Source organism: Peromyscus californicus, unplaced genomic scaffold (assembly GCF_007827085.1).
Source record: "Peromyscus californicus insignis strain IS unplaced genomic scaffold, ASM782708v3 Scaffold_8__1_contigs__length_139910024, whole genome shotgun sequence".
NCBI classification, from domain to species: Eukaryota; Metazoa; Chordata; class Mammalia; order Rodentia; family Cricetidae; genus Peromyscus; species Peromyscus californicus.
The window spans coordinates 32,424,933-32,497,021 of record NW_026294606.1 but is presented as its reverse complement, the minus strand read 5'-3'; the positions used below and the strand labels follow the sequence as shown (position 1 = coordinate 32,497,021).

Sequence of the window (72,089 nt, the reverse complement as noted above, 5' to 3'; positions counted from 1 at the left end):
GTATGTCAGTTTTTATGCCAGTACCAAGCTGTTTTTATTACTATAGCTCTATACAGGGTAGACCTTTCTTGACTCTCTTGGCCTTCCGGTCTCTCAATTTCAGCCTCAGCTATAGGCTGCCAAGCAGGGAGAGAGCCCTCACCTTCCCAGAACCCTCCATGGGCCATCTTAGAACAGCTGGAATAGCAGTCAAGGCCAGGAATGGAGGCTTGTGGAATCCTTAGAGCTATGGTTTCTATGACAACAGGTAGATAACCCACCTCATGGGGAGGGAGGCAGCAGGGAAAAGAGGGAGACTGATGCTCATTTCTCAAACTGACAGAACATTAAAGCTCCAGAAGGACGAGGTGACATGTGCCTCTAATCTCAGGACTTGGGAGGCAGAGGTAGGTGGCTCTCTGTAAATTTGATGCCAGCCAGATCTACAGAAGGAATTCCAGGTCATCGAGGGGTACACAGAGGAACCCTGTCTCAGAAACAGCAATGAAAATTCCAAAGGGAAAACCAAGGCCCTGGTGCTCACCATCTGGACTGCTTTTGGGGAGGAGATAGGTGAGAGTAAGGCAACAGAATTTGGGATGAGACAGTCCTGGTTAGAGTTGAGACCCATACTTGATGGTTGCTTGACGTCACATGGGGTACTTGATCCGCCCGAACTTCTGTTTTTCATAGGTGGAGAGTACAAGACAAACCAAGGTTGGAGGTCTTATAAGAGACACAAGAATCACATTAAGATATACATACAAATTTCATATGTAATGTATGTATGTGTCACACACACACACATATTGCACAAAAATAGAGTGCATGCTCAACAAATGGAAATCACCATTAATATTAATAATACTATGCCCTTAATGATGAAATCAATCCTCATCAAATCAGCTTATAATTATACAAATTACACAATTTACCATGAGGTAGACACTTGGAGAAAACAGTCCTTCAGGACCTTTTAACTAAATCACCTGGAATTTGATCTACAGGATTATATTATTTATGCTGCAAATCAAAGCCCTGTAGGTCTCTGCCAACATGCATATCACATCAAGCATGCCAAGAAATCTAAACCTCTAATGTTACTGATTGTGCAATTAACTCATTTGGTCTTTAAGGAAAATACCCCACATATTTAGGAACTATGGGAGGGACACCAGAAACTTTAGGCTGTATATAAGATGTCTTGAGCCTCCCGTAGGAATTTTTGTCTGTTGAGAGAATGCAATAAAGAAATACTGCTGAGATTAAAGTGTACATATAGATAGATAGATAGATAGATAGATAGATAGATAGATAGATATTATAAAATCCTTTATTTTTCTTATATCTTTCTTCTTCAGCAAGCTCAATAAACCCAAGATAAGCAGATTCTAGTTGTCTTTTTTTTTTCAGCCCAGGGATTGTGCCTTTAGGTTCATCCTATTAAAGCCGAAATAGGCCCAATTAGTCCTAAGAACAGGCACCTAGGTCCCATTTTGTTCATTTGTATTTCTTCACCACCAGAAAATGTCCATCTCCTCTCACAACCTTCCTTCCATTTGCCCTATGAGCCTCCTCCAAAGGCATGCTAAATGTTCTCTTGACTGGAAAAAGTTTTTGAGCCCGGAAGTAAAAGGAACGCCCCAAGCTGTTTCCTGGACCTTCCTTGGCAGCAGCCTGGATCCTTTCTATTTTCTGTTTTCAAGGGGCACGAAGCCTCCCCTGGGCAGCAGGCCACTGGAGCTAACAGGTTGATCTCCAGGACTGCCAAGAGCCAGTGAGATCACCTCCAGCCAGCCTCACACCTCTCACCAGGATAAATGTCTGAGAAGCAAAACCTGACATGCATATAGTAAAGGCATAAGGAAGGGTGTCCACAGCAGCAATGAAGGGTATTTCAAGTCCTTGTGTGGGAGGACTCAGCAAAGAATGGTGACAGACTCTCAGTGCTATCAAAGGAACACAAGTCCTTTGACTCCATTAATACTCTCAACTGATTTGAAAACAAATAAGCAAGCAGAGGAAAAATTGTGGCCTTTCTAACTAGTAAAGGCTAGTGACAAATCATAGTTTTGATGATTAATTTTAAATAACTTAAAATCCAGAAATGAACAAGATTATAGCTTTCATTTAAAAAAAAAGTTTGTGGCAAATAAGCAATAAGTATGTGAAACAAGGTTCATTTTGTAATTAAAATGCAAATTTAAATGATAATGACCTGCCATCTGTTGCCTATTGGCAAATACTTAAAAGTTAGATAGAACAGAGAGTTGGTGAGGCTTTGAGGAAACAGGCAGTTCACACAATGTTAATGGGGTTGTAAATTGGAGCAACCTTTTCGCAGGGCAATTTGGCAATATCTATTAAAATGTAAAGTGCACATAGCCTTTGACCCAGCAATTCCATTGCTAGGAATTTACCCTCAGGATATGATCTCTCAACTGGGCACCAGCACACTTCCACCAGGGTGTGTGCAGTAGTGTTTGTGATCTCCCCAAATGGAAAAGAGTTTAATGCCAGCTTAAGAAACTGGTTAAATTCCTTAGGCTATAACCACACAGTAGGCTGCCGAGCAGCTATGAAGCACCTGGGAGAATCTCTGGGATGCTGTGGAAATGTGTCTAAGAAACATTGCCATATGGGAAAAACAAGTTGCAGAATGACACATTAACACTGAATGGAACAATCAATCACACTGAAGATCTTTAACGAGAGACCCACACATACGGCCATGTATAGGTGGAAAGTGTAAGAAAAATTCTGAGAAAGGCTGAAGTTGAAGGTCTCTTTGAGTAATGGTAAGGCCAGAGAGACCTGGGGTATAGGCGGCTTCTTATTCTAGTTTTTTTGTTTTTAAATATTGTCTTTACCAAGAGTGTCTGGTGATTTATCATTTAAATCACTGAATTAAAGAAAATCCAAGGGTAGCAAGAATGAGATAGAGGGAGTGAAGACCTAAGGAACAGAAGGAGGGAGGAAAGGAAGGAGAAATAAAGGGAGAGAGGTGGCCTTTTAACAAGCCAGCATCGTGCCGAACCTCACAGAGATGAGCGGTGGCGGCTTCTTTCATAAATGCAAACAAGGAAAGGCTCCAGAGTTGGCTGTGCCCAGGCTCTCTCTTCCTTGTCTCTGCAAAGCACCCTGGGATAAAGTCTCCTCCAGCTGAGGCCCAGGCTGACTCCAGGAAGACAGTGTGTTTCCTCCCCTAATGCACGAATGTGTGTTTTGCCTGATGTTTTTGTCTCTGTGCCCAGATCCCACAGTGATAGGCGCCACCCGAGCACACAGACAGACAGAAGGCTGGCCTGCTTCTGAAGAGAGGGGTCAGGCACTTGGAAGGTCAAGAGGCTAACCTTCCAAAGGCCACAGAATGAGACCTGAGCTTGAAGCCCTGGGCCAGAGTAAAGTTAGGCTTTCGTGTGTATGTGTGTGTGTGTCTGTCTGTCTGTCTAGAGGGGATGGCTAAACAAATTAGTTTCTTTCCTTTCCTTAATATTCTAGTAGCTGACCAGAAGCTAAAGGAAACATTTATTTGAGGTAGGTTATATAAAATGAGGCATTGTCCAGCATTTCTTTAAAGAAGCAATTTTTTTTTTAATTGAGAAATTTGGGGCCGGAGATGTGGGTCTCAACGGCACATTTGCCGAGCAAGCATGAGGCCCTGGGATTCATCCCTAGTACCACAAAAAGAAATAATCATAAAAATTGAGATGGCTTAAGAGGACTGGCGATGTTTCATTTCTTTTCGACAGCAAAGGGAGGGAGTTTAGAGCCCCTCCAGGGCCAACATTTGTGAAAGAACAGAAGTCCCCACGGAAACCCCACTAGAGCACTGTCCCTTGCCCTCTTCTAACCGGCTTGTCCTGGGTCCTAGGCTGGCACTGAGTCCTGGGGCCATTCCTGAAGCTTACAAAATATTCTGCTGCAGCTCGGCAGTTTAAATATTAACGAGCATGTAAAGCTACCGGGGGTAAAGCCTGGAGCCTGTAATAAGAAGCAAGCCTCGGCTGGATTCTGTAATTACTTCTTGCGCAACTCCGAGACCCAGTCACGGCTTCTGAGGATTACACACTTCCAGCCTCTCTGGCAGGAGGGCGGCAACTCCACCAGGGTTGCATAAGCATTTCATAGCATGATAATTAGTCATTAAGAAGCAGAACAAAGGGCCATTGGACCAAGGTGCCACTCTAACAGGGTCTATATTTGCTTGTAGCGAAGTAGACTTTTTTTTTTTTTTTTTTTTGCACACTCTGCCCTACAGTAGGCACTAGAAAGGAAATGAGGTTTGGGGGAAAGGTGGTGCCATGAAAAGGAGGTGAGCTCAAGATGGAAGCAGAATACAGACCCCTGGAATTGGGACATTGCAGCTGTCTTTCCTCTGATTACGGCTGTTCAAATCCAACCAGGCCAGCATGCTCCCCTGACCCCTATTCCTGAGCTGCTGAGTGGGAGGATCCCGCTTCAGGGCCCCTGTGTTCCTAGCCTCTGGTCTGTACCAGCCTTCCTTGGTCAGCAAGAGAACTGTCCGGTGTATCCACATAGCTTGGATTCATCCATTGAAGGAAATAGCCAAAAAGCAAGCGCTAAACTCCCATTGCCCTGACTGCTTTTTACTGAAATCATTACATCTACAGATGAACCTTCATCAATGAAGCTTCTTTGGGCAGTAGATGCCAGTTAATACAGAGACTCACAACTGGTCAGTATGCAGAGAGCAAGAGACTGTGGACGTCTATATCATAGCCCTCCCTCCAAGCCTCAGTCTGTAGGAGCCAGAGGTGGTGGATGACTGTAGTGAAATCATGCTCTCCAGAGACAAGAGTGCAGTTATATATGAATTGTGTCTATGACCACATGCACAAGGTCTTCACACAATCGAGCCAAACAAAAGTCCAGCATGAAGTGGGGAGATGATCAGGAAACCCCACCACTAGCTGAGGAACTATTGGTAACTGATGGAAAAGGAAGAGTTAGCTTTCTTCAGGAATGTGGCCATGAAAGGATACCCATTCTCCAGTATATGTATACACATACTGATAGCACTTAGTGGACTCCTGGGTTTAAGAAAAAAAATGATATGAAGTTGAGAGAGAATAGTGGTGGGAAGGATGGGCCAGAAAGTGGAGTAGAGGGCAATGGGGGTGGACCTGCTCAAAACACATTGTATGCACATACAAAATTCTCTAACAATAAACAAACAAAATGTACTTCAAGAACACCAAGTTTAGGGTCTTAGCTTTAGATGCCCACTCACTCTACAGAGAAAGAAACTGAGGCCAAAGACGCCAGGTGGAGCACTTGCTCACGAAAAACCAGCGGCCCATGTGGAGACACTTATCTCTCCTTGATTCTCAGAGTTGCAACCTTTCTCTCCAGCTGCAACCTTCCTCAGCTTTGGCTGTGAGGATTCAGTGCCTACCTGCAGCCTCGGCACAAGCTGTTCGTATACTTGGAAAAGTCAGCTGTGCGAGGCTGGGAGATAACCACGGCAACAGTGCAGCCTGCAGGCCAGTGTGAGGATCACAGGGCACACCTGGAGAGCTACCTGGCAGGTAGAGATCAGCCCTATGCAGCCTGGTCCTGAGGATGTGATGCCCCAGAGGGAGAGTTCAGTAGCATTAGGCTGATTCAATGGAGTCAAGAGAACTGTTTATCAATCAGTTAGACTTGTCCACATTCACCAGGGGAGACAATGTCAGTTCCCAAAGGATGGAGTCTTTTTACTTCCTGAACAAAGTCTGTGAGGATGGAAAGTGGCCTGGGTCACCTCTCTTCCTGTACACCCAGAAGCCATCACTTCTCAGTGTGCCACTCGGTGACACTCCAAGAAACAGAAAGCATCTGTAGTGGGGGGTATCTGTCCCACAACCCCCAAATCTCACCCACACATTCCAGCATCTTTTACAGCAAATACACTTCCAAGTGCTTTACTAGATGACGTCAGGGAGACACCACCCCTGCAGAATCCAAGTTTTAATACATCTCAAAATATTCCTAAGAACCTACACAGAAGTGGAGACAGGATAATGAAATGGCAGGGGAATATGGTAGATGAATTGACCACATTCCAAAGGTGCCAGTAATGGATCAGTGTCAACCTATAGGGAGGGCTCTAGTCATAGATCAAAAAGAATCATTTTCCACTGTGGTTTCCAGTGAATTGTACAGAAGCATCTTCAGAAGCATCTATGTCATCATTTCTCATCACGTTTTTGGTTTGGTTGGTTTTTTATTTTTTTTACATCTACTTTAAAATTGCAGAGCCTCTCTTCACTTCCTACCCCCACCCCAGCTTATTTTTCTCCTTGGCACTTGGAACCGCTGATGTCACACACATGACTTCCTATCTCTGCCTGGTGTCTGGGTCCTCACTTAATGAAGGCTCCAGGAAGACAAGGGTGTCTTTCTGTGTTCGTTGCTACATTCTCAGCGCTGAGGCCCTTCCCGGCACATCCAAAGGCCCCCAGTGAATCTCAGTCACTGAATGAGCACTCGGCTGGAGACAGGGCATTCATCAACATGAAGACAACATAAACCCAGGAGGCTGGGGGACACACTGGACAACAAAGTCAACAACCGAAGCTCTCCTGATAGGTAATAACAATAGTCTAAAGCTAACATGATGGAATTTAACAGGCTCTGTAAATCAATCCCACACTTGGAGTTCAGAAAAACAATTGCATAAGAACAAGATAAGGGAGATAATATGGCTGAATAACAGCATGTGCGGGAATGACAGGGTCTTGGGTGACTGCCAGCTCAATCTGAGTCCAAAGGGAATCAGTCTTTCATGAAAGTACAATTCCTGGTGTCATCACTAATGAAAATAATCACACTTTCCATGTGTAAGTGTGCTCCAATCCGTGCCCTCTCTGGAAGGCATGCCTTTGTGTGTAACAAGGTTGTCCTCTGTGACCTGCTTTGGAGGAGCAAAGATGAGAAATCCTATAAATGTCCATTAACAAGGAACAGATTGAGTTCATGATAAAAGCTCTGCCATGGATGCATTCTCATGGGAGAACAGGAAGACTATTCCTGGCTCATTTATTTAGAGTGGCTAGGGAGGGAGATCCCTAACGACAAGAAGAGAAGCGTCGCTGGGTGTGGTGGCAGCGTACTCACACTCGGGAGGCAGAGGTAGGCCGATCTCTGTGAGTTCGAGGCCAGCCTGGTCTACAGAGGGAGTTCCAGGACAGCCAAGGCTGTCTCAAAAAAATAAAATGAATGAATTAATTAATTAAATAAAATAAAAATTAAAAAGAAAGAAAAGAAGTGTTGCCAACCTTTCTTTACACTTTGAGTTTTGCTATCGAAGTGACCTTTGTCCATTGGTGTGGACATTCTTGGAAGCTTGTGAGAAACAGAGAAGGATCCTCCACCAGGACTCACAAACCCACTCCAACAGAACTGACTTGGTGCTGAGATTCTCAAATGATTCCTACATACATTAAAATCTGAAAAGTGCTGTTTTATTTTCCTATTCATAAATATTTCTATTATGATAACTACACCTAGAATAAGATTTATCAGTTTAACATAAAGTCAAGATTTATCACTTTAACACAAAGTCCCACCCCTAACCAAAAAGGGAAAGAAAATCTGTTTTCTTCAATAGAGTGTCACTGGGTATGTCAACCACATTCTAGGGCAGGCCCCATACCCAGGAGTAGTTGCCCAACACAAAACAGATTCCACAAGTGTGTGTGTGTGTGTGTGTGTGTGTGTGTGTGTGTGTGTGTGTGTGTACTTTAGGTTTTGAGTAATTTTTGTCTTCTTGTGGTTTTTTGTTGTTTGTTTTGACCATTGATTTTTAATGATTTTTTGAGAGTGATAGAGAATATTAAGTTGGATGTGTAGAAAGATTGGAGGAGTTGAGGAAGGAGAAAAAAATATGATCAAAATATACTGTGTGAAAAATTTAATATTAAAAAAGGAGATTGACTCCTTTAGCCTTTTAAGGGCACAGTTCAGTGGTGCTTGCTATGTTCACAATGCTGTATAGTACTGCCACTATTGATTCTAAAGCTTAATTTAACTAGAGGGATAACAACATTTTATTAATTCTTTAAAACAGCTAATTTACTATTATATCCCTCTCATTGGGTCTTCAGTCTTTACACACAGCCCTGATTTGCTTAGTCACACATTCATCTGGTGTAAATCTATTGAGTATTTTATGCTCCTGAAGGCCTAGTCTTAGGCATAGAGGTCTATGCTGATAACTAGAAAGATATGAAGTTTGTAGCCTATGAGTTGGCTGGCATCATTCACTCATCAACTTTTTCCAGATTTGCTTAGATATATATATAAATAAAAATGTGTAGTCATTATGAAAAGCAATATGGATATTCCAAAAAATAAATTACAAGATGATCAAAATACCCCACTTCTGGGTATATATACAAGAAGTAAATCAGTAATGTCAAAGAGAGATCTCCATGCATATATTTCCTGAACCACTATTAATAATAGTCAGATAAGGAAAGAACCTCAAAGCCTGATGAGTAGATAAAGAAAATGTGGTATATACATTCAATTGAAGAATATATATTCTATAAAAAGAAGGAAATCCTGTTGTTAGCAATAATATGAGTGAGCCTGGAAGATACCATGTTAAGTGAAATAGATTAGACACATACAGACATATAGTGAGAAGCAAAGCTAGTGAGCTGGTCCAGAGACACAGTGGGGTGGACAGGCCAAGCAGAGAGAAGCAGTGAGAGTATCTGAGAGTAGGAGGGTGGTAGATCTGAGAACAGGTGACTGGAAGTAGGACTGTACTGGCAGCCACTGGAGAGGAAGAAGCCACTGAGTCAAAAAGACACCTGCTGAGTTGGAACTATACCTTAACTACACTCCCTTGGCATAGAAGGAGAATTCATTCTGAAGACATGGAAAACATTTTCAACAAAATTATAAATGAAAATTTCTCAAAGGTAAGGAAAGAGATTAATCTCCAATAGAATGGAAGCTCTATGGAAGAAAAAAATCCTGTTGGGGTGAAGTTGCAGAATGATGTGAATGTATTTAACACTACAAGTAAAATGTTCAGTATGGTAAGTTTTATGCTTATGTGTATTTTAACCACAATTAAATATTTTAAATCAAATTTGTTTATGTCCCAATTACTCTCAGAAGAACACCCAACTGATGATGTGATACTTTGAAGTAGAATGTTTAGGAGCTATAATGGCTGACAGTCTGACAGTCATTGTTCTGGGCTTTTTCTTTTGGTCCACCAACCAGCTCCCAAATCATGACACAGAGACTTATTACTAGTTTTGAGTGCTTGACCTAGCTTAGGCACATCACTGGCTAGCTCTTTTGATTTAACCCATTTCTCTTTTATCTACATTTTGCCTCGAGGCTTTTTACCTTACTTCTGTATATCTTAGTTTCACTGCTTCTCAGTGTCTGGCTGTTTAGGGGCTGCCTGACTTCTTGCCCTGGGCGAGTCCCTCTTTCTCTCCTTCTCTCATTCTTCTCTTCTTCCTCTTGAGCCTAGAGTTCTCCTCCTATTTATTCTCTCTGCATGCTAGCCCCACCTATCCTTTCTCTGCCTAGCTATTGGCTGTTTAGCTCTTTTAGACCAATCAAGTGCCTTAGGCAGGCAAGTTAAAACAGATGCAACCTATCGCTACATAATTAAGCACAATCCTTACATTGTTAAACAAATGCAGCACAAGCCAATGTAACACATCTTTACACAGTTAAAGCAATATTCCGCAGCATAAACAAATGCAATATATCTTTGCCTAGTTAAAATAATATTCCATAACAGATCTTTGTCAACTGAACTGAACCTGGGATCACCTAAGAGACACACCTCTGCCTGGGTGTGTCTGCGAGGCCATTTCCAGAGAGGTTTAACTGAGGAAGAGAATCTCACCTTGAATGGGGCACATAGTATCATGTACTGGCCAAATAAAAAGGGGAAAATGAGAATGTAAACTGAGTACTGGTGCCCCGCCCCCACACTTTCTCCTTGACTATAGAAACACGATGACCAGCCTCCTCACTCTCTGGCTGCCATAGTTTCTCCGCTATGATGAGCTGCATCCTCCCAACCTGTGAACCAAAAGCAAACCCTTCTTTCCTTTGGGTGGCTTTTGTCAGGCATTTTGTCACATGAGGAGAGTAACTAACAAATGACTCTGAGGAGGAGGATGGCTGCTGTGATAAGCCTGCCCCTGTGCTTCATGGGTCTCTGGAACTTGTTTTTAGGAGGAATGCAGAAGAGTTTGCAATTTTAGGCTACAGAAGTTCTAAACTTCTATAAACAGAGATCAATAGACTGTATTGGTGAATGTTTGAAATAGCAGAATGCCAAGAGAAATGAGAATAGCTCAGTCCTAGATCACAAGGTTTTGGAAGAGAGCAATTCACAAGGAACAACTAATTAGAGCAGGTCACACAGCACTGGCAACAAAGGTCACAGATTCCACCACAGAGGGTGTTTTGGCTGGCCATGCCTCTGGTGATCCACCACACTCTCTCAGTACTCAGTCACAGACCTGATGCACCCACAACCTCTAGGCGACTATGGGCTGAGCCATTTCCCAATATATAGGGGACACTTGGCATCTGCTAGTTCTGTGCACATGGGTTCAACCAAGCGTGGACCAAAACTATTAGGAAAAACTGTAGTCTGTACTCATGTCTGTAGACCTTATCCTTGTTCTCTAAGCAGTATGCACAACAACCATTTCCCCTGTATTTGCATTATATTATGCTCTAAGTATCCAGAGATCTGCAGTGCACAAGAGAATGTGCATAGGTAAATATTAGCCATTTACACAAGGAATTTGAGCATCATGTGCTGTAATGCTCTTGTGGGTCCTTAAACCAATACCCCTAGATAATGAGGGTGAGTGTGTGCACACTTACATTGTATATACATGGGTGATGCTTCCAGAGCAGTGCTGAACTTGGATATGTCTCCTGCTAAATGGATATACTCACTCTACCCACAGCCCATATCTCCTCCTCATCCTCTCACATATCACAGGGGTTGGCAATGGGAGATGTGTCCTAGACAACACAAGAGCAGCAGCAGCATTACCCAGCAAGTTGCCATTTAAGTTACACATTTGCTCTAACCAAAAGAGACCAGTGAGCCTGAAGAGAAAGGAGACCACAAAAGATGGCCAGAAAAGTACAGAGGAGAGCAACCCACTCACAACCTCCAGACACAAACACCATGCCATTGTTTGCCACAGGACTGTGGTTAGAGCCCCTGACTTTCACAGGATACCAGTATCACCCCCGAGGACATCCATGAAATGGTAACACTTTGGAGATAAAAAGGATCATAAGGCCGGGCGGTGGTGGCGCACGCCTTTAATCCCAGCACTCGGGAGGCAGAGCCAGGCGGATCTCTGTGAGTTCGAGGCCAGCCTGGACTACCAAGTGAGTTCCAGGAAAGGCGCAAAGCTACACAGAGAAACCCTGTCTCGAAAAACCAAAAAAAAAAAAAAAAAAAAAAAAGGATCATAAGAACAACTGCATATTCTGGTGTCTGTAAGACATCCATCACTCCTGAGTCTAAATTTAGTCCCACCAAATAGCATGCAATATTTAATTTTTAATGAACAAGCATTCAAATGTCCATGAAAACTAATTCAAACATGTTGTGAATGTGGAAAAGCCTAGATAGGGCTATGGAAAGCCATAAAAAAGACAAAAAAATTAAATTTGAAATCCCTTTGATTGTAGAAGGATGGATAGTTTTGTCTAATAAAAACATCTTAAGGTGATGTCATCTTCAGAAATGGCAAATGTGGGGTTGGGGATTTAGCTCAGTGGTAGAGTGCTTGCCTAGCAAGCACAAGGCCCTGGGTTTAGTTCTCAGCTCTAGAAGAAAAAAAAACAAAATTACAAAACAGACACCCCCTCCCAAAAAACCCAAGATGACAGAAATAGCAAATGTAATGTACGCTTCACTGTCTCAGAAATGATGCAAAAGAAGGGTAAAACTGAGAGGCTACCATGTCTTTTCTCTACTTATTCTGCAAATGAATGAGAAATTAAGAAATGTCTTTGTAGCAGACCAACCCTGAATCAAATAGTAAGAGAAGGGTCCTTTGAGTAAACATGAAAGGATGCTGGATGATAAAAAAAATCTACATAAACAAGAGTACAGATAAAAGTCACTGCAAAGAGAAATGTGAAAGAGAGTGTTTTCATTTATAAATGCTTTCTGACTTTCTAATTTAAAAGATGCTCCATAAAACAGTGACTACAAACCTAAGCGAGGAACTATGAACTACACCCACCCATGCACATATAGTTTGCACGATGACAACAGGAAGAAGAAGAGGAAGTAAGATGAGCAGCAACAGCTTTCATATGCTATTGATATTATTTCCCATTAACCGGAGGTAGGCTATCGTTTGAGATATCGTTACCCCCAGGGCAACCACTAAGAAAACAACTCCACCAAAAAGTGCAACTTTGGGCTAGGGTGATGGCTCAGAGGTTGAGAGCACTGGTTGCTTTTCCAGAGGACCCCAGTTCAATCTCTAACACCCACGTGTCAGCTCACAACCATCTGTAACTCCAGTACTAGGGCATCCAACACCCTCTTCTGGGCCTCTGTAGGCATGCAAATGTTGCACAGACACACATGCAGTCAAAACAGTTACGCATTTTTAAATGCAGCTTTAAAATGACAGGAATTTAAGGGGAACAGTAGAACAAAAATCTATGTAACACAGTGGTACTTTCATAATAGAGGAATAGAGACACAGGACATACAGAAAACAGCAAAACGGTGAATATGAATCCTAGCTGACCTCTAATTAAATGCAAATAAATAAAATGTCCAATAAAAAGGAGAGACTGGTGAACAGACTTTCAAAACATAATCCAAATAAATACATGTTGTCTTAAGTAGACATACTTTATGCTCAAAAACACAGATCATAAGTAAACATAGAAGAGGATGCAAGGAACAAGAAAAAGAGCTGTAGTGATCCTGGGACCATGGCTTAGTGGTAGGCTGCTTGGCTATCAAGTGCAAGGTCCTGGGTTCAAACCTTAGACTGAATTTAAAAAGAGCTACAATGGCCATACCAATATCAGATAAAACATATTTTAAGTTTTAAAAAAATGTTGCCGAGCATGGTAGGGCACGCCTTTAATCCCAGCACTGGGGAGACAGAAGCAGGTGGATCTCTGTGAGCTCCAGGCCAGCCTGGTCTACAGAGTGAGTTCCAGGACAGCCAGGGCTACACAGAGAAACCCTGTCTCAAGGCGGGGGTGGGGGGGTGGGGGGGAGTTACTAAAGACAAAAAGAACATTTTTACAATGATAAAAGGGTCAAGTCACAAAACATAGATAATGACACAACACATAGGCATCTACATATGTATTGAATAACTAAGACTTCAAAATACATGAAGCAAAAACTAATAAAATTAAAGGGTGAAATGAACAAGTAAGCAGTAACAGGGAAACCAACAGCCTACACTCAACAACAGACAGGACCCCAAGGCAGAAGGAAACAAAACTACACAGTACTGTAAGGAACAAGACCTAACCAAAGACTCTATAGAATTTTATCAGCAGCAGGTAACGTAAGTAAACATAGAAGAGGATGCAAGGAACAACAAAAAGAGCTGTAATGATCCTGGGACCACAGCTTAGTGGTAGGCTGCTTGGCTATCATGCAGCAGGTGACACATTTCTTCTCCAATGCACAAGGAACAACCTCCTCTATGTGCTAATCAAAACATGCAAAAAGATTGGTATATACAAAGAGTTTTTCTGAGCAAAATGTAGATTGATATAAAAAAATCATTGGGCATAGTGGGGCCTGCCATGATTCCATTAATAGAGAGGTTGAGGCAAAAGACTATGAGTTTGAGGCCAAAATTGAGAGAGGGAAGTTTGATCACTTACAAATATATAGAAAACAAATGACATATGTCTAAATAACCAATGACTCAATGAAGAAACCAAGAATCCAAAAGAGAAATCAAAAAATAGAGATAGAGAAACAAAGTACACGAACACTTGATGGGACACAGTGAAATCATTGCTTAAAAGTAAATTTATACCTATATATACATCTATCCCAAAGACTGAAAGACTTTTCAAATAGTATTGATTACTTTTCCCCTTGCTGTGACAGGAACACCTTGATGGAAGGGCTTGTTTAGGGCTATGTCTGTGTCCCCTCTGAGATACAGGAAGGCATGGCAATGAGAGTGGCAGGCAGTGGACACATCGCGTCTGCAGTCAGGGAACAGGGAAAGATAAACGTTGATGCTCACCCCCACTTTCCCTTTCTTCCCTTTTTAGTCACTCTGAAGTCCCATCCAATGTGATGATGCCACCAGCTTGCAGGGGACTCCTTCCTCCTCAGTTAAACCTGTCTGGAAAGTCTGCCAAAGACACCTCAGAGGTGTGTCTCCTAGGTGATTCCAAATCCAATCAAGCTGACAAGAAACATTAACCAACCAGTGTTTTAAGAAACTACGAAAAGACTGGGCGGTTGGTGGTGGTGCTCACCTTTAATCCCAGCACTCAGGAGGCAAGGCAGGCAGATCTCTGAGTTTGATGCCAGCCTGGTCTACCGAGAGAGTTCTAGAACAGCCAAGGCTATGCAGAGAAACCCTGTCTTGAAAAGAAAAAGAAGAGGCAGAGCCAGGCGAATCTCTGTGAGTTCGAGGCCAGCCTGGGCTACCAAGTGAGTTCCAGGACAGGCGCAAAGCTACACAGAGAAACCCTGTCTTGAAAAACCAAAAAAAAAAAAAAAAAAAAAAAAAAAAAAAAAAAAAAAAAAAAAAAAAAAAAAAAAAGAAAAAGAAAAGGAAAAAGAAAGAGGGAAACTAGGAAAAGAAGGGCAATCAGAAAAGCAAGATGAAGTTATAATAATTAAAGTGGGATTTATTGAAATAAAAAATAGAAAAACAATAGAATAAAAAGTTGTTTCTTTGAACAGTCAACAAAATTAACAAGGCTTCAGCCAGACTGATGAAGAAACCAAGAGATGACTCTAGTTATTAAAATTAGGAACTTAAGAGGAAACGTTACTGCTGGACTCTTTCCTCACACCACATGAGAGCATTAAGTCTCCATGATCATTGACCCAAATGTAAGAGTTAACACCATAAAATTATAAAAGAGTAATGATCTTCATGACATTGAAGATGTCGAAACCCCTCAAAGTGGGCAAAGAAAAGCACACAAAACTGGACTTAATCAGAGAAGAAAACTTAACAGTTCTAGAGGACACATCAAGAAAGTGAAAAGATAAACCATAGACTGGGAGAAAATATGTAAACCCATGTCTCTGATAAATGTGTGAAATGGTAGATGGGTATGCAGTATGTAATGAGAGGAATGAATCGTGTCTTTCATACAGGATTTGTAACCAGAATATACAGTTAAGCTTTGCTACTCACTAATAATAAATCTATATTTTAAATGTGCAAAATATTCAGGCAGAAATTTCTCGAGATATATGCAAATAGTGAGAGCATTTAAGAATGTCCACTCTCCCCAGCCATTAGGAGAACATACATCAAAGTGCACCTCGCCGGGCGGTGGTGGCGCACGCCTTTAATCCCAGCACTCGGGAGGCAGAGCCAGGCGGATCTCTGTGAGTTCGAGGCCAGCCTGGTCTACAGAGTGAGATCCAGGAAAGGCGCAAAGCTACACAGAGAAACCCTGTCTCGAAAAACCAAAAAAAAAAAAAAAAAAAAAAAAAAGTGCACCTCATACTCACCCTAACAGAACAAAAAGTACAGACCACAAGGTTCATGAGGGAGTGAAGGAGTTAGAGCCTGCACACACCACTGGTGAGGGTGGAAAAGGATGAAGCCACCGTGCAAAGTCGTTTGCACAATTCCTTACAGTTATTAACACAGAATTACCATGTCACTGGGCAGTTCTTCGTGCTTGAGCAGTTCCACGTGCCTGAACAGTCCCGCTCCTTGGCATGTATCCATGAGAACTGAAGGCACATGTCCACACAAAAACCTGCACATGAATGTCCCTATGAGCATTGCTTACAACAACTAATATATAACAGTGGAGACAACCCAAACAGCCATGCACTGATAAATAAATAAAAAATGTAATCACTTCATAAAATGGAATTAAAAAGAAATAAAACACTATACATGCTACAATACAGAGGAGCCGTATGCATTATGCTAAGTGAAAGAAGTCAAACACGAAACACCACATATTGTTTGCTTCTGTCTCTATGAAGGGCTGGCTTAGTGTAAAGCCAACCCACGGACACAGGTTAGTAGAGGCTGGAGGCAGGAGAGAAGAAGACATGACTGCTAATGTGCAGGCTTTGCTGCCCACTGCTGCTCTTGTTAGGGTGACTGCGCCCTGGAAGTTTAGAGCCGAGATGGTTGCACAGCTTGGAGAATACAATAAAACCCGCTGAAGTGCATTTTATGAGTGTGCATCTCTATAAAAATCATAGCCCAGCAGTGAACATCTTTGTACATGCATTGTTACATACTGGGGTTCTCCGTCTCAGGAGCAGACTCCCAAATGTGAGTTGCTGGATCAAAGGAACATCACTGTTCCCCTCTAATTTTACATGTTACCAGGTTATGTTCCAAAAGTGGTCCATGAATTCACACTCAACAACACTGTTAATGTTTTATGTTCTGAGTTCTAGGTGTCTTAATCTTTTTTAATTTTTGCCAAGCTGAAGGGTAACAAAAATATTATAATTCTAACTTTTCTATTATACTTCTTTTTCATTTATGTGATATTGGAATTCTCTGACTATTAATTGCCAGACTTCATTCTCTGCCTGAATTTCTACTATGTTGTTCATCTTTTCTTAACAGTTTATGAAAACTCTTTACACACTAGATATGTTCATCTTTTATCTGGTGCATTAAAGATCTAGCTCCCTTTTGTAAATGACGCCTAACCCTCCAAATATTTGTTTAGATGGACACAGTTGGAATGGTTTGAGAAGCGAGGGATAACAAGAACTACTGTATATTGTCTCTTTCTTTAAACCTCTGCTTCCTCCCCCACCCAGCTCCTTATTCAGCTGATAAACAGAAGCCCTCCAAAAAGGAAGTCCTCCCACCACCAAACACCCTGGCCAGCCTGCATCCACAGCCCCACGAGCTGCCTGCTAAATTCCCAAAGTGTTCTTTTAGGATCAGTAGCCCTGGATGTAGCTGCATTTAATTGGATTCAAACCTCTTGATTTGTGTCGTCAGCCCAGTCACCGGAAGTCAGAGGTGTCAAAAACGCTGGTTGTAGCAACTTGACAGATTCGAATAGAGATTGGACACAGCAATTATTCAGAGTTAAACCCATTTCCTGAAGTGAACAGGGCTAGGCTGAATCTGTTCTGGTCACACTCAAGAGCACAACTTTCTCACACTTAAAAAAAAAATCTCAAACTTTAAAAACTGAGGACCTGCGGGAAGAGGGATGAAAGGGGGGATCTGTGGTTGGTATGTAAAATGAATTTTTAAAAAAATTTAAAGAAAAAGCAAACAAACAAACAAAAAAATTGAGGACCCCAGAGAGGTTTTATGTAGCTAGTTTATATGTACCCATTTTTACTTATTTGAAATTAAACCAAATTTTAAGTTATTTATTTATTTTAAAATATCAACATTAAGTGTGTTTCATATTACTATGAATAAAATAGTATATAGAAAATAACTATTTTCTAAAGCAAAATGTTAGTGAGACAGGTGGCATTGTCTTACATTTTCACAAATTCCTTCACTTCTGGCTTGAGAGAAGGCAGCTGGGGTCTCATAACAGTCATGTGTTGATTTACTGCAAGATGGTATTTTCTTTGAGATTCATGAAGATCATCCAGCCTCACACAGCCTGCTAGTACAGGACAGCACTCATCTGTGTTTTCAAATAATTATGAGTACTCATCTTCGGTATATATAAAAACTTGAAAAATAACAGTTTCTTGACGCTCGGTTACAATATGGAATCTGAAGCCACACCAAGGAACTTGTTAATACTGTCACATGAGAATCTCTTGAGTCAGGACTGGAGAGATGACTCAGTGGTTAAGAGCACTGGCTGCTCTTCCGGAAGACCTAAGTTCAATTCCCAACACCCACTTGGCAGCTCACAACTGTCTGTAACTCCAATTCCAAGAGATCTGATGCCCTCACACAAAACACCAATGCACATAAAATAAAAATAAATCATTGAAGAAGAAGAAAGAGGAAGAAGCAGCAGCAGCAGCGACAGTAGCCGCTCAGCTTCTCCTCATTTGATAGGATGCAAACATCAGTTGTTTGGAAACACTGGTTCACTGAAGCATACAGATTTTTCTTTATTTGGTACATTTCATGGTACAATTTTTTTTAAATGACACTTGTTAATATCATCATTTACTTCAGCTAAGAATCACTTAATTTTTAAGGCATCTACCAAGCTGACAATGGTCAGCACACATTTTCCAAAATTCTAGTTTGTATTAGAAAGTCTAAATTCAGCTGTTGGAGCTCACAGCTAACCTTTAAGGAAAAGTCCGCCAAATCCTGAGTCAGAATAATCATAATTCTTTGGTCGTTGTGCTGGGTAAAATAGTGTGCCCTGTGAAAACAGCAGTTGCTGCAGCCACCAATTTAAGTAATGGCACTCCTGCTTCCGATGGAGATGGCAGGTAGCTGGACACAGAGAAGAAGGACATGGTGGGACTTCCCACTCTGTCAGTAGGCATGGAAAAGTGCATAGCACCAAGGGCTGGATTTCAAATACAACTTCCATTTCATTACCGAGACATTCTTAAAGAAAGCTGGCTTGATTCTTGGTTTATTTTCCATTTTTGCTATGAGCATGTAGTTACAAAGAATCCAGTGCAGATTTGTTGGTAGGACATGTGGGAAGGTACCAGGCACTTGACCCTCCCTTTCATCTGCACCCTCAGCACAAATGTCAACACAATCCACCCAGAATAAACCATGAGACTGAGAGAAGTTATTTACTTATTTGAATATTTCCGTACTATATGTTTGTTCCTCAGAAGTTCCATAAAGGAAACGTCCTTCAGTGAGTCATTAATTTGGGACCAGCTAAATATAAACAAAACTGTAAGTTCAGACTCCATTTATAAGCTAAAAGTACAAATTTTTCAGACAAAGCGCTAACTCAGACTTCACGTTCTTAGCTGCAGCATTAATCCCACAGGTCCTGGAAAAGGCCAGTGCCCCATATTGACTGATTTGTCCACCCAGAGACTTTGAGCCAGGCTGGCTGTGCCAATTTCGTTCTTTTCTAGGCTGCTGCATCCACTTCCCCAGCCCATGTGTACTGTGCTCCTGGGGCTCTTCCAGTCCGGTCTATAAATCCATAACAAATAATTGGGGGTTGGGAGTAAAGGAATTCCTCATGTCTGTCTTTCAAGTACTGAATCTCTGTTTTTCTTTACACGCTGAACATTTGGTTCAAAAATAAAGTCAAAATTCAACTATCATCATATTCAAATTGGTTTTATTTTCTCTTAACACAAGACACAAACAGGTAAAAATGTAAGATCCGTAGAGCTGAGGGGGAAGGAAGCACCTTTGAATGTATTTTTCATTTCTTTTTTTTAAAGATTTATTTATTTATTTATTATGTATACAATATTCTGCCTGCATGTGTCCCTGCAGGCCAGAAGATGGCACCAGATCTCATTACAATTGGTTTTTGTAAGCCACCATGTGGTTGCTGGGAATTGAACTCAGGACCACTGGAAGAGCAGTCAATGCTCTTAACCACTGAGCCATCTCCCCAGCCCCATGTATTTTTCATTTCTTGTCTGCAGTTTGACCCAGCCTCTTTGGACTGAGTTTGTGCCTTCATAAGTGACAAAATTCTCTGATACATCAACTTTGTTGTTTTCAATGTCTTTTTTAAAAGATTTATTTATCTTTATTTTGCCTTTAAGAGTGTTTCTCTGCATATATGCACATTACATACATGCCCAGGTGCCATGGAGGCCACAGGAGTTAGATCTCCTGCAACTGGAATTACAAATTCTTCTGAGCCTCCATGTGGGTTCTGGGAACCAAACATAGGTCCTTCGCAGGAGCAGCGGTGTTCCTAATTGCTGAACCATCTCTCTGTCCCTTGTTATCGGCATCTTAGTGTACAATTTAAGAAAGAAAATCTTGCACACCCCTTTTCAAAGTCAATCACACATCAATAAATATATCAGAAATAAGTTGTGAACCTCATTTTATTTTGGAACAAAATGCTAGATCTTAAAACACTATTTCAGACGAAACTGTCAAACTTAGGAAAGCTTTTCAGTTAAAAACAGAATATTAAAAACGTTTTTGTTTGCAATTTTTTTTTTTTACAAAATGTACAAAACTACATTTTGTATTCTTGTATCAGTGCAAGAAAGCTACTGGGATTTGAAAACAACCGTTTATGAGAACTTCGGTGGGCGCAGGTGAGATGCCAGGAAAAACAGGGAAATGTTGAGAACAAACTGAGTTCTCACAGAGGGCACACACTTGTATCCCAACCGCTACCTAACTTTGAAACTTCCGGAGACTGTAGGGCTGTGCATGTTCCTTTAGCCATCGGAAGAATGGCATCGTCAGGAGCCACGTAGCCTCTGGAAATCTCTACCGTGCTGTCCTGTAAAGGGCGAATGCTGTCTTGGTATTACTACGAAAATAGCATCAACCTCAGACTCTCTGAAGGGGCCAGAAAGGCCCCAGACATCTTCAGGCTGCGTCGTGAGAACGGCTCTCTTGGGTAGTTTTCTTTCACTCTCGCGGCACTGGATTAAACTGGTCTTGAAGGCAGGATCCAGAAAAAAAGAAGAAAGAAAGTCTTGGGAGGGGATGTGGGCTTTCCTGCAGCCCTTGAGGCTTTTAAGCAGCCTCAGGAGCTTTGAGTCTTTGAACAGGAAAAGTCTGTAAATGCGCATGTGCTGTTGGGTCTTCTCCAGCAGCCTCGGGCTGAAAAGACAGTCAGCAGCCGCCCACTCTCCGTTCTTGCTTCTCTGCAGCTTTTCCCTCCACTCCTAGGGATGTGTGCAAACTGCACCATCAACCTCTCACATGTGCACACCACTCTGGAGATGGGTCATAAACACTTGAACTATCTTGGCTCAATAATGGGGACATTTTGGCTCCAGACTATGCTGAACTTTGCCCATTCCAGAAATAACCCGTAAGACATTCCCAAGGCACTGAGTGATGCAAACCACATTTATCCACTTACCATGGACAGAACAGTGAGTACAAAGCAGCTCACCCTAGAGAGAGGGGATGTGAACAGTGCTCATGACATAGAACCCCCTTTCCTCGTGCTTGAGGAATTGCTTCGAGGCTCACGGCAGAGTCTTTCTATTGCAGGAGCTCTCTCGTTTAGTGTGAGTATCAAGGGTTCCTCTTTGCTCTCCCCTAGAACATGGAATTGTGGGTAAAGGTCTGGCTGATGACTGCACCCTTCAGGATTCTGCTACTAATAATAACAGCAGAAAGCCGTAATCATGGGTCCGTCTCATTTGCTGTAGGTCGGAGCTGTCAAACATTTGCATTTATTGTGCATGTACAGTGCGTGTGTCTGATCTGGTAGCCCTGAGGGCTATTCCCTTTCACTTTCAGTCTCGCAGGAGTTTTCTATCTGGATCAACTAGCTCTCCCGGCTATAACAACATAGCACAGACTGTGCAGTTTAAACGTTTACTTTATTTAGTCCAAGATGAAGGTATGGGCAGGGCTCACCCCTTGGCTCACAGATGGAGTCGTCACCCTGTGTCTCACCTGGTCTTCCTCTGTCTGGGTCCCATCTCCTCTTCTTCCAAGGACATCAGTCACATTGTAGGTAGGAACCATTCCATTCTTTCCTAATTGCCTATTACAAGGAACAGTGTCCAGACTTAGGCATTCTGAAGTGCTGGGTGTTACGGCTTCAACAAACAGATTTGGGGGACTCAGTTCAGCCCCCAGCACTAGCTAACGGGTCACTGTTTTGAGTTCCATTAGATTCTTCCAGTGTGTGCCAGGCAGCAGACGGATCCACCCTGTTTACTTCATTCTTGATCCCATGGTGGCTCACGCATGGCAGTGGTCCTAGATATACTTTTTGAAAGTATGAAAATTTTATAAATATGAACATGTAGAAATAACCAAGGATTAAACCCAAAAAGTTATTCCTAAGTCTTCAATGGCTTCCTGAGTGGTAACTCGAAACACCTGTAAGAATAATCCGCTTAATGTTTTTACCCTTATTTTAAAGGGAAGAGAGCTGAATAAACTTTCAAAGTATCTTTTTCAGGGGGCGTCTTAGAACCACTTACCGTGTCTCTAAGAAAAGTTTATCTTGGACTATGTTGTACACTGACTAACTCCTTCCATGCCGATAGGTTATTCTGCGTGTGAACACACACTCTCACAAACCGCAGCATGTGCAGATTAAAGAAGAATGCTGCTTTGGTCAAAATTCCCTCACATATGCTATCACCATCCAATTTCATATGCAAATGAGCTCCTTTAGAGCACACATGCTTAAAGCAGGAAATTGAACAGATCTGGGTTGTCGAGTTTTGGTTTTTTCCTTTCTCTCCTCTTTAAATAGAAAAACGGATGCTTCCTAAGACATACAGGAAAGTGGGGACATTTATATCCTCCATTCTGTGAACTCATAAACATCTGTGTTTGCATCTGGCACTATATGGCCTGAGTATGGTCACCAAAAGTCTTCCCCATACCCTATCTAAAACTGTTCACCAGAAGGAAGAGTATCTCAGAATGTAGCCTGGTGATGGTCACAGAAAAATGTAGGCCAGAGGGTTGGATTTGGTTCTCTCTGAGTCCCACAGAATGGACTGGAAAATTCCGAAGTCCAGGATTTGTCTCTGCGAGTTTTAATTCTTAAACAGCAGAGTTCTGCAATGCCTTCACTGGGGGCAACAGAGAGAAACAGAAATAGCAACATTGTGTTGGCCTCAGTGGGCCACCCTTTCCACACAGCACAAGCAATCTCTCCCACCACGTTTGGGGAAAAGCACAATTTTAGGAAATCCAAACAACCTGTGAACCCTCTGACCTCCAGATGACCTCGTCAGCAACAATGAAGCTTGAAAAGGATTTCAGTTGGAAAAAAAAAAAAAGGAAAAGGAAAAGAAAACATGTGGAAGGGAAGAGTAAAAAAGCTTCCCCATTTCAGGAGACCTGTGATTTTAGATTCCTGCCTTGATGGGCCTGGGCTGGCTCCAAAGCCTAATTGTGGTCCCTAAATGCAGGACATACCATCCACTAGTTGGCACACAGTAGTAACCTAGAACACAATAGCCCTGGATCAAATCCCACCTGCAAGACACAGGGGAGCATCCTTAAGATGTTCTGCTCTGTACTCAACACTGTACGAGTTAATCATGGTGGAGGCCCTGGGCCTTTCTGAGCTTAGACATCTCTGAGATAAAAGGCACAGCCATCTTGTGTATGGATCTCAAGGGTGAAGATTCAGGCAGTTCACACTGTGGGAAGTGCTGATGTACTACAGCCCTCCCTCCACTCTGTGATGACCTGGTGACTGTTCACCTGATTCCATTCATAACAAAATGCACTTGAAACACTTGTACATGCTGTTTTCATATTCAAATTGTGGACACCTGGAAAAGCATGAAGCCTCTGACTTGTTTGTTTGTTAGGCTGGACTCTGCTTCAAACTTTCATCAGAATTTCAAAACCCAAGTGAAGAAAACTGTAATCACCACCTTGAACTATGTGGTTCCTATCCAAATGGAGAAACAAGGGTTTTTTAAAGAAGCCTTTTTACATAGAAGTGATTGGCAATGAGAGAACAAAGAAGACCCTGAGGACCAGTCGCTGATGGTGCTGGAGCCAAGTAGCACAGCAAGAGATGGTGTGGGTCCCTTCAGGCTGCTCTTCTATGGCCTCTCCACCCTCTCACCATGTGTCTAGCTTTTAAGGGACCAGGTGAAAGAGAGTAACCCAGCCTGGGCCAATCAAAGAATAGACCCATCCACAGGGTTCAGTGCTGGGCAAGGACCTCAGAGTCACAATGGCATTCACTCCTCTTACATGGAGCTAAAAGGGAGCCCTGGGCTGATCCATCATCTCTCTACACCTCAAGATACTCACAGATTTCAGTTCTTACAAGATGGCCCCTTGGGCAGACACTTTATATTTTATGATAAAAAGACTCTTTGTAATCTTAGAATTGCAAAACACAGACCTGGATAACATTTTAAATAAGAAACACCATTGAGTTGGGCAGAAGAAGGGAGAATGTATGTTCAGTCATTCCACAGTTAATCAGTGTTTATAGGCTGAGCAGTTTGTCTGCAGTTGTTGGACAGTTTGTGACCAGTGGCCCACCCTGTGAAGTAGAATCATAAAACAATTCTCTCAATCCCCCTTAAATTATACAAATTAAACCAGATGGCTCTTAATGCCTCAGAGGTACCAACAAGACTCATTTTCATGAACTCTGATCTATTGTTCCAGATGTCTTCATCTGTGTGCCAGAGGTGTTCAGGATGGAGCAGCCAAAGGTAGAGATTCCACAACATGTCAGCTCTCTGTCTCCACCACCACTGCACTCAGAGTGGGAAAGCTTCTTCCACTCAGGAAACGGAGTGCTCTCTCCTCTCTCGCTCCTCCTTTCTCATCTCTTTCCCTTTCTTTTTCTCCCTTTCTCTCACTCCGTGTGTGCTAAGCACGTGCTCTGCCACTGAGCTCCATCCCCAGCCTCATTTGTCCCACTTTCTTTGAAACTTTTCAACTTTGCCCCTCCCCCAACAGAAGACACACAGAGACAAAGAGGAGCTGAGGCTTGATTGTTTCTCAAGCCACCTTCCTGTACTTGTGTTTCAAATTACATACTTTCACTCATTCAACAGTCATTTCCAAATGTACTAAGATTTCCAAAATTTCATGGGTTCCAAGAGGACTAAATCCCAAGAGAGAAGGTAGACACTACCATTGTCAAAGAGACACAAGAAATAACTCTGGTTCCGTCACCCTCTTGGATTAGGACTACACAGTCTCTCCTCAAATGCACTGTTCCACAGCCAGAATTGAAGACATGTGTGTGACTCGGGGCTTGTGCAATGTGACTACACTGCATTCTAGCACTCTTCAAGGAAGCATGGCAGAGGAAATTACTTGACCATGAAAAGTGACCTCACTGAAAACAGAGAGAAAATGGGGACGGGTTTATAATAAGGTTTATAATAGGACGTCCAAGTAGGGCTAGGCCTATTGCTCAGCTTTGGGGTATGTGGCTAATAAAAGCAAATGCTGGCCGGCCTGCTGTTTCTAAGTGCCACGGGCCTATGATGTCACAATTCATTATGCTCACAGGGGCTATTTGCCGCCTTATAAACTTGTAGACAAGGAAATTGTTAGTGAAGAAAAGTGGGGAGGGTTCCAAACCTAAAATGCAATCACTCATTCAGCAGTTCCCCCCAAGGACCACCAATCCATTGTTGAGGACGTTTCCAGCCAAAAGCGAAATCCTGTGTCCAGAGTAATAAACCTTCCTGCCCTAGTTCTATTTTGAAAACTTACATTGTGTTGGAGACAGGCCTGGGATAGGGTGAAGAACATTCAGCGTGTCTCTGTTTCTCTATTCTGGCTAAGGTGGGTGGGAGAGATGGAGGAAGAGCTAATCAGAGCCAGAAATCTCCTCATTATTGGTGGCCTTGGTGAAAAGCCACGGGCAACTTTGAGGATGCAGGCTGCTCTTTTCTTTCTAATGCTCTTTATTACATTTTTATTTTATTTTTGGAGGGGACAGAGCACATGTGTCACAACACACATGACGTGGGCGGTCAGAAAACAACTTTCTGGAGTCAGTTCTCGCTTTCCACGGTGGCTTGTCTCTGAAATCGAACCCCAGCAAGTGCCTCTATCTACTGAGCCATCTCACTAGCCCAAGGCCAACTCTTTAAAACTTGGGTTGGACTGGTGATATTAAGTACCACCACACACTAAATGCTATTCAAGACATGAAACCCCAAACTGGGCTTTGCACACTGTAGGCTTTCAAAGTTATTTACCAAATGAGTGAGAGGCAAGAGTTCTATCATCCTTAGACTATGGAACAGAATAGAGGAGACAAATCAGGTATAACCCTTCTGGAAAAAAAAAAAATACATGGATGCCCCACCCATTGCAGGAGCAACCATCTGTCAAGGGCCTTGGTGGGTATCACTAAGCATCAGAAATACTGTGCAGGGGCTGAGGCTAGCTCTGTGGTAAAGTATTCACCTAATGTGCACAAGGCTTATCTTCAACCCCTAGCTCCACAAATGTATGTGTGCACACGCCTGTGTGTGACATAACCATACAGAGTCCATTTACTTGGTAAATAGCATACAGTTATATCTTCTCCTCTACTTTCTTTGAGAAGCTGGTGCCTTATATTCAACATCCAATTTTAGTTCTTTAACTCAAAAAATAAGAAATAAAGGATTTTTAATTTAAGATAGTAAATGGTATCTGAAACTGTCATAAACTCATGTTCAACGTAAGAGTTAATGATGAAATGCTAGGAACAGTCTCATTAAACCAGGGAACCATAAAACATCCACTATCACCAATATCATTTATGCTGTCTAGACATTCTAGCCAATGCAATAAAACATGAAACAAAAAAAAAAGTAAGAGGTACAGTACTTGGCAGCATTTCCCAAGGCTTACCCCTTTAGAACAGTACTATTCTGGAACGCTAAAGAGAAACGGTTTCTTAGCTGTAAGGCATCCCAGAGACTTGAATAGCCTTATATTTGCTGTGATCTTCAAAGAAAGGAAACATTACCAGAAATTTTTCAACTTTTTGATTATTTAATTGATTTAAGTTTTTGCAATTCTCATCTTCTGCTGAACCTGGTAATACCAGCTTCTCAGGAGGCTGAGGCAGGAGGATTGCAAGTTCAAGTCCTGCCTGAACTACAGAGTTACTTCAATGTCAGGTAATTATACTATTTTTGACATTCAGACATTTTAATTCATTTGCTCAATAAGTTTCTCTGTCTTCCATGATCTAAAAACAATTGCTCCAAACAAGGAATTTGGAGTCAAAAAACCTGGGTGTGAATCCAACATTCCTGCTAAGGGACTTTGAGATAATTATTTTGTATTTCTAGAAATCAGTCTTCTCATCTGTGAAATGGAGATTTACTTTACAATGTACTATAAATATTATTAGCTAATGCATGGAAATTGCTTAATGCTGTTTTCTCACTGCTCTAGAGGTGGTGGGACCTGGAAGAAAGGACCTGGTAAATGAGGCAGACTGAAGTCTCATGCAATAGCCAACTTTATTCACAGTATCAGACAATTTATACTCTGAGGGTTGAGAAGAATCAAATGAGTAAAGTTCTTATGAGTTCAAGCCATATATAATCACAAAGACAAGCCACATGTGGCTGTAGCTGAAAGTTTTCCTGTGTCCCACAGCGTTAAGTCCCAAATAAACACATAGAGACTTATATTAATTACAAACTGTTTGGTCTATGGCTCAGGCTCATTGCTAACTAGCTCTTTTATCTTGAATTAATCCATTTCTATTAATCTGTGTATCACCACATGTCTCATGGTTTTACCTGTGTTCCATCACATCTTGCTCCCCCAGCGACCCACAGTGTCTTCCCTGACTCCACTTTTCTTCTCCCTGTATCTTTGTTTGGATTTCCTGCCTGGCTCTAATATGTCCTGCCCTAGGCCAAAGCAGCTTCTTTTTTTTTTTTTTTTTTGGTTTTTCGAGACAGGGTTTCTCTGTGTAGCTTTGCGCCTTTCCTGGGACTCACTTGGTAGCCCGGGCTGGCCTCGAACTCACAGAGATCCGCCTGCCTCTGCCTCCCGAGTGCTGGGATTAAAGGCGTGCGCCACCACCGCCCGGCTTGCAGCTTCTTTATTAACCAATGGTAGCAACACATATTCACAGTATACTCATGGCAAAAAATATATTTTTCCATAGAGACATAAAAACACTTAATTGAATCTGCTACACCTGGGAGGAGCATGAAAACATTCCAAGAACAATTTCATGTTTTGAAAAACTGAGGTCACAAGATTCTTGTCTTATTTTCCTGGTGTTTTCTCACATGCACTCGGAATTCTCCTCATAGGACTCCATTCTTGGACTGCTTCCCAACAGTTGATCATTTTTAAAAATTCAGATTTAACCAATCATGAAATACCACTTTTATTCTGAAATAAGGTTGAAAAAATGTCATAAAATAGGTCCTTCCTTAACCATGGCTGTGAAGCTGTAAACTCATACTACCACCAAAAGAAGTGGTATGACCACTTAATACAAATAAAGCAGAATAATTCCTATCTCCTGTTGCAAAATTTCACTTCTGGGGAAAAAAAGTAAAGACGTTTATTAGAACTGACTTACAGTCATTAGATACTGGACAGAATATGAGCTCCATCAATAGGATCTCAGTGATAACTCAAATTTCTGGTGTTGGGTATGTGTATTTGTGGGCTTTTCCTACTGTGTATGATCTCCTTGCCAACCAGAAGTTGAGATGGGTGTAGGAATAGCTAAGGCAAACTCACTCAGTCACTGATTCCACAGCAGCATGCCGACTTGAGTGAATAAATAATTAGTAGTTTATAAACTAAATTACTGGAGGAGTGGAGAGGTAGCTCTGTGTTTAAGAGCACTTGCTGCTCTTGCAGAGAACCGGAGTTCTGTTTTCATAACCCACACAGCTCACAACTGTCTAGAACTGCAGCTCCAAGCCATTGATGAAATGCTGGGAATATTCTCATTAAACCAGAGGAGACAAGAAAATATTCACTATCTCCAGTATCCTTCACTGCCATCTAGACAACCTAGCTAATGCAGTAAAACAGGAAATGAAAAAGAATAAAACATGATGTGCATGGGCACTGCACTAAGGTGTGCATGCCTATACATAGACACACGTCTATAGGAATGCACATAATTGAAAATAAATATTTTTAAAGTTAAATTTAAGGGACTGAGGGCAGCTTGATCGTAGAGTATATGCTTAGCATGCATAAGGTCCTGAATTTAAATCCCAAAATATCCTGATATGTCTGTGTGTATAACATCAATGGTTTTCTAAATAATAAGTCTCTCTGTCTTATAACTCTTTAAAAAAAAACGCTACTTCTGTAAGTGACTTGATATTGCAGAAGGGAGTCTGCCATTATCTTCATTATCTCCTTCCTTCCTAAGTGTGAAAGGCATTTCTCATGGTCCACACTCATGTTCAGGAAATTTCCTGCATAATGAACTCTATCTCCCAAGGTAGAAATTTAAAATTCCCTTTCCCAGTCCCCAGCATCTGGAGGTTTTACATGCAACCAGACCCTGCCCATCAGACTAAGTCTTGTCAAAAGATGTTTGGCATATTTTGAGCACCATGAGCAACCAGGCAGCACATATGTCACTACAGTTTCCTGTCTGGCCAGGGTGATCTCAGGACATTAGTACAGCATGACATCGTGGTACTGAACAGTGGTGGAAAGATGGACGGCTCTCTGTGTTGTGTGGTACAGTTGGCTGTTTGTTCCTGATGTTGCAGACTCTTCAAAAATTGACTGTTTGGCTCTCTCAAGAATCCAGGAAAATCTGAAGATGTCTTCTTAGTAAGTATCATTTCCACAGAGTCGAAACAGTGAGGGGTCTGTTGCTTCCAATAAGAATTCAAGCTGGGAATATAAATTAGGGGTAAAGAACTTGCCTTAAATTTGAGATGGTTGATTGATCCAGCATCAAACATACACACACACACACACACACACACACACACCACACACACACACACACACACACACACACACACACACACACAGAGAGAGAGAGAGAGAGAGAGAGAGAGAGAGAGAGAGAGAGAGAGAGAGAGATTTACCAGTGTACCTTAGTTTTTGACCATTGGTTTTAAAGCTACAAAGTTCCCTTTAAGTACTATGCTAGGTGGAATTTGAGGTAGTCTCCCAGCATCCACATGGCAGTTCCCCACTGTCTGTAACTCCAATTCCAGGGGTTCTGACACCTTCACAGAGACACACATGCAGGTACACCAATGCACATAAATTAGAAACAAACAAATCATTAAAACATAAATAAACATGTAAATGTACTACATTGTGCTGAGTGCTTGCAATTCATTTGATACTAATTCGTTGAAAATTAATGAGACTTCTTTGTGGCCTATGACATGGTTGATCTCTATGAATAGTCCTTATATGCTCAAAAGAATATTTCTTTTTATTATTATTATTATTATTTTATTAAGAGATTTTCTATTCGTTTCACATATCAACCACAGATTAGCCTGTCCTCCCTCCTCCCATCCCCCAGCCTTCCCCCCAACCCATCCCCCATTCCCACCTCCTCCAAGGCAAGGTCTCCCCTGGGGAGTCAGCAGAGCCTGGTACATTCAGTTGAGGCAGGTTCAAGCCCCTCCTCCCTGCACCAAGGCTGAGCAAAGTGTCTCACCATAGGCACTAGGTTCCAAAAAGCTGACTCATGCACTAAGGACAGGTCCCGGTCTCACTGCCTGGGGGCCCCCTAAACAGTTCAAGCTAAACAACTGTCTCGCTTATCCAGAGGGCCTACTCCAGTACCATGGGGGCTCCTCAGCTATTGGTCCACAGTTCATGTGTTTCCACTAGTTTGGCTAGTTGTCTCTGTACTTTTTCCAATCATGGTCTCGATATCTCTTGCTCATAGAATCCCTCCTCTCTCCTCGATTGGACTCCTGGAGTTTGGCCTTGGATCTCTGCATCTGATTCCATCAGTCAGTAGATGAGGGTTCTATGATGACAATTAGGGTATTCAACCATCCGATCACCAGAGTAGGTCAGCTCTCTCGACCTTTGCCAGTAGTCTATGGTGGGGTCTTCATTGTGGATTCCTGGGGACCTCCCTAGCACTCTACTTTTTCCTATTCCCATGGTGCCTTCATTTATCATGGTATCTCTTTCCTTGTTCTTCCACTCTGTTCCTTATCCAGCTAGGACCTCTCGCTCCCCTAAGCTCTCTTTCCCCCAACCCTTGCCCTCAATTACCCCCCAACCCCAACCCCAGTTTGCTCATGTAGATTTCATCCATTTCTCCCTGGACGATCCCTGTGTCTTTCCTAGGGTCCTCTTTACTACCTAGTCTCCCTGGAGCTGTGAGTTGCAGTCTGGTTATCCTTTGCTTTACATCTAGTATCCACTTATGAATGAGTACATACCATGTTTGTCTTTCTGAGTTTGGGTTACCTCACTCAGGATGATATTTTCTAGTTCCATCCATTTGCCTTCAAATCTCATGATGTCATTATTTTTCTCTGCTGAGTAGTACTCCATTGTGTATATGTACCACATTTTCTTTATCCATTCTTTAGTTGAGGGGCATCTAGGTTGTTTCCAGGTTCTGGCTATTACAAACAATGTTGCTATGAACATAGTTGAGCATGTGTCCTTATGGTATGATTGAGTGCTCCTTGGGTATATGCCCAAGAGTATAGCTGGGTCTTGAGGAAGATTGATTCCCAATTTTCCGAGAAACCACCATACTGATTTCCAAAGTGGCTGTACAAGTTTGCATTCCCATCAGCAGTGTAGGAGTGTTCCCCTTGCTCCACATCTTCTCCAATATAAGCTGTCTCCAGTGTTTTTGATCTTAGCCATTCTGACAGGTGTAAGATGGTATCCCAGAGTTGTTTTGATTTGCATTTCCCTGATGACTAAGGATGTTGAGCAATTCCTTAAATGTCTTTCAGCCATTTGAGTTTCTTCTTTTGAGAATTCTCTGTTTAGCTCTTTAGCCCATTTTTTTAATTGGACTGTTCAGTATTTTGATGTCTAGTTTCTTGAGTTCTTTATATATTCTGGAGATCAGTCCTCTGTCAGATGTGGGGTTGGTGAAGATCTTTTCCCATTCTGTAGGCTGTCGTTTTGTCTTATTGACCATGTCCTTTGCCCTACAAAAGCTTCTCAGTTTCAGGAGGTTCCATTTATTAATTGTTGACCTCAGTGTCTGTGCTACTGGTGTTATATTTAGGAAGTGGTCTCCTGTGCCAGTGCGTTCAATGGTACTTCCTACTTTCTCTTCTATCAGGTTCAGAGTAACTGGATTTATGTTGAGGTCTTTGATCCACTTGGACTTGAGTTTTGTGCATGGTGACAGATATGGATCTATTTGCAGTCTTCTACATGTTGACATCCAGTTATGCCAGCACCATTTGTTGAAGATGTTTCTTTTTTCCATTGTACAGTTTGGGCTCCTTTGTCAAACATTAGGTGTTTATATGTGTGTAGATTAATGTCAGGGTCTTCAGTTCTATTCCATTGGTCCACATGTTGATTTTTATGCCAGTACCAAGCTGTTTTTATTACTGTATCTCTATAGTACTGCTTGAAGTCAGGGATCGTGATGCCTCCAGAGGTTGTTTTATTGTACAGGATTCTTCAAAAGAATATTTCTATTCTATCTTCATTATCAGCGTTTTCCTCATGGGGTTCAGCTGGCAAGCTCCATGCGACACAGAAATCACTGCTTAAAAGCAGGGCATCCTGGCTCTTCCCATCTGCTGCCTTCATCCATAAAGTGAAGCTCTTGACCCTGTCAGGATAAGGAGCACCTCATGGAATTCCAATGGAAAATTCGAGAGTCCCTCTCTCTTGCTCTTACTCCTCTTTGCCCCAAGTTTAGACAGAATCAAGGATATAATATGAGACCAATTTCTGTCATTAAAAGCAAAGAAACCCCATGTCTTTCCATGCTGCTTTCTCAATAGTATCTGTTAATTTATCCTTCCTTATATCTGCTTGTTGTATAGCTACTTCCTCAAAAGTGAAAAATCCCCACTTTAGGGAGGGCCATAAAATCCACAATAAAATTCCAAGACGCATGAGCCTTGATAAACTTACAGGATTGTGCAAGACTGGATAAGCAGTAAACTGTTGCTAGGAGACAGACGATTCTTTACCGGCATTGCTGCCTGAACGTGGTGAAGAGAACTGTAGTGATGCAGCATCCAGGAGTGATCACCCATGCTAGGGCGGCCTTTTCGGGAATGAAGCTGTCCAGTAAACTCACTGGTTTACAAAGCTGGAGTTGGATGGAAATGTCTGTTTGGTCGGCCTTTGCCCTCCCTATCTGATGTGAATAGAAACAGGCTTCCCAGGAAAAGTCATACAGCACTACTGTAGCCATTTCATGGTCAATAAGACTCATTTCTCCATTCTGCGTGTGTAGATGCATGCTTCATTCCCTAAGTAATAAGACCCATAAGTGTGACTTAAAGGAGCTGACCCGTTCCCACCTCCGGAAGGGAGTCCCGAGCTCTGCTCTTGCCCGTGATGGATTAGATGAATTGTAAACTAATTTCCTTTGAACACCAACACTGGTCCAGCACGAACTGCAGCTCAAAACCCTTCCCACACCCTAAAAAGAAGAGGGTCTTCATTCCATTGTCAGGAGACAGAACTTTTTTTTTAATCTATTTAGATGTAAACAGTGAAACACAACTCTCACGATGCTATTGTATTCTTGCAGAGGACCCAGGTTCAATTCCCAACACCTACATGGTGGCTCACAGCTGTCTGCAATCCAGTTCCAGGGAATTCAGCACCTCTTCTGGCCCCCATGGGCATCAGACATGTTTGTGGTGCATAGACTTACATGCTGGCAAAACACACACATATAATAAAACAAATAAATCTTTAAAAGATACTAGATTTTTGGAATAGTTCCTAGACTGAAATGGGTTCTGTGGCCAACAAGGTAGAAAAGAAGAAAGAATGTGGGTCCTTGGTGTCATCGCTGAGCTCCCAGTACAATCTGATCCAGATTCCCTGTGATGCAAGCAGAATCCTTTGAGTTAGTGCTGCTTGAGTGAGGATTTCTATTGTTTGCCACCTAAATCACATCAACAGAGACGTTTTTGGGTTCTGTTTTATTGAGCTGAAATTCAATACACCATTTCAATTTGGGAAGCATGACTCTATAATCTACCTTAAGACCCCAATAAAGCCCCACTTTTTTGTATGACATGGTCTCACTGTGCAGCTCTTGCTGGCCTGGAACTCACTATGTAGACCAGGTTGACCCCAAATTTACAGAGACCTGGCTGCTTCTACCTTCTAAGCTGAAATAGAAGATGTGTACCACCATGGCTGACCTAATATCCCTCTTTAGCCTTATTCCACACTTGCTTTTCTTTATCTCTTTAATCGGAGTTTTGATTCTTTCTGAACCTACTCTAGGCCCTCCCCCAGCATCCCGAGCTCCAGGCCTGGGCGCACACATCAGCACAGTGCTGAACTCAGGCTCTTCATTGTGACAATCCTGAGGCCTGGCCTTCAGATTAAGTAATCAGCAAATTGCATTACATTGTTAAATGAATGATATAAGTACAAAATCTTGAACAAGATTAGAAATATATGTAAAGCATTTTCTAACAATATCAATCTATATCTATCTATCTATCTATATATATAATCTGTGTACAATATAAAAAAATCCAATCCAATGTAAAGTATTTAAAACTAGTAATTGTCTTTTTTTTTAAACAAGAACCTTAAATCTAATCTCTTTGTTTAGCCCTTTTCCTAACCCTTGTTAACAGCAACTTGTAACCAACCCTCCTAAACAATGAAAATTATCCCAGACCCAAAACACATTAAAAGACCAAAAAACCACCTGCCCACACCACCTCTTTGGGAATGTGGGCGTCGTACTCTTAAAATTGCTTCCTGCTGGGTATGGGCGAAGGTATCTTTATTCTGAAAAGAAAAAATTTGGGTTAACTGTCAAATTCTAGGAAAGGTAGCTATATCCTTTGTTGTCCAGTTTGAGCATAATGCCAAAGTTCAGAGTTTATCTCAAGTCCTTATTCAAGTAGTCTTTGAGACTGGATCATCTCAGCTAGCCCTCTTAAAATTGCTCTGAGCAGTTTGTCGTCCAAAGCTGATCTGTAGATGATGTTTGTCAGCTTAGTGGTATTATTATTGTCCACATGGAATTATTGTTGTTGTGGGGCCCCATCTTCTTCCTAGAGACTTCAGTTGATGTTAGACCTGGCCGTGATTTCCTGCAGAAAACTGATAAAAGACTCGAACACAAAGACATGTATAGGCAGCTAATTGAAGCCTTTTTTCTAGAATTAGTTAGTACTCTATATGACCATTAATATCTTAACAAAGTTTAATATATATATATATATATATAAATCTTGTAAATTTTGATATAAAATTCATACTTTAATTTAATTACTCTGTGCCTTCAGAGTGTAGGAATAATGTGAGTGAAACTGAATTAGAGAAAAGCAATTCTCACACAAACACGTGCCACTAACAAATGGGCTACCTCACAGGAAAGACAATGGGAGAGTCAGGTGACCGTCAAAGGAGTTTAACTGTGCCCTGTTGAGGAAGTCTGTGGCGATATTGCATGCTTGTCATAGGGTAGGTGACTACATAGAAAGAGAAAAGCCCCCAGGCAGACCTTCTCCTCATTTATTCCTTTTTCATTTAAGTGGCACCTAGCGAGGAGAAAGACAGTCAAAGCTCTCTCATTCTTTTGACATCCTTTGAACAATCCAAGATCATTCATTGGGACCTCTGAATATTTGGCTCCATCTGCATCATGTCTTCCCATAGCTGCTTCCTCTTAGTCATCAACCTTCATATCAACACGACCCAAGGGCCAGGACCACCACCAGCATCTAGCTGTCTAGCACACCACCGTCCTGTACCACCACCATAGAACTCAACTTCTCACTGAGGTAGTCTCTGTCCTGGAGCCATTTTATCTATCTGAAAGGTTGTATGTATTTCCTTGTGGATCCTCATCTTTCAAATTTAGGCTTTGAAGACAGAGTCCTTGACATCTTCCATGGTATTTCCCCACACCTAAAACACTGCCTATCTCAGGGCAAGCACTTAGAATGCATTTGTGGAACCTTCAAGCTGGTGATTAATGAGATCTCATGGGCCTGGCAGCCTTTCACCTCTAATAACACTGTCCCCATGGTCTCTGAATCCTCAATCATGTATGTGCATGTACACACACACACACACACACACACACACACACACACACACACACACACACATTTGTGTGCATGTACTAGCCTCATTCTTTTCTGTTACAAAGGGCTTCCTTCCTCTGAGAAGCCAGAAAAGTCACATGATAGCCACTAAAAGTACCCTTAATTCCCACATTCGAGAAAAGAAAGGCAGAGGAAGACTCTCCCCTGCTGCCTTTGCTAAGAAGCTCAGAAAATTACTCTGAGTGGTAAATGCTATTCCATGTCTGTGCTTGGCCAACCACTAAGGCAGTAGAGCAGGCAGGGGTTACATGACCATGCCTGAGTGATTGTATGCAAAGCAGAATGGCGTTCTCCTTATGGATATGAAAATGCTGTTACCTGGAGAAGAAGAAAGAAATATCAGGCAAACCCACAGAGCATGACTTCTGCCTCTGTGGGCTTCAAATCTTCAAACTCAAACAAATTTGAGTGGTAAACATTCAGAAACTGTAAATGCACCTGTACTGAACATGTTCACACACTGTTCTCATCTTTACTCCTAAATAATACATTGTAGCAATGATTTACACAGTGTTTATGTTGTATTAGGTTCTGTGAGTCATCTGGATATGAGTTACAGTTAGAAGGCTGTGCATAGGCTAAATGCAAATACTGCACCTTCTAAGAGCTTATGCATTGTAATTAAACATACTTAGGGCACAATGTTGCATTGTGATAAATGAATACATTGTGTGATAATCAAGTCCAGATGGGATTTCCATCACCTTGTATTTTATCATTTCTTTGTGAGGAAACAATATAAAAACTTCTCTTCAGTTGGGCATGATGGCACACACCTTTAATCCCAGCACTCAAGAAGCAGAGGTGGGTGGATCTCTGAGTTTGAGGCCAGCCTGGTCCACAGAGTAAGTTCCAGGACAGCTAGGGTCACACAAAGAAATTCTGTCTCAAAAAAATTTAAAAAAAAAAAAAAGCAGCAAAAACAAAAACCTTCTCTTGTAGCTGTTTTAAAGTACAGGCTACACTGTTGTCATCTGTCGCCACTTTACTATGCAATAGGTCACCAAAACTTGTTTCTCTTAACCTATTGGTGCCTATTGAGCAGCCTGTTCCCTTTCCTCTCCCCCCATCTCTCTCCACCCACAATCTCTATCAATCACTGTCCCACTCTTCACTCCCGTGAGGTCACCTTTTCTAGATTCCTCCTGTGAATGAGCTTCTGTGATGCATTTGCCTGTCTGACTTCCTACACATAACATAATGTCTTCCAGGTCTATCCATATGGTCACAAATAAAAGAATTTAATCCTTTAAGGATGCGCAGTACTCCACTGTATATTTGCCCAATGTTATGCACTTGGGGCAGTTCTACATCTCAGCCATTATGAATAATGCTGCAGTGAATGTGGGAATGCAAATATCTCTTCCACATACTGAGTTTATTTCCTTTGGGAAATACCTAGACCTGAGATTACTGTGTCTTACAGAAGCAACTGTTTTTAGTTTTCTGAGAAATTTCCATAGCGTTTTTCATAATGGTTATACTAAAATGCTCACCAGTAGTGTGCATTGGTTCCTGGACAGCAGTTTGTGTGTCTTTTTAACGATTGCTGTTCTAGTAGAGTAAGGTGGGGTCTCCTTGTGGTTTTGACATACTTCCCTGATGGTTCATGAGGTTGAGCATTTCTTCCTACACCCGTTGGCCATCTGTATGTACTCTTTTGCAAAATATTTATTAAAGTAATTTATGCACTTTTTTATTTACTAAGAAAAGTTTGCCATTCATTTTACACACCAATCAAAGACCCCCTCTTCCTTCCTCCCACCCCTAATTTACACACTTTTAACAGAATCGTTCGTTTGGGGTTTGGTTGCCACTGTTACTATTGCTTTGCTATTGAGCCATTGAGTTCCTTATCAGACGTAGAGTTCAAAAACATTTTCTCCCATTTTTGCAAGTTGTCTCTTTGCCCCATTGGTTATTTCCTTCCCATCACAAAAGCTTTTGTTTGATATGATCCCATGGGTCTATTTTTGCTTTTGTTGCCTATTTTTTAGGTGACTTGAGCATCTAAGAATCTAGGTTTCTCTAGGACGTCCTGAAACGACGCTCTATGATTACCAGCATGTCTAGAAGATTCTCTTGGTACGAAAGGGTAGTGAAATTTTTGTCCTATCATCTACATCCTGCTCGATTTCAAAATTTCTGATTGCTAATAACAGTGGCAAGCTCTATTGACCTAAAGGTTTACTTTGAATCTTCCAATGACTCCATTTTTCTAGTTTCAGAGGCAAGAAGGGTGTGGCCCTCCTCTCCTTCTTTGAGAGGTTAATAGATCTGACAAGTCCTTCTAGGTCCCCAGAAAAGAGAAAGTGAATCCCATCATGAGAAAGGGCGTTCCAGGTTGCCACAGACAATCAACAACGGACTTCAGAGTATCTTAAGCTCTTTTTCATGCATTTTTCAGAGTTAAATCAGTAGTTGTCGTGTTTAAGAGCAAGGTGGGTTTGTTTACCTGGAAAGTGAATTCAATGGTGCAAGTGAACTTTTCTGCATTGTCTGAACATGATTTTTCTCCACTTCCATCAAATGAAATTCCAGTCAACCCAAGGCATGAAAGTAGACTGAGGATAAATTCATGACAAACCTTTTATCCTTTTCATATCACTATAAGCCCACAAATATGGACCCATGAAATTGAGTCTGAAAATACAAAACAGAGCAGTCAATCTTCTTCTGCAACCATTTACCCCACCTGCTCCCCCTGCTTCTGACATCTCTAAGCCACATTATGTTGCCCTTGGGAAACCAGCTTCCCCCAGGATCTCTCCCACTTGCAGAAAGGTTTTCCACGAGGGGGGGGCAGGCAGAAAGCACAAGAGTTTACTCTCCATCCCTCACAACTGAACCAGCAAGGCAGACTCTCCCATCCTGCTGCAGGAGCCTTTGGCCAGCGCAGAGCCTTTGGCTAGTGGAGGGGGAGGGGTGCCTCAACCTGTTTTGCAGTAGTAGAAAGTTCTCCAGAACACCATCTGCCCATCCCAACCCTTGGCTTTACTTTTCTTTCTGACTCCGGGGAGAGCCCCAAATGCATTCTGTCTCCCTACTCTCTATTCCAAACTCCATGCCTTTACTCCAATTGACCTGTGCCCTGCATAGGGTTGTGCAGAGTTAGTTTGTTTTGGGGTTATCAGACAGGATTTCTTTGGGGGAGGGGTATTAGTACCTCTCTCCTCTTGCTGAATGAAAAGATGATATGGAAACAACTCATAGTTTTCCAGATTCTTAACATACTTTGAATGCAAATATTTGAAAGGAGGTGGGTGAATGTCTGTCTTTAAAGCTATGCCTGAGCACTTAGGCACGAAGACCCTGGCCTTCATCCTAAAGAGGAAACCCAACATTGCACAGCCAGCAAAAAAAGGAGGAAAGGAACTGAGATTTTTTAAAAAGGCTATCCCTAGTAAGAGTTTACAGGAATAGTTTATTTAAGTGACTATTAAAGGACAAAGGTGTTTACATATGTAAAATATGCATATGAGTGGAAGTCAAATGATAGTTTAACCCTCCCAAGGGAAAATACAAAGTCAATGGACCAGCGGTTGGCCTCCCGCGGAGAAGGCAGCAATCCTGGGGGCCTGAAAGTCTTAAAAGGCTATTGAAGCCTCAGGTGGACTCCTAGCTCCACAGTTCCCGGCCCTTTCCTTAAAACATTTCTGATAGTCTGTGACTAAGGTGAAACCACGAGGTCGCGTCCGCTCTCCCTCCCTGACCCCCCCCGCCCCGGCCTGGGCAGCGCTGGCTGAGGTTCCCTCCTGGCCCCCTTGTCGCCTGCCCCAAGCATCCGCTAGCTGGTGGCCACTGCCCTTCGCAGTCGCAGAGAGCTGCAGCGCTCTCCCCCAAGGCTGTCAGCAGAGGAGTAACGGCTTACTTTCTCTTACTGTTCCGCTGCCATAGGTCCAAGCCTGGGTCGAACTGCTAGCCAAGGCCAGCCTGGGCAGAGAAGGAAACGATCATCCACTTCTAGCTTCTAGGTTGTACCCTTGATGCCCCCTGAATTTCGATCCCGCTGGCATCCGCCAAGGTCACCCTCCTGTGGTAGGGTAGCTCTTTTCCACCGCTGCCGGGAGCATGTCGTAGCCTCAAGGATTTGGACATTGAGCAAGAGGCTCGTGTCTCTGAGCCTACAGCAAACCACACTGGACCGCCACAGGCCACCAGGTCCCTTCTTCAAGAACTTGCCTGGCTGCGCACCTGCTTCAGCTTGGCACCCTTCCCGCCTTAGCCGACTTTGTCCCGTGCTGTGCGTGCGTGTCTACTTAGACCCTAAAACAAGGTGCAGGAATCTGGTTAGGGGCTGGCACTGGAGGCAGAGCCCAGTTCTCCCTTAAGCACTTCAGGCTTCGGGAAATCCCTGCATGGATCGGCAGCTACAAGGATCTGCCCAGGTTCGTCGAAATATGCTCCCCGTTTCAAGGCCGACCTCCATCCAGCGCTGCCCACCGGCCGCGGGAGGGAGGAAGCGCTTAGCTTGCACAAATTCGTTTAATGGCCCCACAATAACCCTGTCTCCATATATAGAAAAATGACCCCCCTCGAAAAAAAAAATCTGTCCAAGGGCAAGCAGCTAGCAAAATGTCCAGTGCGCAGAAGACGGAAAGGAAGACACAGAATAAAACCCATTTACCGCACCTTAAGTCTTCAAGGCTGCAGATCTTAGAAGCCTAGGAGTGAGGTGGGTGGGTAGGGTGCCGGGAGATAGATGTCCTTTTATATCCTGGTTGGGGCTGGAGACCCATTAAGTCCTCAAGGGGGAGGAATGTCCTTGGAGCTTGTGGACCTTGGGGACACCATGCTACTCTGTTGCCTTCCGCCCCAGGGGCTGTGTCTTGCTTAAAAGGGGAACTTCCCGCCTCGATTTGAAGAGACTGCTTTGTAAATGCTGGAGAGCCAGCAGTACCGCAGGGTTCCTGGAGGGTCTCCCATTTAGGGAGAACTATGGGTACATTTTCTTTCCACTGCGCTTTCGCTCTTTCCGGGATGGGCCTCACCAGCAAAGGACTCCTATTATAATTCAGGCCAGCTGTGCGTGGCTCCACCCGCGTGAACCATCCCAGGACCCACAGACCAAGACAGGGCAAGACTCAATGCAACTAAAGTTGCAGCGCAGGGTTTCAGCCGGGGAATTTTTGCTTTGGAGGTGCTGCTGTCCTTCTCCATCCAGCGCAGCTGACACAACCACCATCACTCCCGTGAGACCATGCACCCATCTCTCTACCCCACGCCCGCGCTCACGGACACACACACACACACACACACACACACACACACACACACACACACACACCAGGGCACTGTGCCCTGTTGCACGGTGCCAGTACACACACCCGCTTGAGGTCTCGAATCTCTTCCCGGGTGCAACGAAGGAGTCGGAGCCTTCTGAGGGCTTCTTGGTCCCTCAGCCTGAACAACACCCATTGTTCCTCTCCGGAACTGACTTGGCCATTGAGTTCCACCCACAGCCTAGAAACTTCATCCCATGAAGGAGGGACCTCCTTAAACACACCGATAAAAGCAAATGTGCACTTGAGAAGTTGCTAGGGGCGGGCTGGGGGGACAATCTCGCTTAGGAATGAAACAGGGTGACTGAAAATAAACAGAGCTTTTATTGGCATGGGCCAAAAGTAATAGCATGGATGTGTATACATCTTTACAACCATTGTTTCTTTTTCATAGTCGCCGCGGGAGGGTGCATCATCATTATCTCTTAATTTTTATTATTTATATTTTACAGAAAGGGGGTTAAAAACAGAAGTTTGGAGATATTTAGCAACGGATCCAAAATCAGTAAGACCAGGTGCACTTGGCAACCTGTCACCATCCCAGAGTCATCTGCCTGCCAAGGATTTCACTGAACAGGAAGGTACGTGTGCTGTTAGTGATATAGGAGAAAATCAGTACGTCAACAAATAATTACTAAATGTACTATAGAGTCTTGACCTGGGCAAAGGGGGCAAGGGGCAAGGCCAATTAACGCTTTCTCCAGTCACTTCTCAAGTCCCCTTAGTCCCTCTAGGCCATCAAAGTTCTCCTACAGGCACTTCCAAACTATGGGGAATGTTCTTCCCAGGCTAGTCACTGCCTAGAAATGCATTTGAAAAACGCTGGACAGCAAGAAGGATGACCCCAAACAACACACACACACACACACACACACACACACACACACACACACACACACACACACACCTATAGATATGTTCTCTAGAACCAACCTGACCTGTGCTGAAGAAAGTAATGTAGAATTGAGTCTCCTGGGGGAGGGGGCAGGACAGGACAGGACTGGGCAGCCTCTCACAGTGATAACCACACTCCCAACTTTCAGTGAAGAGCTCTCCCCAACTCAGTAGTGGGGACAAAGCCAAAAAAAACCTTGGGATTAAAGTTCCTCTGGCAGGAGCATCACAATGGAGAATTCTGTTTGTGAAATACACACAGAGAGAATGGTGTCCTGCCCTGATTTTGAACTGGGGTTGGGGGTTGCTACTTGTTTACACCCAAAATGAAGCATTTAGTCTTGAAAGAGCCAGATCTGGGGGTGTGAAGTGGAAGAAGAAGGTGTGTTTTCTAAAGCATAACCTCTAGAGGTGCTTAAAATGTTTCAGCAAGAAATGAAAGCAGAGAAAAATAAGGCAAAAGAGATAAAAACTTGATACCTAGGTGTCAGGAGTGTGGGGTGGTGGGAATGGGTATCTTTGCACACTCCTATACCTCACTGACGGTGTGAATTTCTCCGAGCACAAAGGTACCAAAGAGTTTGCACCAATAAAGCTCATTTTAAGGGATTTCCTTCCTTCCTTCCTTCCTTCCTTCCTTCCTTCCTTCCTTCCTTCCTTCCTTCCTTCCTTCCTTCCTTCCAAGAAAGTGTCATTGAGAATAAAGCCCGGTTCATTCTCAGACACCATCATTCAGAGAACTACCAGTGGGCTACCTGGAACAGTGGGATGCTTGGACCTCTGGTTCAAGCCCAGCGTGCTGGCAGAGCCTACTCCCAAAGGACCCTTCATGTTCCATTTCACCTTGCGGAATTTCACCAGGACAAGTTTAGGGAGCCACAGAGTTTTCCTCCATCAAAAAGTGACCTAGTCACTCAGGAGACCCGAGGGCTGAGGTCCAGGAAGGAAAAGGACAGTCGCTGCGGAACTCACCTCAACAGGTTTGGGGGTGGTTAGTTCGTTCTTCGTTGATTAGATGGTTGGTTGTCCATTTTGTTTTCGGTTCACTGTTGGTTTACAAGACTGGAGGAACGTTCCAGGAGTTCGCCGAGTAATTCAAGAACGAAGAGGCGAAGCCCTTATCACCACCACCGCTAACACACACACACACACACACACACACACACACACACACACACCGCCGCTTTTGTGAACTAAAACCTAAGGTAACTGAATGAACTCTTCCCGTCTACCTAGTTTATTTTCCTCTGAAAATGGACCTGGAGAACATGACCTAAGGGGGCCAACCGAGGACGAGATAAACTAGTACTTGAAGGCGTCTGTCCACCTAGGGGCAACACTAGCGGGACTCGGCCAGGTGCGCGGGCATTGGGACTGCCCCCTATCCCCCCCCCCCCCCCCCACACACACACACACACACACACACACACACGGCTCCAGCTCCCAGCAGGTGAAGCAGAGTTGTTCGCGGTGGATCGCTACGTGCGGCCCCGCAGGATGCGATTTCCAAGAGCCTGGCGCCACCCAGCGGAATCAAGGGGAACTCCGGGCGCCTCTTGGCCCCTAAGGAAAGCAAGCAGACACTCCTCACTCCTCAGAGTACGCCAAAGGTCCACGCCCAGACTTTGCAGCTCACTCTCTCTACCAGCAAAAGACATTGGGACCAGACCCCATAAGTACGTCAGCCAGGCTATACTGTCCTCTTTGAACCCCAAGAAGCAAAGTGTGTCCTCCCAAAATACAAACCAAGAAGCATTCGGAGTTGATACCACTAGGAGCAGGGGTGTAGGTTGGCAGGCACAAGACAGAGTCACGGGGAAGGTGGGAAAGAGGATGAGGCGGTCAATAAATCATTTGGAGCGATTTTTGGCCTTGGTCCTTGTTTCCGAAAGGTTTCGAGCGGCTTTGACGTTGGTTACATAGTTATCCCCTTTTCCAGCGCGCCCCTCCCCACTGCAGACTTTCTGGTGTCCAAGGATTGTGTTTGAAAGGGAGGAAGCATTCTTAAAGTGGTGGGTGATGGATTGTCTAAACCCTTCTAAGATATTCTGGACGGGGGATTTTGAGGCAACTCAGCCATGAAGATCCTCTGAGGCGAAGGGGTGAGTGAACAGCGCCCACACGCAATCCGGGGCCAGATGCAACAGGATACTGGAGGTGGGCGATGCCTGTTGGGAGGGGGAGGACCCGGGACAGGTGGAAACCCCTGTGCCCTTGGTATCTGAGATCCCCAGTCTTTCAGGCTGGTCTCACGGGTGCATGGGGTGATTTGGTAGGGAGAGGAGGCTCTCAACACCCTGGTGTCAGGAGAGAGGGAAGGGGCACAGAGTTAGGGGACACCCTCAGGCCACTTTCTCATCTTCTTTCGGATCTCATTGGTTTCTCCGCCACTTTGCTACCTGTGGTTTGCCTTGCAGTGGGCTTCTTTTCCTAATCCCAGTGGAAAACCTAGCCAAAGTAGAAGACGTAATTGTGGGGCGGGGGGGGGGGGCTTAAGGATGACCAAACACGTGGGCCTGACAGACTGATAGTCCTGCCAGGCCGCAGCCACTGATACTGCACCACCTGTCACTGCTTCTGGGGGAGCAGCAGCCCTAGGGATGCCCCACGAGGGTCCTCTCAGTCTGATGTGGGGCATTCTGGGGTCCTCCTGGTACTACTGGAATCGGAGGCCACCTCCTAGAAGGGTTAGGTTCACGCCCCGTGTGGACTGAGTAACAGAAGGCTAGGTTGGGGGTCGAAGGGACTGCTTAGGCCCAGCTCTCCCGGACTCTACCTCTTTCTCAGCACGCCTTTCCCCTTGGGCCAGCCGCACAAGCCAGTAGCCCTTCTAAGACTCGAAGGACCGAGGGACAGGCCGAAGAGGGACCCAGGGCCGGGCGAAGGTGGCAATGAGGAGGGAGAATCCCCAGAAGCAACACTTCAGAGGCGGCGTCTGGGCGCCCCGAGGTCCCTAGTCGGCCTCTGGGCGCCGAGCACGTTTTATTTATCCCTACAGAGGATGCTGGAGGACAAAAGAAATATTTGGACGTCAGAACTGATTTATATTTTTGGAAGAGCTACGTTTCCTTTTCTGAAGAGAGGCGAGCGCGCCCCATATCCTGCGCTCGGCGGGAGGACTGCAGCGAGTTTTGATGCGCCAGGAAGTTCATTTGCGCTGAGGCTCAGGGCCCGGCGCCCCGCCGTGATCGCTGCCCTCCCAGATATTTATTTATTTGGGGGGAAGGGAAGGCAGAGGGTGAGAAGACCCAGCCAGACTAGGGAAGAAAACCGGGCCCCTGGTTAGGACCTCCAGGGCGCTTCCGTGAAAGCCCGCCCGCCTACTGCCCGGCGGCCTCTCCGCTCCGCTCCGTCGGGGGCGTCTGGGGCCAGCCTTGCAGCCTCCGGGTGTTCGATGGGTGCTTCTGTAGCAACCAGGCTCTACAGTGCATCCCGCGTGAGCCCGGGGGGCTGGCCTAGCCACCACCCTCCCCGAAGGCGGACGGAAGAGGGGTGAGAAAACTCCCAAAAGAGGCGGAAAGGGGTGTGCGAGAATTCCCAAGAGAAGAGACATCCAAGGGCAGGGTGGTCACCCTGGAGCAGGACTCAGGGAAGGAGTGCAGTGGTCCAGGGCTCCGGACAGCGCCTGCGCTGTACACTCCTCATGCCCATGAAGCCACCAGGCTCCCACAGGTTTCCAGATAATCTCAAAAGCTAGATCCTGCACCCTAAAGTCAGTAGATTTTTTTTTCTCCCAGCTGCACAAACGGACGCAGAATCAACGTGCCTACAGGCACTGCACCCACACTCGCTTCCAGGGTGTGAAGTGCAGCAGCCCCCTTCCCCCCCTCCCCCGCCAGCTTTTTTTCCATCTCCCTTTGGGAGATGTGCCGGCCTATGCCCCTAACACTTCCACCCCTAATCATAGCTCGCATCCCACCTGGGGGCGGGGGGGGGGGGGGTAGCGGGGTGCATTGTAGGCCGGAGGACAGGCTCCTGGGGACAGTTCCCACATTCCGAATGCATAACTTGTGGACTCGTGGAACCCTCAGTCTGGCCATCTAGAAAGGGACAGAAAGAGGCTTTTTTTTTTTTTTTTTTTTTTTTTTTTTTTTTGCATGGGGGTCTGGTAATTTAGCTCTGTCTCTTCCCTCTCCAAGCACCTCTGACCTGGCCATCTGGGTCATGGAGTCATGCCTACAGCCAGGAGCTGTGGAGCTGATCTCTCAGGAAGGTGGCTAAAAAAAGAGTCCTGCCCTGAACACACGTGCTTGGAGAGCTGAAGGATGGATCCAAATAAAATGTGACTCTGGGCTTTCATAACAATGTAGCTAAGGGTTCTGGACCAAGGAAAGAGAACAGACTCCAGAGGAGGTGTAAAATGGCTAGCTTCACCTTCCTGCTGAAGTCTCGCTCTCCAACCCCCCGCTTCTTGCAGCAATCACCTAACACCAAAAAGATCAACTCTGTTCCTGGCGGATTTTTCCGAGAGGCCTCCGCGGCGGCGGCATGCAAGAGTCTCATCTCTGCTCCACCACACGAACAGACCTGGAGCCCCGTGCCTGAGCAATTAAAAAGCTGTCTTGGGCGCTCACAAGCCTTCTGCTCATGGTGACTTAGGACCTAAGCACAGGGTGAAAACGGTGGGGTATCCTCCAGCTGACCAGCACGAGGCTTTCCCCACTCAGGCTCAGGCTGAAGGAAGGGATGCAGAACAAACCAGCTCCCCCAGGACAGGTCCTAAACGCCCCTAAGCACTGCTAGTGTAGATAGGTCTCTCCCATCTCTACTGGTTTAGTCTAAACCAATTCATGTAAAACCCACGAAACAACGGAAGCATGCTAAGAAAAGATGTAAACCGCAATAATGAAGAGATTTCCTAGAATAAAATGTAGATTACAGAACAAAAATCAGAGAAACCCAATTTTAGCTGAGTTTACATTCCCTTGCTCTGGAGCAGGGTTGGGTAGGACGGGAAGGGAACCCGCAGCCCAGATGGAGACAGATGACCAACCCAAAAGCCATGGACTGAGGACTGCTCTGAGCTGTCTATTTCTTGACTAACGAAGAAGCACCACCAGGGCTGGTCTAGAATCCTTTGACTGAATCATACCTGTACTTCCCCCACTTAAAAAATAAGTCCAGATTTTTGTTATTTACTGGGAATGAAAATCTGTGAAGGGCTCACACCAGAGAGGGGACCTCCTAGGGAGTGGTACCAATCTAAACAAGGCAAGTGGATCAAGGAGACTTCCATTTTAACCCTGCACAGGGCTGGGACTGGGGCTGGGGCTCAGGTAGAGCATGTCCCTAGTTTGCTTCAACCCCAACCCAGCAAAACTAAACAAACAAATAAACAAACCCTTTCTGCTCACGGAAACGGGAACTATTGGAGGGAGGAAGACGTTGACCTATTTGTTATCAGATGTGTTCTCTGACCCAATAGATGTGGATACATCCACAGCTGAAAAAGAGAAAAGAACACTAAATCTGGGGGCCTAGCACCACTCCATCCCTGAGCCAGATACATTGCTTGTCCCTAGGCAGCCCCTGTCAAAGAACAGGTTAGATGTGGGATCTCCAAGAAAGTGCTTTGGAGAAGTCCTCTTCCTGCCCAACTGCTTATCCACCAAGCTCCCCACCTTTCTGGACTTGGGAAGGGTCAGTGTATAGAGCCCTACTTCTGTAGGCTTCAAGTTTACAGACACCGCCCCCCCCCCCCCCCCCCCCCCCCCCCCCCCCCCCGCCACTGTCCACTGCCTTGGATCTGCTGCAGACTCCAAGAGAGATTTACAGATTTAGAGAATCTTGGGACATGATTGATACCTGGATGATAAAAGAAATTCCTTTAAAGCCTCTTGTAACTTAACCAGTTGAATCAGTAGAAACTAAAAATACATCAAGGTTTTTTTTAACTCTTTTTTAAAATAGGGGTTACAAATAGGAGTATTTGTAACACTTCTAAAATCTCAGGTATCCATTATAAAAGGACCCTTTGGCTCCCAAACTGTAGCTAATGGTATGGAAGGTTATTAAACTTTGCCATGATTTAAAAAGGTTTAGCACCTTCAGTCTCTTACCCAAAACCTTTTAAGGCCAGTTTTAAAGCAAGTGCCATGGGGACTGGGATACATAGACTCCCCAGGTGCAGAAAAAGAACAGGTGCATAGCGGAGTGAGCACCATACTAACTTCATACAAGGTTTCCCAACCTGTTGCCTGCCCACTCTTCCAATGCAATGCTTTACCCACCTCCATACACATTCACACACAAACACATTTACAGAACACTGAAGTCTGCCGTGGAGCTCCTTTAGGCCAATACCATCCTTTACACCCAATTTCTACTTCATTTAAATAATTATTTTCAGACATTTAGAACTTCGGTTTAATGAGCACATATTTACTTCCATATTAAATCGCATCATAAAATTAGTCTAGGCAAAATGACAAAAGAGGATGAGGGGGAAACCAGTATGAAATAAATGGGGACTTGCTCCCCAACTGTTCAGTCGTCAGTCAAAAAGAAATTCTTAGAAAGTCGAAACAACTTCAACCCCCAACCCAATCAAAACATCCCTTCCGGAAAAGAGCGACTTGTTTCTTTCTTTTTTTTTTTTTTTCCTCTTGCAAATGAGCGGTCCACTCAGTTCTGCTCGGCGGTGTTTTCTTAGCTGACTCCCGGCTACAATCGGGCCATTTTCGGACACATTCCCATGTAGGTACCAGGGGTGCTCTGGAGGAAGCTGTCGACGCCTGTTCAGCTAATTTAGGTTTTCTTTGTCTAATTACTGTGGAGCTTAGGGAAAAGGAGCCGGGCTCAGGGCAGTAAACTGACACTCGGGCTCTGTGTGTGGTATCCAGGCAGGGTTTGATGGAAAAAGCCTGCTTCCACTCAACTTCAGGTCACTGTCTGGGGCCAGTCCCCTCCCCCCGCACCCGCCCTTTCCTCTGTTCCTCAGACCCACCAGCACTCTGCATTGGGAGCAGTCCCCATGCACCATGGCACTGAGAGCTGGTGCAGCCCCCCACTCCGGAGGGGCCGGACCCCACTCCGCTCCACAAGACTCTGGTTGCATCTTTCCTGGGGTCCCTACACCCTCCTCCTTGTCCTCCCACCTTCCCAGACTCTCCAGCACACATGGCAAACCAGTGCTTTCGGGGCCGGTGCAGAAAGTGTGCACTGCAGCGCCTCGCATTTGCTTCCCTGGTGGGCATTTCTGTCTCTCCGGGCCTAGCCACCAGCTCTTGTGTGGCCAGGCCGGCTTCAGTCTCCAGTTCTCTTTGCAGCCCCTGTCCGGGGTCAGACTACATTTCCCCGCACGTGTAATCCAATAACTAACTGTCGGGTCTCATTGGAATGATTTCTCCCGAGGGCCATCTCTCTCGGAGCCTACTCTTACCGAGATGAATAAGACACAACTGGGGGAGTGTTCTCGGACGAAGTGAGCTTGGCCATGGCACGGGAGTGGGGGGGGGGGCACCGGAAGACTGACGCTATAAACCCACTGGCAGCTGTGCGGACCTTCAGTGTTGACCATGATAAGCACTGCTATCTCCTCACCTCAGGGTCTCTCTCTCTCTCTCTCTCTCTCTCTCTCTCTCTCTCTCTCTCTCTCTCTCTCTCTCTCTCTCTCTCTCTCTCTCTCTCTCTCTCTCTCTCTCTCCACCACTCTTTCTGCTTAAAGTGGAAATGACAAGCCGGTGGAAGCAAATTAAAGCGAGTCCATCCGACTCAAGTGTCCTGATTCTCTACAAGATGCCCCGGGTTTCTCCACCCAAACCCCAGTGCCCAGCTTAAAATATGTTCATAACTACCCCAGGGCCACAGCTCAAGGGCGCCCAGTGCTTGCCCTCTACTATGAACTCTCAGAAGCCTGCAGTCCAGCCAGAGAGAGAAAGAGAGAGAGAGACCCAGGATTGGCACGTTACCTTGGGACGTCTGGCACCCTGGCGTGTGGCTGAGGGCGGCACTGTCTAAATGAAGTTGACAGATGGTGTCAGTTCGGGCACTGGGGATCGTGGCTAAGGAGGCTCTTCCAGGGCACCGCTGCCCCAAGACTCAGCCCCCACAGGGTCCGGCAGAGGTGGAGGAGGGGCAGGGTGGGTCCCCTCGCGGGGAGGGGGGGGGCGGGGGATCTGGGATAGGAAATGGGCTGCTGGAAGGGACAGAGAATGAATTGCTGAAATAAGGGGTAGTCGAGCCTTGCCAAGGTTGGGAGTTCTCCTCCCAGCAGAAGGGGAAAGGGAAAGAGACCAGAGAAGAATTAGGAGAGCGAGTAGGACCCGGGAGAGTCAGGGGAGGCGATAAGAGCAGGAGCCCGCCGCCAGGTCCGGAGGGGGAGGAGTGACGCCGGCCCAGTGCGCCCTCCCCGCGGCGGGCGGCGCGGAGCGAGGAGGGGGCAGGGCGGGGTGGGGTGAAGGGAGGGAGCGAGGGAGGGAGCGAGGCGGCCGCAGGGAGGGCGCGCCAGGGAGGAAGTCCAAGAGACAGAGAGAGGAGCACTCCTGAAAGAAGACGACAGGCTAGTCCCCCGGGGTCCAGGCGAAAGTCTCGGCTCGAGGGCGCAGCTGTCCGGCTAAGGACAGCTTCGCCTTAGTGGCCTAGGAGGTGGTTGCGCAAGGCGCGGGCCGGAGGCTCGGAAGAGGGATGCGCGGGGCGTTGCCTCCGACCCGCCGCCGCCGCCGCCCGAAGCCCCAGAGGAGCTGAGGGAGGCTCCGCCGAAGCACTGGCCCGGAGTGGCCCCGGCTGCGGCGCGGCCGGCGTACTAGGGCGCTCGCCCGGCTTGTGGGCCGACCCGGCTCCGGCGCCGCTGGTCCCGGTCCGGGGTCCGCCCCCCAGGCCCGGCCTAGCTCCCGGCTCCCAGATGACCACCGAGGGCGGGCCCCCGCCGCCCCCGCCGCGCCCGCCGCCTGCCCCACTCCGCCGCGCGTGCAGCCCGGCGCCCGGCGCGCTCCAGGCCGCCTTGATGAGCCCGCCGCCCGCCACCACCCTGGAGACCACCTCGTCGTCGTCATCTTCATCCTCTGCCTCCTGTGCCTCGTCCTCTTCCAACTCGGTCAGCGCTTCGGCGGGTGCCTGCAAGAGTGCGGCGGGTGGCGGCGGCGCGGGCTCCGGGAGCGGGGCCACCAAGAAGGCGACCTCGGGGCTGCGGCGGCCCGAGAAGCCGCCCTACTCGTACATCGCGCTCATCGTCATGGCCATCCAGAGCTCGCCCAGCAAGCGACTGACGCTCAGCGAGATCTACCAGTTCCTGCAGGCGCGCTTTCCCTTCTTCCGTGGCGCCTACCAGGGCTGGAAGAACTCCGTGCGCCACAACCTCTCGCTCAACGAGTGCTTCATCAAGCTACCCAAGGGCCTCGGGCGGCCCGGTAAGGGCCACTACTGGACCATCGACCCGGCCAGTGAGTTCATGTTCGAGGAGGGCTCGTTCCGCCGGCGGCCCCGCGGCTTCAGGCGGAAGTGCCAGGCGCTCAAGCCCATGTACCATCGCGTGGTGAGCGGTTTGGGTTTCGGGGCCTCGCTGCTGCCCCAGGGCTTCGACTTCCAAGCGCCTCCTTCAGCGCCTCTGGGTTGCCACGGCCAGGGCGGCTACGGTGGCCTCGACATGATGCCCGCAGGCTATGATACAGGCGCGGGTGCTCCGGGCCACGCGCATCCACATCACCTCCACCACCACCACGTCCCCCACATGTCGCCCAACCCGGGCTCCACCTATATGGCCAGCTGTCCGGTGCCCGCAGGTCCTGCGGGCGTCGGTGCAGGAGCGGGTGGCAGCGGTGGTGGCGGGGACTATGGGCCGGACAGCAGCAGCAGCCCAGTGCCCTCATCCCCGGCCATGGCGAGCGCAATAGAGTGTCACTCGCCTTACACCAGCCCTGCGGCACATTGGAGTTCGCCTGGCGCCTCACCTTACCTCAAGCAGCCTGCTCTGACGCCAAGCAGTAACCCCGCAGCCTCTGCTGGCCTGCACCCCAGCATGTCCTCCTACTCCCTGGAGCAGAGCTACTTGCACCAGAACGCCCGCGAGGATCTCTCAGGTAAAACAGAGTGCCCAGGCCCGCTGGAGCCGTAGCCTTACACCTTCCGGCTGTCTCCAACGCTGGGGGCTATGGAGCTGGGATGTTGGGGGGGGGGGATTCTGCACCCTATTCCTTTTTGGGAGGAGAGGATTTGATCTTACAGCCTTCTCTGATACTCCGCGGGCCGGTTGGTGGGCTCCAGAATTTCGCAGACTGGGGAAAGGTGGTGCCGAGTCCTAACCTTCTTGGCCTACATCAGGACACTGCGGACTTTCTCCCAATTAGTCCAGACTCGGCTCTGAAAGAAGGCATGTGACTTTTGGAGTCCCGGGTGGAGGAATTGGGTTTGGTTTTCGAAGTTCCTTTTGCCCTACTTTAGTTCCAAAGGTAGATGACGGAGCAAGTGAGGAAGAACTCTTACCTGAGAGAGAAATGGAAGGGGGCGGCAGGGAAAGGGACGAGGAGTTCAAGGACATTGCCAGTGGCAAGAGGCACCAAAGTCACTGAACACACACACACACACACACACACACACACACACACACACACACACACACACACACACACACACTGGATCTAGTTAACATCCAAGTTTGTCCTGAGCATCAGGGCATGGGTGCCCTAGTGTGGTAACCCTAAGAAATGTGCCTAGAGGCCACTGGTAGTGTGGCTGGTTTATGCTGTGTGGGTTGCAGATTATGAAAATTTATTGACTTGTGAAAAGTAGTGAAGGGTGGGAGGAGAGGAGGGAGTGGAGGAGAGAATTTTGTGTTTGGCTAACTTTATCTAGAGGATAGCGATAAACCCTTATTAATTCCCCTGAGGCTCCCACAGGCTGCAGATTGAAATCTGGGAGCCTGTCTGTCAAGGGCAAAACCCTAAGGAGCTGTCTCCCACACACTTCCCACCCTGATCAGAAAATTCACAGGGTGATGCCTAACTTCATATAGTTGTGACTACATGTGCTACAGGAGCTTGGGGCAATGGGGAAGCCGAGAAACAGCAAAAGATCTTGGAGAAATTTCCCAAATAAGCCTTTTAACTGGGGGTCTCAGAGGTTAACCAAACAAAGACAGTCTAGGCAGGACCACACGGGAGAGGATTTTAGGCTGACTTAACCCACAGAGAACAGAGTCTTGTTCAATTTTATGGGAATTTCAACAAGTAACCAATACAGATGACCCTCTCTCATATTCCCCACCCCACCCCCACCTCCTGCCCTACCGGCTAGCTGTCAGTCTCCCTCTTTCACCCTGAACTGGAACCTATGCCTCCCTCCCCCCTTCCCTGGGCCTACTGCTCTGGCCCTGTCCTCTGTCCTTCCCTTTGGGTAGACCTAGCTCACCTTGAACCCAGACTCCCAGGCTTCCCAGCTGTCAGGAATCTATACTCTAGGAAGAAACAAACTAGCAAAAGCGCAGGAAAGAGATTTCTGACGCTTCTGTTAGGTCGGTGTCCCACGCCACGCACTCTAGGCCGCGCACAAAACCCCCCAAAGTCCCCGGATATGGCGGCTTAACCTTTAACTTGGACAGCATGAGACCTGTCCAGCCAAGAAGGCGGGCCTCAGGTCTCTTGCCCCCGTGCCTTGTCGTGCGTGACCTAGCCTTTCCCCGCAAGCGATAACTTAGGCCGATCTGGCCCTGCTGCCCTTTATACCGGGGCATTTGCCCTGCTTTCTTCCTAGAACAGTCTTCCGATTTTGTCACCTCCAGTAAAGACCTGATGAGGGGGATTTCAAAGAGCCCCCGCGTTGTAAATGGGGACCCTGCAGGGCCTGGTTCCGAATGCTGCCCACACGACTGCGGCCCACTGAAGCTGGAAGGTCCCGCGAGGCCAGTCACAGCTGAGGCGGTGGCCCAGGGACAGCTGGCAGCGCCCAGCACACACATGGCCACGCACACAGCACGACCCTCCCTTCCACCGCACACCCGCACGCGCGCGGCGCCCTCCACTTTCCAAGACGGAGGCGGAGGCGGCGTCCTCAGGGAAGCAGTGGCAGCGGGACCCGCCGCCAGGGCCGAGAGTCGTCAGCGCTCGTAGTCAGCGCTGATCGCGAAGCCCGGCGGGCCATCCCAGCCGGGTGGGTGAACGTGGTCCATGGCGGCCCATCCATCAGAGCACCAGCGGCGACCTGGGGTGGAGGCGCGAGCTCTGGTCCTCGCTGGCCGCAGCGGTGGCGGAGCAGGACCCCGCCGTCCCCCTCCCGCGCTCACCTGGGCCGCTTCTCGAGAGCCGAGCCACGCTGAGTGGTCCCTTGTAGCCGCTGAGGTCGAGCCACGGCCGCCGAGGAGCGGCCTGGTCGCTCGGCGAGTGGCCTGTGCCAGCGTAGGGCTCACGCGTCGCGGGCCGCACATGACGCTTTTCTTCCGCTTACAACCGCATGGGGGGTGACACAGGCGCGCGGCTGGTGCGGATCACACCAACCGGGGGCGTGGGGAAGGCCTCGCAAACTCCTACCCACGCGGCGGAGATGCGCCCTGAAGCCCCGAGCCCGTTGCCCCTCCCCCCGGGGGGGGCAAGAAAGCAAAAGCAAAAGTGGGCGGCAGGTTGGCTCTGAGAAGAACCTACTCAAGCCCTGGGCGGCGGGATGCAGGCCTCCAGGCACCGCGCGGGGCCAGTACCCGCGGCCAGTACCCTCGAGGACTCCGTGCGCAGCTAGATGCAAGGAGCACTTCTCGATTCCCTAAACTCCTGGCTTGTAAAGGCAAGGCCGAAAGGACTGGGGACCTACGGAGAAGCCTGCTGCCCCAGGATGGGAAGTGGGCTGTTCCCCCCACCCCTTCCCTGGTCCCTTCTCCTTCAGGGCATTGTCTCTGTCATCCTCTGTGGACGATGGGGACAGCCCTCTGCTTCCAGCGTCTAGAGCTGAGACAGGAAAGCAGGGCTCAAAAGCAGAGGTGAAGGCTGCGGAGGTGTTGGCAGGGTGCTTGTGCCCGGCGCAGCCTGAATCCAGGCCTGGCAAAGAGGTCTCCCAGTCCAAGAGAGGGAACAGAACACCTCTCAAGGAGGGGTTCTTAAAAACCAAAGCAGGGCTGGCGTCTTGGGGCTTCATGGAGCTCTGAGCTGGGGGTTTTGTTAGTTGGTTGTTTGCTTTGCTTTGTTTTTTCCTCCCCTACCGGTTTTATAGTCATACACCCAAAGTCTACCAGCTGCTTCTGCACCCTCCGTCAAAATACCACAAATTAAATTGAAATTTTAGAAGTAATATACCCCACCATCATCTGGGTGACTTTCACTGAAAAGGTTTTTTTTCTCTCTCTTTCTTCTTTCAGTGGGACTGCCTCGTTATCAGCATCACTCCACTCCAGTGTGTGACAGAAAAGATTTCGTCCTCAATTTCAATGGCATTTCTTCTTTCCACCCCTCCGCTAGTGGCTCGTATTATCACCATCACCACCAGAGCGTGTGCCAAGATATTAAGCCCTGTGTTATGTGAATGGACAGAGCCCTTGAAGGCTGCTCTCCCTCTTAGGCCTTTCCTCCTCTCCCCTCCGAGAGGGGCAGCTCGGAACTACGACCCACTCACATACTGTGCACACGGATAGCAGTAAGTAGCACGCCCATCACTTAGACAAATGCCCAGGGGAGCCCTGCTCGCCAGATATTTGCCAACCCGTGGAAGAGGAGACTGTTGGCAAGGCAATATCCGGAGGAGGACAGAGAGAGGAGCTGATAGTAAAATCTTACTACTTGTAAGACATAAACTTTCAGTTCTGGGTGGTCATTGCGTTCACTGATGGGGTCTGAAAAGGGCTGTGTGTGTACGTGTGTGCGTGTGCGTGTGCATGTGTGTGTGTGTGTGTGTGTGTGTGTGTGTGTGTGTGTGTGTGCTTTTCAAACAGGCAGTGCTAAAAGCACAGTATTTCAAGAAAGCCTTGTTTAGTTGCCTGGCCCAGTAGGAGATTTTGCCCACCCCAACCCCACCACTCCCTTCGGATACAGGTGCCAAAGAACGTTGTGAAGAAATGAAGAACCAGGGAGTCTGGTTTACGAAAGCGGCTCTCAGTATTGTGACAATACAACATTTTTACAAGGTTGTTTTTCTACCACCGTATTTTAAAGATATTTTTATGATCTTCGTATACTCACACTTCGCTTGTATTTTTAAAAGGAGGGTATATTTGCACTTATGTATACTTTTACAGTTTGCCAAAAGTATTTTGATGTAAGATTTTTTTTCAATAAAATGTGTATAACAAATAGTTGTTTTAGGGACCCTTTCCTCTGCAGGCACCCTGTCATGGCCACACCTCCCAGGCAGCCTGGCAATTCTACACTGCCCACCCCCAGAGTTGTATAACTGACATGATGTGAGGTCTCTGTTTTGAATAAGCCAGGCCAGTCCTGATTGTGGGTCTTCTCGGGGAGAAGACACTTCCGTCATTCCCTTCTCTACTTCACTCTCACTGTTTCTAGCCAAACAAAAACCAGAAGGTGAAAGAGACTTAAAAACAACAACACCCCCCACACACACACACCCCAAAACAAAAAACAAACAGAAAAACCCAAACAACAAAAGCTGGAAGATACTGAAAGCCCAGGGTTTGATCTGAGGAAGCCAAGCTTTGTGCCCCTTTTGTTTCCTTTCCTGTGCCCAAGAGTTCTGCCCTTTTGCTCCTTCCTCTAGCTGGGAGATGTGAGGGCAGAGCAGTGAGCCACCACCCAGGGCCTCAGAGCCTCCCACCTCCCATCCAGAGTTCAGTTTGCTTTGGGTGGTGGTCAGATCAAAGGGACCTAGAGGGAGCAGACTGCAGCTTGGGGCTTTAAACTGGCACCCCTCCACAATGGCTCCCGCAGGATCGCACAGCTTCTGCGTCTTTTCTTGCTGGGTTTCCCAATCCTGAATGCTGCCCACAGAACTGGCAGGACACGGGATAAAAATGAGAAAATAGTTCAGTGGGGCGGAAGGATTTATTTCCCACCCAGAATAACTTGCCTTGGGAGCAGAGCAATGTTCACTTTTAATCATGTTGCAGTGATTTTCTCTTCAACCCAGGGCTAGATTTTTGTTTTTGCTTTTGTTTCTCGAGTGGGAAACTCTCTTTCTTTTCAATCCACCACCAGGTACTTATTGGTAACTCAGGAGAGCGGTATTTTTTTTTAAATTATTATTTCAATGAATCTCAACCTGAGGTGGTTTCAAAACTCTTAGCCATATTCCTAACCCTTAGACCTCTTTCCTGTATTTAAAAAAAAATAAGCACGGAGTTAGACACTTTTGTTTCTGCATTATCATATTTGCATTTAAATAGAGTATTTTCTCCACCTCCCCCCCCTTTTTGTCCTTTATTCTGAGTTACTCGGGGGGCCTGCTATAAATTATGAAGTCAGTCTCAGAGTTTGCTCCGACCACAGTGCTGTGTTTACATTCCTTCCAAGGCAGCCGGCATGGTCGTAATTTATATCCTAAACACTTGAACGTAACTTGTTTATACAGAGAATGACGGGACCTCAAACTCCAGGCGGGTCTGGCCAACCGCATCCGGAGAACCAGCGCGCCCCCTGGTGGAGCAAGAGACAGGTGCATGAGGATCTGGGCTCCAAAAAGCGCTAAGACAAGACAAAGCTGGTGCTCATCAGTATAGACATTTAGAACACCTCACCGTCGGGAATTACGCCTTCCGCTTTTAGGAAATACTTCTGATTTTCTCTATTGTATCCTTTTCCATCTACAGTTTCATCCTGAAAGCTGATGGAGACTCATTAACCCTCCTGACCTTATTTACTATCTGCTAAGATCTTGACACCGCTAAGCTGCTAGAGTTCTCCTCAGCTAAGGTCACTGTTCCTTCTGAGTCACAATGGCTTCTCTCTTAGCTTCCCCCCCTCCAAGACACAAGCACACAGACATGTTAATAGTCATTCTTCTTTTCATTTTTTTCAAGTTAAGAAACGTGTTTAAATGTTTCTGAAATACCGGTAAGACATTCTAAAATAAGTGCTACAGTACTTTTCAGAGTGAAAATAAATAACTCAATGAGGGGGGTCTGAATCTCTCAACTGTATGTATACTTTGGGGGACGGAACCCACATGCTAAACCCTTGCTCTGTCGCTTAGCTTACCAACCCACACATTTCATCAAGTGTGCCTCCGGTCTTCAGAACTTCAGCTCACTGGCAGAATAAAACGATATGCAAAAGGATATCCGAATATTTTGTGAAGGAATGACTGGCTTTTGGTGTGTCTGTTTTTAGTTGGAGCTATGTAAAGCGAGAAGGAAGGGAACAGGTGAAAAAGGCCATGCCAGGGCTGGGCAGTAGTGGTTAGTGCGCCCCGCTCAGTTACCTAGTTAATCCTTTCTGTTTCCCCGTGAGGTGGGGGCCGTGAGTTTCACCAGCACAGCAAATACCCGAGATGAGCGGCTCACAGAGAGCAGAGGGTGATCTGACTCACACTTTGGAAATTTTAGTACGTGGGTTTGGCAGGTGGTTTTTAGGTCTGATTGGTGGAGCGCATCATGATGGAAGCGTGTGGTGGCGCAAACTATTCCCCTCAGATCTGGGGAGTTAGAAAGAAAGGAAAGGATGGATCCCCACAACCTGCCTAGTTAAGCCCCTCAGTGATCTGAAGGCCTCCCACTTAAGCCCACTACCTATAGGCTCTACACCTCTACTAACATCAGAGACAGCACACAGGCCTTCAGAAGCCACTCCAGATGCTAACTATGGCATGGAGATCTTGGTCCAGTTTACAGATAATCCTTAGACCATGTGTTGAGGGGGCTGGCCCACACCCATGTATTTTCCAGAACTTTCCAGGAAGGCTTTTTCGTCTGGCCCTGCAGACACAGGCAGGGTGGTGGTCTTCTTTCAGACGCAGTGGTTCTCAGACCCCATGGAACCTCAGAATGGCCTGGAGGGCTTGTTAAAAAGGGGCTGTTAGGATTCAGTGCGTCCAGACAGAGCTCAAGAAGTGGTATTTCTCATAAGCTCAGAGATGCTGAAGGTATCCAGGGACTGCACTCCGAAGCCTACAGTGCTAAAAAGACACTTTGGATGAGATACTTTTATAGGTTTGCCTGGTCCGCGTTGAGGCTAACCTATTAATTAAGTGAACATAGATCTAAGAAGTTAGGGTTTTTAAAACAGTTTTTCTACCCCAAGTATCTCTCTCATTGGTTACTAGAAAACACAAGGTCAAATTTTGAAACTTATACCAAAAATTAAGATCGTCTCTCTTTTTTTTTTTTTTTTTTTTGGTTTTTCGAGACAGGGTTTCTCTGTGTAGCTTTGCACCTTTCCTGGAACTCACTTGGTAGCCCAGGCTGGCCTCGAACTCACAGAGATCCGCCGGCCTCTGCCTCCCGAGTGCTGGGATTAAAGGCGTGTGCCACCACTGCCCAGCCGATCTTCTCATTTTTATCCAAATGCACGAGTTCTTGTTTTAGTCAACAAATATTGAAAAAAGAAAGAAAGAAAGAAAGAAAAGAAAAGTCCAGTGACATCTCTCCAGCCCCCTGCCTTAAAACAAAAAATCTTAGTGCTCAACACAGAACACAATGTTGGACAGACTCCTCCAAACAGAAGGAGGCTAAGAAAAGAAATTCTTCCATTTTCTGTACAAAGTCCTGAGCATGTACTAGAGAGAAGATAAAGCGGACTGGGCTCTCTGACAGAGAGCCATGAGGAGCCCTAGGCACAGAGGGGTCAGGCCAGAGCAAGGCTGGGCGAGGAGAGAAGGAAAGCAGGAAGGGGCAGGGGAGAGGGAAGGAGGGGAGAAAAGAAGGGGGAGATGTGAAGAAAAATGAGAGGAGAAAGGGAGAAGAAAAGGAAGGGAGAGAACACAGAGGAAGGAGGAAGGGAGGGACAGGGACAAAGTCGGGGGAGAAGGTGAAAGGAGAGGGAGGGAGAAGCAAGGTCTCCAGCCCATAGGAAGAGCAGCCCTGAGTCCAGACTCCTGTCCCCTGAGGCTCCGCTATGTCTGGTCTCCAGCACCAACCCTTTGGCTGAAAGGACAGCACACTTGTTTCCGTGGGCTTCTGCCTGGATTCTGGGAGGGGAGTTTTCTAGCTGGGCATGCTCAGATTCTCTGAACAGCTGCAGCAGGTTCTAGAAGTTTTATAAGAACATTTCCTTTAGGAAGAGGGAGTCTGGTTTTGTCTATCAGGACATGACGCTGCGTGGCATAAAGTGGAGTGGGGTGCTTTCTCAAAAGAAAACCTGCAGATTTGGGGTTCATTAATTACTGTGCATCATGGGGATTAATTCAGAAAGGCAGCAGCTTATTTAGGATGGAAATATATTATAATGTATTTTATCAGAACGGAAATACATTTTACCCAACCTGCTTCTGGTGAAACAGAATCTTAGCCAGGGAAAATACCACAGAGGTAGACCTGGGGCCTGGGAAGTCCACAGCACACAGACCGCAAGATCACTGGGGGAAAGAATGAAGACTCCGGAAGCTCTTCTGGAGTTCAGAGTGCTCCAAGGCCACAGCAAGCCAGCCAATAACTATTGAGCTTACCACTCTCTAAAGGCCTTGTGTGATAGATGGATGTTATGGATCCCATCCATCCAGGCCTGGGTCACCAGACCTCTTGCCATAAATGCTTGTGAGACAACAACTGAGTTCTGAGGGACAGTTGAGAGCTAATGCCCCAGACTGCTCTATTCCCATAAAGGCCTACCACAAGCTTAAAATTGCTTTTGAATGGGCCAAGTCTGACCAAAATATAGGGTGAAGAACGACTGCTTCTTCTCTCTCTCTCTTGCTCTTTCCTGCTGGTCATTAGCTACCATTCTGGTCCCTCCTGCTACTCACTCTTAAGTAGTTCCAGCCAGCACCAAGCATGATAGGACCATCAGGAGACAGTGTTGCTGGACCAGCTGAGCGAGGGGACCAGTGATGGCCAACCCACACAGCCACTCTTGCAGAAGAAGAAAGTGGAACACTTTGCTCTGAGAACAGAATTGCTCCGTAGGGTTGAAGCATAAGCTCGTCGGATTCCAAAGTCATCAAGTAACCTAACAGACATGCACCCTCGGGGGTGGCAGCATCCTGATGACACGTCTGTGTTCACAGATGATGAACAGGCTGTGTAAGCTTCAAGAAACTGGGAGCAGTAAAGTGGTACCCATAGCTGTGGCACCCTGAGGACCTCCTATCCTTTTTGGTCATATCTGGTGAGGATTGGCCTCCTTTTTTTTTTTTGTTTTTTTTTAAAAGAAACTCCTTGGGATGATCAGAATCTTATTGATATTTTTCTAAGTCCTTCAAGGATGGCCATTGACAGATGAGGAAACCTCATATGCTAAGAGTCCCAGGAGGTCTTCTGATCATGAGATGGCCTTGCATATGTGTACACCTACCTGTCAAGATATTACATGATCAGATACCCACCAATATCCAACTCATGACAGTCAGTGCAGCCAAGGCTGAGATTGGCTTCTGCACAGCCACACCCAGCAGGCCAGGCATGTTGCTCCATCAGTCCATAGACAGACATATTTTGCTTTAGGGTAAATTCTGCAGAGAAGGAAGGACCATCCCAGCAGGCAGCTAGCTGTGACTGCTCTTAATACATTACTAAGACTTTGCAAAAGCCTTGTGGGGGGTCAAGGAGATACACTAATTTGCATCCAGGACATAGGCTAGTTGGACAATGGGCTCAGTGGCCTGGCCTCCCCTTCTCCTGAGCATGCCAGGTGTCAATATGCTGACTGGTATGAAGGCCAAGACTGTAGAGACCCTAAAGTGTATAACAGATGCAAAGTCTATAACCTTAATTCGAGAAGATAGAACTTGTCTGCCCTGGGAATCAGGACAACAAAGGTAACCAGGCAGGATACTCCAAACCAAGCATGCCAAAACTACCACTAAAAGAAAATGCACCCTGGTAGGCACACTCTCACATGCTAACACACAGATATAAGCACACTGGGATGCTCATGCACACACAAACACACTCATACATGTACTCAGATGCAGTCGTGTAAATACTTAATACACAGAGACTTGTATATACACAAAGATACACCTATACACACAGACTTATAGACATATCTGGACATGTGTATATATAAACACACACTCATGCACAGATGTACACACATACCTGGACATTTGTGGATGTGGTTGTGCACCAACGGTCATCCATGCACATACTCAAAGAGGTACAAACATAGCTAGGCACTTGTGCACACTCAGAGTTGTAACCATATATACACCCAGACCTTGACTCTTGTGCACACACAGATACACTCATACGAGGACATGCAGACACATCGAAACATTTATGCACTTACAGAGACACATCCACACGTGTTGCTCACAGGAAGGCATACAGACGCATCTACCTTTTCTTCTGGTTCTGGGCCCACCACAATGGATGGAATCCTCTGAAACTATGTGCTAAAAAATAAAAACTTCAGAATAAAATGAAATATAGGAATTTGCTGGAGGCCAGAAGTCCTAAGTCTCAGGTTCAACAGGGACATTCCTTCTCAGAGCTGGAGGGGAAGGTCTGCTGAAGGTCTCTCCTTGACATGAGAGGCCATCTTCTCCCTGGGCCCTCACATGACCTCCTGATCATATGCATGTCTCTTCCATACCCAAATGCTCCCTTTTTATGAGGGACCAATCAGGTTAGACCGGGACTGCCTTAGGGACCTGCCTTATGGACGACACTGTCTCAGTAAAGATGTAGTCTTCAAATGAGATCACTGGTGGTTTGGACTCTGAATTAGAGTTCTCCATAGGAACAGGATTGTGGGAAAGGGACTTGCACAAACAAAGGCTGGGTAGGGCCACAATGGAGGACATTAGAGAACCAGGGAAGACATTTGCTGAGTCCTAAAAGCTGAAAGTCTTGGAACAAGAGGAATCCACAAGGGCCAGAGATAGCTAAGTGCATAAAAGTGCTTGCTGCTCTTACAGAGGGCCACAGTTCAGTTCTCAGCACCCACGTCAGGCTGCTTACAACTGCCTGTTAACTCCAGCTCCAGGGATCTTATGCCCTCTTCTGGCCTCCAAAGGTACTCCACACATACACACACATACACACACACACACACACACACACACACACACACACACACACACACATACACACACATACAATTTTACAAATTTTTGAAAAATGAACCTTTTTGAAAAAAGAGAGACCCAGCCGGGCGGTGGTGGCGCACGCCTTTAATCCCAGCACACGGGAGGCAGAGGCAGGCGGATCTCTGTGAGTTCGAGGCCAGCCTGGTCTACAGAGCGAGATCCAGGAAAGGCGCAAAGCTACACAGAGAAACCCTGTCTTGAAAAAAAAAAACCAAAAAAAAAAAAAAAGAGAGAGACCCATGATGCATGCCCAATTGGAGTCTGAAGGCCTGAAAGCCCGTGGGAGAGTTGCTATGCGAGCCATGTTCAGAGGCTGAGGAGCCTAGAGCTTGATCCACCATTGATGGGAGTAAGGGGAAAAGTTCTCACTTGGAGTCCAGCAGGTGAACCTGCAAGCTTCTACTTCTACTCTTGTCCCTTGGGCCACCAACATCTGGGAAGGTGCTGCCCACACTTTGAGGGGGTGTTCAGTTCACTGGCCCACGTGCCCAGCTATCTCTGAAAACATCCTCCCACACACATCAAAAGCACTTCCTAGGAGTCTGTCAATCCAGTCAAACTGACTAGTTAACCGTCAAAGACTGTAGCTTACTATTACTATTATTTTTGGAAGTGTATGTGGGAGAGGAACTCGATTGAACCCATAACCATTGTTCATCAGGTCTGCAGAAATCAGAGATATTCCTAATCTCCAGGATCCTCCACACAGGCTGCCTGTGCTGCTCTGTGCTTGTTTCTAGAGAAGCAAGTCCAGTGAAGGATAGTGGTGAAGGGATGGCTCACTTCCACCTCTTTCCTTGAACCCTCAGTGTCTGCATGATAGACTATTTCCTCCAAGACAAAAGCTCTCTAATGCAACAGTGGGTTCAGGACCCTCTCCGGTGCACTCTTGGAGGGAAAAGGCTGGAGTTCCTCTCCATGTAGGGCTGGAAGGGGCCAGGCTGTCTGCAGAATGGATGGTCTCTGCTCCCAAGGGGAAGGAGATCAGATCTTGGCAATGATGTTCCATTTTCTGAACTTGGGAAACTCCATGAACATGAGTGGTGAGGGTGCCCCCATCTGCTCTCCCCTGCACTCCTGCAGCATTGTGCACATCTTAAAAGAGATGCCCTGAGCACCAGGTTCTGTGCCACACCCTGGGTCAGTTATTAAAATGTCTCATGCCGGGCGGTGGTGGTGCATGCCTTTAATTTGAGCACTCGGGAGGCAGATCTCTGTGAGTTGGAGACCAGCCTGGTCTACAGAGCGAGATCCAGGACAGGCACCAAAACTACACAGAGAAACCTTGTTTCAAAAAACCAATAAATAAATAAATAAATAAATAAATAAATAAATAAATAAATAAATAAAATGTCTCATAAGGTACATCTCACTAACCCATTTTTTTTTTTAACATATGCTGACTTGCTGATGTCACAATCCACAACTGGAGTTCCTGAAACTCCAACTTGAATCCCCACACATCTTGAGTCATGCACCTTGGGAGATGAACCGGATGACAATCACAATGTACACAGTGTGGAAGCTACTCTAGAAAGACATGCATGCCTATGTTCACCCTGACAGTTCCCAGATGCACTGGGCCTGTATTAGGGTGTTAGTGTCAAAGGCCCAAATTATAATCTATATCACAGTGGACTGTGCTATCCTTAGCCCAGAGGAACAGAATGGACCACAGTAAATGCAGTGTGCTTGCCTCCAGGATGCCTATGCTTTCTCCTGAGGAAGCCAGCTGCTCCAGGTAATAGCTTTTTTACCCCCCAATAATAAGCTTCTCCCCTGATGCAGTAAGCCAGAACAGGAAGCCAAATTGAAAAGGTATAACAACAGGCATATTGAATAAAGCAACTTCTAGGCAGATTCTCCAGTCCCAGAGATCAAGGCCAGAGAAGCCACATGCCCGAACTAAAGCAGGGAGATTTTATAGGTTGTAAGTGAGGGGTGATGATGTCTGCCACAAGCTGAGTTTGTACCCAAGTGTGGTCAAAAGCTGAGTGCTGAGGTGGGGACTTGAGTGGTGGCAACTTCAGGCGAGGAAGCTGCAGCGGCCACCAGGAATGCAGAACTGGGCTTTTTGGTGCCTTTGCTTGGTTTGGAGACTTTCTGAACAGGCTGGGTTTGGAGGGGGTGGGGGATCAGACCTTTCTGGACTGTGCAGGGACAAGCCAGAGGCTCCAACCAAGCACCAGGTTCCCTCAAGCTATGCCAATCAGAATGAGAGGTAGCAAAGCATGTCTAGGCTTGGGCTGGCTGGTTTTATGTCGACTTGACACAAACCATAGTCATCTGAGAGAAGGGAACCTCAAGTGACAAAATGCCTCCATAAAATTGTGTGGACAAGCCTGCAGAACATTTTCTTAATTAGTAATTAACGTGAAAGGGCCCAGTCCATTGTGAATGGTGCCACCCTGGCGTGGTGGTCCTGGGTTCTATAAGAAAGCAGGCTGAGTAAGCTGTGAGGAACAAGCCAGTAAGCCCCACTCCTCCATGGCCTCTGCATCAGCTCCTGCCTCCATCTGTGTCCTTCTGGGTTGAGTTCTTGCCTTGGCTTCTTTCGGTGGATTGTGACTCTGGGTATGCAAGTCAAATAAACCCTTTCCTCCCCAAGTTGCTTTTGATCACAGTGTTTGATCACAGCAATGGTAACTCTACCTAAGACAAGGCCCTAGCCTTCGTGTCTAAGGGTAAAGGCTAGTGGACTGGGAGCCCCCAGTGAGCAGAGGCTGAATTTACTGTTAGGACACAAGCCACAACAACCGGAGGGAAGGTAAAAAGATCTGACTTGGCCAGGAGGACTCAATATGGATTTCTGGGCATGGAAGACAGGGGCAGAGGCAGAACATGGACGGACCTGTGTCCAGCCTGCGAGCGTGGCCCCAACCCTGCTTCCCTATGAGAATTCCCCAGCTCCCATGATTAGATTCCCCACAACCACGCTCCAGCTCCTTTGTTTCTCAGATCAGAGCAGAGGGTGAGTCACTGAGGGTTTTTAATTTGGAAAACAAGGTCACAGAAGAAAGAAAGAAACCACAATTCTATTAACAATTATGTGCATAACAAGGGCAGGGTTACAACTTTCCTTTTTCTTCGCCCAACTCAGTGCCAACATTAGAGGAGGCTTTTCAAAACTTCTGAGCAGGCTCAAGTCCCCTGGAACAAACAAGAGGTGACTTGGGAGTGGGGAGCAGGTGGGGGTAGGGTATGGATAGTTTGACTCTAGTATTTGCTGCCATCGGACCCCAGGTGAAACCATTAAACCTGATAGAACTTACCAGGCTTGTAGGATGAGCTGGGCTATAAAGACCCTCTCTGGGGAATGGGCATTAAGAACCCAAATCAAGCACCCCACATGAATGAGAATAAATGTGATGAGCTGAAATCCTCACAGCTACTCTGGGTTGTTACTTTGCACCCTAAGAAAAGAGGAACCAGAGGTCAAGGCCCTCAGGGAAGGGTGATTGAGGACCACCCTGGGTCCTTGACTTTGCAGTTTTGAAAATCAGCCCAGAAGCTCTGAGCAGCGGGGCAGATTGCTTTGCTTTCCTGTCCCCTCTGACTTCGTGGTAGGCCTGCACTGTCACTACCCTGTTTGACATTGGACTGCCTCAACAGATAGGGTCGGGGTGGGAGGTCCTGACTGGCTTGGGGCTGTGTGAATGTCTGCCACATTTCCTTCTCCCTGGAAGCCGGGGCCTGTGAGAAAGAGAGACCCATGCTGTAGCCACAGCCCCGTGGGGTCCCCAGCTCGACTGCCGCCACCACTTCCCTGGGACCCAATCCTCCTCTCCATGGTATTGTATTCCCACCCTCAGCACCTCGAAAAGCCCAGGGCAAACCCAGACATCCCTTTACACACCTATGTGCTTGTGGCTCAGCTCAGCAGTCGTTGTCAGGAATCATCTGTGAGAACAGAAGCCTCCCCTGTCCCTGGAAAAATCACCAGGACGTTATTAACTTCCGAGGCCAGACACATGTTTTCCATAGATTTCAAGTGCTAGTGGCCACCGCAGAGGAACACGGCCTTTGAGGATGAAGAGCGTGTAATTAAGACATAATCTCTCCCGCTTTGTAATATATGAAGCAGTAAATGGCTGCTGAGGTGGAGTCGGCATGTCAGCTTCCCTGCGTCCTGAAATATCCACAAGCTGCACACCTTCCCCTCCAGGCTTTCTTTGAAGGTTCTTGCAGCCTTGCCGCCCAGAGCAGCTGCAAACACGAAGCCAAAAGCTTCCCTTCTGGGTCCCTGTGCTTGGTGTTGGTTGATGGAGATTTACATTCAGGACCACCTGGGAGCCCAGCTGCATTGACAGCAGACCCTGGCTGGGCAAATCAGGCAGCAGCGCTCATTCCCAGATAGCAAGGGGCCTTTGCTTTGGCTGGGGCCAGGGCTGGTGGTCAGGGGGTTTGGATTGTGTAAACACACAGCTTTCCATCAGAGCTCCCTGCATCAGGTGCAAGCCAGAAAAAGGCCTCATGTGGCATTTTCAGAACTCTGCCTTTGATAGGTCGAAAGCCTACACTTCTTGGATCTTTCCACAAGAGAGAAAGAAGCTCCCAGCAATTTTATATTTATCTGTGCAGAGCTAACAAGGGCTGGGGCTGATCACCCAAGAATATGGACTGTGGTCAGCCATTCAAGAATATGGCTTCGGCAATTTAGAGTCTCTATATTGAGATTCTTGCTAGATAACATAACCTTAAACCCCGGAGCAAAGCCAATTTTTAAAAACTTTTAAGTTGTTTTGTTTTTTAAGATGAGTCTTACCATATTAGCCAGGCTGGCCTTAAAGGTTGGGCCCAAGCAATCCTCCTGCCTCAGGCTCCCCACTGGGTGAGTCTGAAGGCACGTGGCTGTACCTGTCTGAAACTAATGTCTAGGAAAGAATGTCACAACTCCCAAGACATGTAACCCATCCACTCAATCATCCGCCACACCTCACTTACCGACCCACGGAAGTAGATATTTGGGAAGGATGGCTCAGGATAGCACTCCCGTTCTGAGTGGCACATAGGCAGGAATCTGTGGTAAGTGAAGCTGACATGGAAGAGTCTTCTTCGGGTCATATTCATTCCACTGAAAGCATAGCCCAGGTACCAGCTGTCTTCTGGCTAGTGGAATTCAGATCAGGTAAGTCACTGTCACCTGTCAATCCTAGCTGTGATCCAAGAAATTCTGAACCAATTCCCCTCCAGTCCAGCTCCAAAAACTAGAAACATACAACTTGTTTGTACAGCTCACACGTCTCTTCGTCTCCCCTGCCCCCCCAACTTCTTTTGTCTTGTGAAATACATCTCTGTAGCCACCTCAAGTCTCTCTTCCTTTTCCTATCTTAGAGAGCTTGAATGTTGATCTTTAGAGTTTTAAATTTGTCCCTTTGTAGGTAGTGGGGGGTGGGGCGGGGAAGTGTGCATGTATCCACGTGAACTTGTGTGTGGAGGCCAGAAGGCAACATCAGATGCCTTGCTGGACTGCTGTCCACCTTATTTTTGAGACAAGGTCTCTTACTGAACCCGGAGCTCACTGATTCTGCTGGGCTGGCAGGCCAGCATGCCCCAGTGTCTCTGCCTCCCCAGCACTAGGGTTACATGGGATGCTACAGGAGCAGAAATGACTCAAAGATGGCTGCCTGGCTTTTTATGTGGGTGCTGAGGATCTGAACTCAGGTCCTCAGGCCTGCAGGGCAAGCCCTTTACCAACTGAGCTCTCTCGCTAGCCCTGCTGACTGTATTCTATTTTTAATGGACACATAATGGCACATAGTAGATATGTAATGTCTTACACACACAAATACATATTGTGCAGCTAAAGAAGCCTGCCTTCTCCCAGCATCCTTTCCCTTACAAAATGATCCTGTGTCAGCATGGGCTTGTCTGTGTTTCATTTCTTTTTGAGACAATGTGTGTATAGACCAGCATTTGGATGTACTCCTAGACTCACAGTTGGGTCACACCCTGTCCGAAGTCATCTTAACTTGCGAATGTCCTAAGTTGACAATGCATTTAGCCCACCAAACTCACTGCAGATCCTAGCTGAGCGGCACAGCTGCAGTGGAGACTTGGCGGTTTTTCTCTCCAGATCCTGGAGCCAACAGGAAGCTGTCACTCATTGCCACTGCCTGGCATCAAGACAGAGATGCAAATGCAAACCTGCAACTATGGTTTCTACCAAATGCATATCATCTATGCCGCAGTGAAGTCAAAGCCCAGACAGCCCAACCACTGTAAGTGGGAATCATCTCCAAGCAAATGGAGTTAACTTTTTTGTGTGCTATAATTTCAACATGCACTAAAATAAAGAGTAGCTCCCTCCAGCTTTGCAGCTGATTTTCTCTTGATTCTCATGTAGCTGCTGGCAAGACCCCCAAGGATCTTATTGAATAAAGGGGTGATGTTTCTTGAACACAAATCACCTTCCTCTTGTGTCAGAAGGGGCGACACTTCTGCCTGAACTGCGGCCTACATAGGTGTTGTGACATTATTCCTACAGAGAAGGGCACACATGTCTATTCTCCCCAGAGGAGGGACCAACAACTGACCAAAGTAAGGATACATCAAAGTTGGACTGACTTGGTGACCCAGTGAATTTTATTAGGATTGCTTACAGAAGCATGGCAAGGGGTTGCTTACGGGAGCAAAAATGACTGAAAGACAGCTGTGACAACAAAGCCCACTCAAAAATGGGTCACAGTTCATGACAACTGGAAACCTGGAGCACACTGCTCAGCCCAGAGCAGCTCAATAGGGTAGAGGGTATCTCTCCCAGTAATCCCAGTTGGGCTCTCCTTCTTCCAGACAGTTCCTGCTGGTCTGAGCCTCCTTATATAGCTCAGCTATTCTAGGTGGGTCTCTCTGCAGATCTTAGAATTTATATATGCTTGTGGGGGGAGGGAGCCTAGCAAATCTGGTCAGTTTCAGGGACATCCTAAAGCTACTAAGTTGTTTACTTACTGAGCTCAATGAGCTTCCTGGCAGGATGGAATGTTTCACCTTCTGTAAACAGATGTTTCTTTTCCACCAGCCAGTTCCCAAATAAGCAACTCAGAGGCCGAATATAAATTATAAATGCTCGGCAGATAGCTCAGGCTTGTTACTAGCTACTTTTACATTTAAATTAACCCCTATTTCTTATGTATTGTTTTGCCATGTGGCTTGGTATCTTTTCTCAGTACAGCATGCCCATCTTACTTCTCTGTGTCTCCTTGCTACTCTTCTGACTCTGCCCTTCCTCCTCCATCATTCTCTCTGTGTCAGGCTGTCTCACCCAATCTCTTCTTGCTCTGCTATTGGCCAATCAGTTACTTTTTTATTAACAATGAGCATAATCCACAGCAATCTTCCTTAGAACATCCTGTGCTGTAAGGAGTTTCTCTCCAAGGTAGAAGTTTTTAATCCCTGAGACTGTTACGTAACAACACTAAGGGAAAAAAGGAACATGAATCAAAGAAATTCAGGTGCCAAGGAACTTGCCATGGGGAAGATGTTTCCAGCAACCACCTTTTGGAAAGTTTGGCTGACCTTTCAGAGAGTGGAGGAAGTCAATACAGAGACCCTTGTAGCCTGCCTGTTCCTCAGCTGCCTTTGGACTTCCCAGTCCAACCAGAGCAGCCGCTGTGCCCCGTGGTGGAAGGGGAGTGTGCGCTGAAGGGAAACCTCAAGCCGTGGTGTAGAGCTTCAAACACAGTTCTGTGGCTTTGGGTTTTCTTACAAGAATCAGAAAAAAAAATACACTTTATTTATGTGTACATGCAGAAACCAATGAATTTCAGTATAAAATGGCAATCTGGGGAGGGTGACACATCAAACTCAGTCTGTGAGACCAGTAGATGAGCCCTGCATCATGGTGGTACCATTCAGCTGGGCTGGGGCGCATCTCTGGCTTTGCCCTTTTGGGGTTGGGAGAGCACAGAGTTCAGACCTCCTTGTCTGAGTGCTCAGCATCCAAGGCCCTGCCAGTTGGCTGCCTGGAAGTGGAGACAGAAATGCTGCTAACACAATCTGACCTGTTTACCTTACCACAGACCCTCCGTGGGCAGGAGCTGACTGGGAGGTGGAATGGGAACAGCAAGCAGAACCCAGGCCCACTCGCAAGACAGCCTGTCCACACGCGTGATCTCACCCAGGCCTCCCTTAAGCTTTAGCAGAGAGGCCTCAGGCATTGCGTAGAAAGAAAGGAGTTGAGGCTGAGAAAAATGAAGTGGCTTACCCAGCCATGAGGCAGCTTACCAAAGGGCCAGGAAAGGTCAGGGTTGACTTATCCAGGGCTTAGATTTCCAAAGCGAGTCCATTGCCTCAGGGATCCAGAGGGGAATAAGGCTTTCCTGGTGTCCAAATCCCGTTTGCAATCTAATGAACCATTCTCAGCAAAGTCAAGAGATCTCAAAATGGGCCCAGGAGTTGGCTTAGGAACTAAATTATACTTGCCTTATAATCACAATGGCCTGGATTCTATCCTCAGACCCCATGTTCAAAAACAAAACAAACAAAAAACAGGTATGGCTGTGTGTGCTTGTAATCCAAGCCCGGGGGGAGACAGAGGTGGATCCCTGGGACTTGCTGGCTGCCCTGTCCCACTTGGTAAGTTCCAGGCTATGAGAAACCCTTTTTTAAAAGGTGCATGACTCCAAGCATACACACATACACACACACACACACACACACACACACACACACACACACACACACACACCAGAAAGCCTAGTGGTTGTCCACCAGACATAATATTGTGTGCAGGGAATGTAGGGAATATTTGTCAGCGTTGAGAAGATTTTAGGTGTAAGACCATGAGGAAGGATGTTAAAGTCCAGAGAGGCCCCACAGTGCATTAGGCAGCTGTCTATAACAAA

General features: G+C 46.2%; 1 protein-coding gene and 1 long non-coding RNA gene across 2 annotated transcripts; one reads left to right on the top strand and one right to left on the bottom strand.

Annotated features, from left to right (window-relative positions):
- Positions 1–27,228: 27,228 nt before the first annotated feature.
- LOC128103784 (uncharacterized) lies at positions 27,229–50,579 on the bottom strand. The gene is made up of 2 exons (XR_008215775.1): positions 50,106–50,579; positions 27,229–29,621 (listed from the first exon to the last, which is right to left on the bottom strand). It is a non-coding gene; the product is annotated as an uncharacterized LOC128103784 (long non-coding RNA).
- A 94-nt stretch (positions 50,580–50,673) lies between these two features.
- Foxf2 (forkhead box F2) lies at positions 50,674–56,396 on the top strand. Its single transcript, XM_052728421.1, has 2 exons — positions 50,674–52,211; positions 55,469–56,396. The coding sequence occupies exons 1-2, from the start codon at positions 51,038–51,040 to the stop codon at positions 55,630–55,632; spliced, it is 1,338 nt and encodes a 445-aa protein (XP_052584381.1). The 5' UTR covers positions 50,674–51,037; the 3' UTR covers positions 55,633–56,396.
- The last annotated feature ends 15,693 nt before the right edge of the window (positions 56,397–72,089 follow it).

Excerpts from the sequence above, each read along its gene's own strand:
- Foxf2 (XM_052728421.1), top strand. The coding sequence starts at position 51,038 with ATGACCACCGAGGGCGGGCCCCCGCCGCCCCCGCCGCGCCCGCCGCCT. Across the intron at positions 52,212-55,468 it reads CGCCCGCGAGGATCTCTCAG|TGGGACTGCCTCGTTATCAG; the intron begins GTAAAACAGAGT and ends TTCTTCTTTCAG.